Source organism: Biomphalaria glabrata, chromosome 16 (assembly GCF_947242115.1).
Source record: "Biomphalaria glabrata chromosome 16, xgBioGlab47.1, whole genome shotgun sequence".
NCBI classification, from domain to species: domain Eukaryota; kingdom Metazoa; phylum Mollusca; class Gastropoda; family Planorbidae; genus Biomphalaria; species Biomphalaria glabrata.
In genome coordinates, this window is record NC_074726.1 from 31,108,781 (window position 1) to 31,180,869 (window position 72,089).

At 36.3% G+C, this 72,089-nt stretch overlaps 3 protein-coding genes and 1 long non-coding RNA gene across 11 annotated transcripts; 3 read left to right on the forward strand and 1 right to left on the reverse strand.

The window, feature by feature from the left end:
• The first annotated feature begins 20,583 nt into the window (after nt 1-20,583).
• LOC129923478 (uncharacterized) lies at nt 20,584-24,077 on the forward strand. The gene is made up of 5 exons (XR_008775448.1): nt 20,584-20,998; nt 21,235-21,335; nt 22,013-22,066; nt 22,203-22,339; nt 23,494-24,077. It is a non-coding gene; the product is annotated as an uncharacterized LOC129923478 (long non-coding RNA).
• Nucleotides 24,078-33,979: 9,902 nt separating this feature from the next.
• On the forward strand, nt 33,980-36,904 carry LOC129923371 (myosin heavy chain, cardiac muscle isoform-like). Its single transcript, XM_056013944.1, has 3 exons — nt 33,980-35,655; nt 36,442-36,518; nt 36,794-36,904. Exon 1 carries the CDS (start codon nt 34,728-34,730, stop codon nt 35,508-35,510), a length of 783 nt encoding a protein of 260 aa, XP_055869919.1. The 5' UTR covers nt 33,980-34,727; the 3' UTR covers nt 35,511-35,655; nt 36,442-36,518; nt 36,794-36,904.
• Nucleotides 36,905-36,924: 20 nt separating this feature from the next.
• LOC129923370 (E3 ubiquitin-protein ligase rnf168-like) lies at nt 36,925-42,304 on the forward strand. Its single transcript, XM_056013943.1, has 5 exons — nt 36,925-37,181; nt 37,502-37,816; nt 38,355-38,419; nt 40,855-40,986; nt 41,142-42,304. The coding sequence occupies exons 1-5, from the start codon at nt 37,142-37,144 to the stop codon at nt 41,460-41,462; spliced, it is 873 nt and encodes a 290-aa protein (XP_055869918.1). The 5' UTR covers nt 36,925-37,141; the 3' UTR covers nt 41,463-42,304.
• On the reverse strand, nt 37,281-59,236 carry LOC129923372 (dystrophin-like). 8 transcript variants are annotated; one of them, XR_008775334.1, is made up of 6 exons: nt 59,090-59,236; nt 58,596-58,820; nt 58,207-58,242; nt 55,372-55,473; nt 37,932-38,104; nt 37,281-37,428 (listed from the first exon to the last, which is right to left on the reverse strand). XR_008775334.1 is itself a non-coding variant. In XM_056013947.1 (5 exons), the coding sequence occupies exons 1-5, from the start codon at nt 59,198-59,200 to the stop codon at nt 49,135-49,137; spliced, it is 486 nt and encodes a 161-aa protein (XP_055869922.1). In that variant the 5' UTR covers nt 59,201-59,236; the 3' UTR covers nt 48,819-49,134. The 8 variants fall into 8 exon arrangements, 4 of the variants coding, with proteins under 4 accessions (XP_055869922.1, XP_055869924.1, XP_055869921.1 ...); XR_008775335.1 differs by lacking the exons at nt 37,281-37,428; nt 37,932-38,104 and adding exons at nt 48,799-49,146; nt 53,825-55,202; XR_008775336.1 differs by lacking the exons at nt 37,281-37,428; nt 37,932-38,104 and adding exons at nt 48,818-49,146; nt 55,077-55,202.
• Between the last annotated feature and the right edge of the window lie 12,853 nt (nt 59,237-72,089).

Here is a 72,089-nt window from a genome sequence, read left to right on the forward strand (position 1 = left end):
CCCGAGTCGGGTGTCGAGCCTCGACAAGCCAAGCCAAGTTCAAGCGCACTTGGCCTCTCGACCACGCTTCCCACCAATCGAAACCAAAGTATTAATCACCATAACTATTGCATTGTAATGTACCTTCGTGCTCCAGTGAACAAGGGCATAGCTATGTGAAAACCTAGTATCTCCAATTTGTCAGCTAATTGATAAGTGGCTAAATGGTAAATCGCCTGATCTCAAAACAGGTGGTCCATGGTTTGGAATCCTGGTGAAGACTGGGATATTTATTTTTGGGATCTTTAGGGCACTCGTGAGTCCACCCAGCTCTAATGCGGAGAAAGCAAAGGCGTCTTGTCGTTGTGCTGGTCACATGGCACCCATTAAACTTAGGTGACCTCGAGGCGCCAAAAAGATCTCGAAATAAAAAATCCCAGTCTTCAATAGGATTCGAACCCAAAACCGCTCAGCCACCCAACCTATTAAATTGTAATATACCTTTAAAAAAAACATTTTCTTTGTAAAAATAAATAGCTAATTGACCAATTTTCGCTCTTCTGACGGCCACCCTGTATATAGATCTATATGTTAAACGTAAACAATAAACCTCTTTGAATAATAAAAGGGGAAACAACTTTCTATTTAATCGTGCGATTCCCAGGAACAGTTATCCTATCTTGTCTTGTAAATTAATTATTTTTTTTTACAAAGCTCATATCAACTCACTCTGGTAAAAATGTGTACATGTTATTTCTCCCACACCCAATCTCGGAGCAAGCTGAAATTTTGCACAAGTATTTCTTGTCCCTAACAAAGCAAGAATCAATTTAAAAAAAAAAAGGATAACCAATTAGTTAATTAACTAATAGTAATATATTATTTTGTTTGGTATCGAACAAGGGAAATTAATCGTACTTGAATGATGAGGTTTTTATAAGTGAAATTAGTCCCCATGAGAAGGCTTGAGCCCTGAGTGAACTTTTTTTTTGTTTTTAACTCTATCTAGAATTAAACTCTATTATTTAACTCTACCTAGAATTAAACTCTATTATTTAACTCTATCTAGAATTAAACTCTATTATTTAACTCTATCTAGAATTAAACTCTATTATTTAACTCTATCTAGAATAAAACTCTATTATTTAACTCTGTCTAGAATTAAACTCTATCTAGAATTAAACTCTATTATTTAACTCTGTCTAGAATTAAAATCTATCTAGAATTAAGCTCTATCTAGAATTAAGCTCTAACTATTATTTAACTATATCTAGAATTAAACTCTATCTAGAATTAAACTCTATCTATTATTTAACTCTATCTAGAATTAAGCTCTAAGTATTATTTAACTCTATCTAGAATTAAACTCTATCTAGAATTAAACTCTATCTATTATTTAACTCTATCTAGAATTAAGCTCTAACTATTATTTAACTCTATCTAGAATTAAACTCTATCTAGAATTAAACTCTATCTATTATTTAACTCTATCTAGAATTAAACTCTATCTAGAATAAAACTCTATCTAGAATTAAACTCTATCTAGAATTAAACACTATCTAGGATTAAACTCTTTCTAGAATTAAAGTCTATCTAGAATTAAACTCAATCTAGAATTAAACTCTATCTAGAATGAGGTTGTTACGACTCTCTGACCTAATTTATAAAAAGTCACGTGACTGTGGTTTTATACATGGCAATAATGGCAATATCTTCCTATGATAAGATGTAGATCTAGATTTAGTGCTAGCCTAGATCTAGAAGAACTACCAGATAATCATAAGAATTCGTGAATTATTGTAACATACTTTTTATTATTTAAAGATGTCTAGTTCAAGACTATTTTCATGTTTAAATGACAATGAAATCAATGAGGTCATTAATGTAAACAACACACCCACGTGACTGAGAAGAGATCCGGAACAACCCCATTAAACTCAATCTAGAATTAAACTCTATCTAGATCTTTTCTCTCCCATGTCCCATTCTCGGGTCAAGTTGACATTTCGCATAATTATTCGTGTCCTGTACAAATACCCTATTACACCGATTTAAGACCCGACCACCAAATTATAAGCCATAAACGCACATCCCAAGTTACGCCCCAAACGCCAAAACAAACGCACACCGCCATTAAGTCCAGGGACATTAACATTTGGTGTCCACAAACATCACTTTGGGTTGACACTCCTAACGCCCACTGCTATTCTAATCGTTCCTGTCCACCATGGCATCGGACGATGGTCAAGCCTGATAATCGTTACATGGTTCCGCTCTCCTCCTTCCTTGCCCCCCCCCCCCCCCAAGGTCGTAGTATAATGGAGATCAGGTGGGCAAGTTTTAAGGAAACCATTGGTCCAAGTAAACCATCCTAATTCGGAATACTTGATGATCATTGGACCGGCACCACTCTAACCCACCGCGTTGGTCTCGGGTACCTATAAAGGCTGGAGACGAAAGTCGCAGTTTAATGCCACATTCTATCAGACTCTCTGAAAAGTCAGAAGACTCTCAAGTCGAGGACTTTGCTTGGGAACTTGTGTAAGTATTTTCGGCCTGCATTGGCTGTTTTCCCCATTCTACACCCACCCCCCTCTTTCTCGTTGCGGTCCACTGGTCACGAGCGACCGTCATCATCATCATCATCAAACTCCATTTGAGTGAGGGCTTCAGAGGCTCAAATCCTCTCTTGCAAAAGCCCTGGACAGAAACCCTGCTGTCTTGCGTAGTGCATACATGTCACCATACAGGTCGAGAATTTTTGGTTTCCCAGACCTGTCGAGACGGAGATCAGCAAGTCTGGGGCAGTCAAACAGAATATGAGGCACGGTTTCCTCTTCTTCCCCGCAGCGGGGGCACCGTGAATCGAAATTTGGCATAGCCGTGAGAAATATGACCCAACAGGACAATGGCCCGTCCTGCACTGTGCTATAATAGCTTGCTCAGGCCTGGACAGCCTCCACCACGGGGAAGTGCGGCCAGGGCGCATCATGCGCTCCCAGACTCCACGGGCTTTTTGGGATTTGTCCCAGCACTCAAACCACTTTTCCATTTCCGGCGTGGGTCTATTATTAGATTTAGTAGAATGACGCTAGCATGTATCTTAGTCTGAGGAAGCGCTCCTATTAAGGATAATTTTTACCGCGTTGTGGCCATAAGACTTTACCCCTAGGAGTCACAGGCCATTCATCCCCGTCGGAAAGTGCAAACTGACCGATCGGCGGACATATTCCACCACAACGCGTGTAAACTGGGACAATGGACAACCCAGTGATCGTCAAGTTTGGACAGTTTATGAACAATTTTAACGTGAACTGTTGTGTACACCGTAAACTTATGTTAGTGTCCTATGTGTTGTTGGCAATGTAATCTCTCCAGTACTGAATAAACATATTAAAGTTTAAAATGTCTTGTTATATGACGTACTTGAAAGGTGACTCGTATTTTCCTAGTTCAGTGACATTGCGGTCTGCGAGATACAGGGCCTGGCTGACAAGAAGGTGTGTGTTGGAGTTATCCACTCGTTTGACAGTCACCACTGGATAATTCATCTGTAAGATCTGTAAGACTTTCTTGACGTCGATTCGACGATAATCCGCACAACTGTCTATCAGAGAGCAGAAAAAAAATTTTTTTTATGTATTACATTAAACACTCATTAAATTTCAGTTTTTTTAAGTTAATTTATTGTTTTCAATTTTCGAACTCTGTACACTACCACAATCAGCAGAGCAACAAATGAAAAAAAAATCTTGAATATTAATTTACAGAAAACTGTTTAAACCAGTGATGCCCAAAAATACGGCTCGCGGGCTACATCTGGCCCGCCACGTGGTTACATCCGTCCAGCCGAAACGTCGGCACAAAGTGTAGAAAATCCATTAATCCATTAAGTTTAAATAGCTGCAAACTGCCTTAGCTTCGCCAGCTCCTGGATTTTCCTCAGGGTTGACCCCCTGACAACTATGAATTAGATATTTTTACCAGCATTTGGAAGCAGCTCAAATGCAATATGTTGAGCGCACCGGTGCCTTAAAATAATAGACTGTGGAGCCGCGGGCGCAGCAGACAAATCCCATGGTGGCGTCAGGAACCTGACTTCCAGAGGAATGGCACCATCATCTCTAGTATAAATTCTGAAGCTTTTCGTGTGTAGTCTTATCTTATCTTATATAATACAGACGTTACTTCCAAAAAAGAAGATGATTACGTCCTACGCGTCATGCATTTAGTCATGCATATTAACCAATGACTTAAATTCTGCCAAGTCACTGGTTTTCCTGGCTAGCTCAGGCAACCCATTCCATGCTCTAATAGCACTAGGGAAGAAGGAGTATTTGTACAAATTTGTCCTAGCATATGGGACGAGGAATGTGCCTTTATCTTTGTGTCTTTCAGAGTATTTTATTAAATTTTGTTTTTGTATTTGAAGATTATGGTTCAGTGTTTTATGTGTGATTGCTACTTTACTTTTGAGCCTTCTGTCCTGAAGGCTTTCTAAATTTAGTGATTTTACTAAAGGTGTTTCTCTAGTCAAATGTGAACATTCGTTTGTTATGAATCTCACTGCTCTATTTTGTGTCTGTTCCAGTTTCTTAATGTTTTCTTGAGTTGAGAGTCCTAGTCCAGTTCCAGATGTGTAAACAATGTCCGTACAAACCCAAGAATTAACACAAGACAAAGAAAAGTTGACACGAGGCAGAGCTTAGAGTTAACTCAGGACAAACAAGAGTTGACAGGTGGCAGAGCAAAGAGTTAACCGGAAAACCAATAAGAGTTAATACAAGACATGGCTAAGAATTAACAGAAGTCAGAGCTGAGAGTTAATACAAGGCATGAGTTAACACAAGACAGATCTAAGAGTTAGCAGTGAAGAGTTGAAGCTGTAAAGAGTCTACATTTGATAATAACTAAATACTCAACAAAGCTAGGACATATAGGTGTATAGTCTATATATGGTGTACAGTACGTACATTTGTTTGTTTTTTTTAAACTCAGTTCTTTGTCAAATCCCTATAAGTTAACTCCCTTTAAGATAACTCCCTTTAAGTTAACCTCCTTTATGTTAATTTTCTTTAAGTTAGCTCTCTTAAGTTAACCTCCTTTATGTTAATTCTCTTTAAGTTAGCTCTTTTAAGTTAACCTCTTTTATGTTAATTCCCTTTAAGTTAACTCTTTTGTAGTAAGCTCCTTTAAGTTAACTCCATGAGACTAATACAAAGAATATGACTGTGTTTGTTTATCCTAATTGGACATTTGTTGTTATTACATGTACTTATTGTTTTTTGTTTTTTTTTTCATTATAGAAAAACGGGGAGAAAATATCAATTACAGAGACACAGCACACGGAGAATGGCTTTCTAAAGTTAACTCATATTTTGAAAACTTAAACTTTCTTGAGTCAATGCATATCACATTTTACAGACATTTTTCAAGAATTTACTTTCTAAAGTCATATCACAGACTTTGGGTTTCCTAAGATTTAGCTCAGATTTTTTAAAAGTTAGCTTTCTAAAATGTTAAGTTTGTATACATCAACTGTGGTTCAATGTAATCACTATCATATGAAGGCAGAGTATAACTTACAGGTAGGATTTTCCAAAAAAAAAAAAGTCTTTAAAAAATTTTAAAAAATTGCGATTAGAGACGCCCCCAATAGTCCAACCAACTCTAATGGATACCTGAGATCAGTAGGAGAAATGTAGAGATTGTTGGTCGTTGTGCTGGCCACAGGACAACCTTGTAAACCGAAACTCTTCGAAACAGATGAGCTTTACATCTCTGCACTAGAGATCGAAAGGTTCAAAAGGGGAACTTTGTAAATCTAGAATCCATACTGCATTCAGGATCAAAATCGTCTTCGTATTAATACTATTGGATTGTTTGTAACAGTTGACATAAATGATATCAAACGTTTTTTTGTTTCAAATAAAATCACACTGCAGTTTTTTTTTAAAACCAAACATGAGTTACGTACCATATGCGTATTCTTCTGGTTTGAAGCCTTTCCTCTAGGCGTTGGTCATTCCTCACTCTGTTCTGACCATCACGTTATGTCTGGGCTGGAACCAGAAGTCATAGCCAATGGTTATATGGCTTCTTTCCCAGTTTCCCTTCAGGCTAAAATCTCCAACCAACAACACAGACCCACCTGAAGATACGAAATATAAGGGCAAAGAGAAATTACAATGCAGAAATAGAATAGAAATAGAAATGCTCTGCACAATATTTATGCATACAAGAACCTACCTATAAAAATCTTTAAAATATTTACATATATTTGTTACAAATATCAATTTAAAATCCGGGTGATATTTCTTTATATTCAGTAAGTTAGCAAACCTACCAAAGTGCTTGCCCAGAGTTCCAATTGTAAATCTTAGCCATTGAGTGGAAGGGTAAAGTTCAAATAACATTAGTGATGCCCAAAATATGGCCCGCGCGCTAGATCCGGCCCTCGACATGGTTCCATCCGCCCTACGAAACGTCGGAACAAAGTATAGAAATCCCCCCTCCTCAAAACGAAAAAAAAAGTATTAAAAATGTATCTTTACCTACGTATGGGCCCTCTCGTTTTCTCTGATGGATTGGTATCATAATCTCAACCACAAAATGAGTCGTTGGTAAAGCTACTGTGAGCTTGCGCTCCCAGAGCTATATTTTTATATATTTTGTTTTTATAGGCTAGTGCCAAACTTATTTGTACTTCCGCTTTTTGTGTATAAAAAGGGATGCAACGCTGTTTTAAAACAGTTCAGTGTACAGTTGACCAGTGGTCAGTACCATATCTGTCTGTGTGACAGCTGAATATCGTTGTGGTCTGTCGTCTAATTATATTTTTATTTCTGTACCTGGGACGGCCTGTAAGTGTAGAAATATTTTATATTTTTTACTAGTTCTATACTATGTGTAAAGTAGTTATTTTATTTTCTACTGGACTATTTGTCATAATAGTTGGCAACATGCTGTACGGAAGATGGCGGCGTCCATCAGTCCTAATAGAATATTTTATAATATAGTTTTGCATTTATGTTTTGCAGGCTATTATTACTGCTGTGTAACTGCTGTGTAACTGCTGTGTTACTGATTTTAGCTGCTTTGAGCTGCTGTTTATAACTACTGTTGTTAGATCTATTCTAATTCTAGGGAAGCTAGAATCTAGTGTTATTTTGTTTCTTTTTATGCCTTGGTAAACTTAGTTATATTTATAGTCTGTTTCTCAGTTCTGTTCTTAGTGAATAGTAAGGTACTGAGCCTAAGGATAAGATATTCTTGTTTTAGTGTTAGTATTATGAGTGTAATAGTAGGATATTGTAGATCTAGACTAGTTTATTGTAGTGTGTTTGTGTAGATCTAGGTCTAGTGTAGTAGTTGTAGTGATTTTGTTAGATAGTTGGTTTGATCAGTTTGTGTTAGTTAGTTTGTTAGTGTTTGTAGTGGTGTAGATTTAGAGGGTAGTTTATAGTGGTTAGTGTATATATTATATTTTATTATTATTTAATTCCATGTAAATAAAGTTTCATTTTGTTTATTTATACTAAACTAAAGTTTGTTATCTTGTTTCCATTTAGTTTAGTTTAGTATGTCTGGTTACTTAGGTGACTCTAGCCCCTTGGTCGTAGACTGAGGTGTCACAGATGAGCCCACCCAGTAGCGCTAACATCTGCCTACTGTTAGGTAAAATTTTAATGTTGAGCAGCAGAGAATAGGCCCTCCCACTCGCGCCTGCCTGACCTGCTCACATTTTTGGTGTCAGAAGTGGGATCTGTGCTTGAGTGACAAGACTTGTATTTTTTTATCGGGATAGATTAGGTTTGCGTAGGAGTTTAGGCATTGATAGGCGGTATAGATAGTGTATAGTTCAGTTTTTCTTTGGGCGTTTGTTAGAGAGGTTATTAGGCTTTAGTTTTGTTGAGTAGTTACGTAGATGAACAGCGAGGCAGCAGCAGCAGCAAGAATGCAGCCGTCTCAGACAGTGGTTGTGGTGCCAAGAACGGAGTGGAACATTCGACGCTTCCATGGCGATGGCCCAGCCAGGGAAGTCGAAGAGTTCCTTCAAGATATAGAGAGAGCCTGGAAGTCCCAGCACATACAGCAGCCAGATGAGAAGTGTGAGTTCCTGATTTCTCATCTGGGGGAGTCAGTGAAGGCTGAGCTTAGTTTTTACCCCCAAGCTACCAGAGAATCTCCAGGGGCACTGACCCAACTGTTACGGTCAGCCTATGGTGAGAGGAGGAGTGTCTCTCAGCTTATGGGAGAACTCTACCGCATCAGTCAACGCCCAGGAGAGCTTATTCGCTCCTACTCGCATCGGCTACAGCAATCGTTCAAAGCAGTGGTAGACAGACAGAGTACCCTTTCAGCGACAGTCCTTGATGAAACTGTCCTGAGAGATCATTTTGTGGAAAATCTCAACGACAGAGCCCTTAGGAGAGATTTACTAGAGAGGCTGCTTGAACGACCAGACATTAGCTTTTTGTCCATAAGGGACATAGCCATCAGATGGGCTGAAGATGAACATGTAACCTCTCAAGCCACAACCAAGGTGACATGCAGTGAGATAAAGATTGAAGGCCAGCTAGCTGCTCTATCCAAGCAAGTGGAGGAGCTTGCAGCCCAGATTGTGCGCCTACAATTTTCAGGTCCACAGAACTATAGCTGTCCCCACTGCAACAACCATCAGCCCGATCACATTAGCAGCAATGTGAAACGGATTGCCTCACAACCAAAGCGCACTCTTAACCATAAAAGGCCAATGATGAAGAACAGGAAATGCTACACATGTGGCAAACCTGGCCATCTGGCAAGAAATTGCAAGCTGAAGAACAGGTTTCAAGGTCAGCGAAAGAAGCCAGGGAACCGGGCTCACCAGCAACACCCTTCTAGAAGCAACTGCTCCAATTGTGGAAGCCGGGACCATTTCACCCGAGCTTGCCCTGATGTCACTGCAGCAGTGAATCACGTTCAGGTTGCCTCAGTTGAACAACCACAGGCAGTACAACTGCAACCTGCCCCCAAGCCAACAGAATTGTCGGTTGAGGTGCCACAGAATCCTAGGCGATCCAACACTGCTCCTGATTCGTTGGTTCGCAGAAACCAACCCGCAGTGGCAGAAATGATGTCGATCCATACAGAAGTTGCCTCACCTGACACTTCCGGTAATCATGCAGAAGGAGGTAGGGAAACAAATCCTTTCCTAAAGTTTCATCCGGTCCAACCAGAATCCACCTTGCTTTCCCATGAGGTTCCCGAGTTGCAGAAGAAAAGGAACGACCTTCTGAACATTGGGTGCAGAGTTCTTGTGGAACAGAGAGTCAGAGGCCAGGGAAGAATGTTCATGCAGTATGAACCCTCTTGTTTCGTAATTACTGCAGTACCCAAGTATGCTTCTGGCTGGTACATGGTGGAAGCAGAAGATGGGAGTACATACAGATATGTAAGAGAGGAGGAAATGAAGTTCGTTTCCTCACCGTACTAGCATAATTCTTCATTTGTATATTTGTAATTTTTATTTAATATGTTGGTTGCATTCCAATGTATCAAGATGTATTAGTTTGTAATAACTCTATGATTACATGCTATCTACATGTGTATTTAAAAGCTTTTTTTAAAGCTTAGTAGTTGCTGTACCTATTTAAGAATGTACAGAATCAAGAGTATTTTCTTGTGTTTTTAGCTGATGAAGTGTATTTTGTTTTTGCTTTTGTCCTTGTAAAGCAATGTAATCTAAGTCATGTCATGGAGATGTATATTTTAGTGTGAAATAGATTTTAGTGTGTAATTTTCTTTGATGGTATAATATGTCAGCAGTATGTATGTAATGCATTTTAAGTAGTTTGTTAGTATTTTGTTTTTGCGAGGACGCAAAAATTTAAGGCGGGATGAATGTGAGCTTGCGCTCCCAGAGCTATATTTTTATATATTTTGTTTTTATAGGCTAGTGCCAAACTTATTTGTACTTCCGCTTTTTGTGTATAAAAAGGGATGCAACGCTGTTTTAAAACAGTTCAGTGTACAGTTGACCAGTGGTCAGTACCATATCTGTCTGTGTGACAGCTGAATATCGTTGTGGTCTGTCGTCTAATTATATTTTTATTTCTGTACCTGGGACGGCCTGTAAGTGTAGAAATATTTTATATTTTTTACTAGTTCTATACTATGTGTAAAGTAGTTATTTTATTTTCTACTGGACTATTTGTCATAATAGTTGGCAACATGCTGTACGGAAGATGGCGGCGTCCATCAGTCCTAATAGAATATTTTATAATATAGTTTTGCATTTATGTTTTGCAGGCTATTATTACTGCTGTGTAACTGCTGTGTAACTGCTGTGTAACTGCTGTGTTACTGATTTTAGCTGCTTTGAGCTGCTGTTTATAACTACTGTTGTTAGATCTATTCTAATTCTAGGGAAGCTAGAATCTAGTGTTATTTTGTTTCTTTTTATGCCTTGGTAAACTTAGTTATATTTATAGTCTGTTTCTCAGTTCTGTTCTTAGTGAATAGTAAGGTACTGAGCCTAAGGATAAGATATTCTTGTTTTAGTGTTAGTATTATGAGTGTAATAGTAGGATATTGTAGATCTAGACTAGTTTATTGTAGTGTGTTTGTGTAGATCTAGGTCTAGTGTAGTAGTTGTAGTGATTTTGTTAGATAGTTGGTTTGATCAGTTTGTGTTAGTTAGTTTGTTAGTGTTTGTAGTGGTGTAGATTTAGAGGGTAGTTTATAGTGGTTAGTGTATATATTATATTTTATTATTATTTAATTCCATGTAAATAAAGTTTCATTTTGTTTATTTATACTAAACTAAAGTTTGTTATCTTGTTTCCATTTAGTTTAGTTTAGTATGTCTGGTTACTTAGGTGACTCTAGCCCCTTGGTCGTAGACTGAGGTGTCACAGATGAGCCCACCCAGTAGCGCTAACATCTGCCTACTGTTAGGTAAAATTTTAATGTTGAGCAGCAGAGAATAGGCCCTCCCACTCGCGCCTGCCTGACCTGCTCACACTACCTATACTGTTGCCTACATTTTAAGGAGAGAAATGAAGCTGTTTTCTGACGCGTAAAAATATAATTGTCCAACAACGTATTGGTTAAGTCTTACATCTATAGGTTTCTACCAAAATAGTTGCAGAACAATATCATTTCATTTTTTTAAACTTTTCGGTCATGTGGCCCGCAAGACGAGTGCTAGATATTAAAATGCCCCGCGGGTCGAATTAGGTTGGGCATCACTGGTTTAAACAATGAAGAAAATAAGTTGATTGCATATGTGTGTGTGTTTATATATGTGATAACTATTAACAATTTGCAAGTGTATGTATTTAGCACATCTTGCTTTTTTCTTTAAATTATAACACTAAAAAAAAAAAACTATTTAAATTTTTCAACAAGAGAGACAATTAGGACTGGAAGATGAAAGGTGGAATTTATTTGTTTACTTTCCTTTGACAAAATAAAATACATTTTCAAGACAACCCAAACAGGATATGAATTCAAGAGGATTGACCAAATGGACAGTCAGCTGAATTCAGAGGTCCCTATAATGGTCACTTCCCCCCCCCCCCCCGGGCCCCAAAAATTCAATCTCTACCACTGAATGTAATCTTTTATTGCTTAGAGAATTGACGTTGCTGGTCAGTGTTGATGCCTTCTAAGACATTTGGTGACGCTTGTACAATGTAGACCCGGAACCGTTGATATGTTTGCCTTGTGTGTTATTTTTAATTAACTAAGACTTCAACTGAATAAAGTGAAAAATATAAACAAATATTTTTTTAATTGTATTTCTTTCTAATTACTTTGCTTGTACATATCTTTCAGCTTGCTCAGTGCGTTACGGTCCTATCTCTTCTGTCAATCACTGGGGGTAGGGGGGGGGAGTCTGGTATAAAACTTCCGTGTTGCATTTAGGAGCCCAGAAAACATTAGTTATTTTAGAAAGAAAATCCGCTGCCGCGAACAAACAGAGACGGCGAAAAGAAAATCTAAATCTACCACCTGCGGACAATTGTTATGCTTGCCCTGAATGTGGCAAAATATGTAGGTCACATCTGGGGCTGCGCAACCACGTGACTCGGACTCAAAGACAAGCCTTATTATTATTAGTTTTGGAACGAAGTATAATCCACTTGACTTTGAACCCGACATAGTGACGACATAGGCATTGGGATTAAAGATTAGGATTGTAGATTTTTAGATCCAGTTATTGCTAGGCTCTCAAGGGGGATAACATTGTCGTAGTGACTGACTCAACTGTGGCCCATTCTGAATTAAAGATTGTTATGATGTTTTCATCTCAAGTGACTGTCCATTGAGTCTGTTCTTTACTTTTCGCTCTTTGTGACATCATGTAGATCGATATTTTCGGACTCGCATCTGTAATACACGATCTACAATTATCAAGGTACTTTAGAAATACTTTAAGTACATCTTACATACATACATTCGTTATGCAACTTACTTTGTCAGTCTCCGCTAGCAGAGTGGTTACCGTGTTTGATTGATAAACCTAAGAAGGCTTGAGCCACGAGGTCATTTTCCCTTTTTTTTTTATTTTATAAATGCTTTTTTTAAATTGAGTATCTAGATCTACGACAAATTTAATGACATGCCTGATCCTATGCTTAATATAAGATTAAAAAAAAATATATATTTTCTTGTGACCTCTACTGGGAATACAAAAGTGTTTTATTTCGTAAAAAGTGTCTCTGTTATTTTTTCATGAACACAACTATCTCCAATATATTTTGGACTTTTATTCACCAGTAGTAGTTTCTAAAAATGCAAAGAAATATTGACAATTAAATTATTACATATACTTGTTAGTTATTATAAATGACCTTAAAACTTTTCTAGTTCAATGTTTACGGCATCTAGTAACTAATAGTGATGTAAGCCCATGTGGGTTGTATGTCTAGGCTTGTAAAGGGACAAGCAAAGGAAAACGAGAACTATGAACAATTTCTGAACAAAGGTCTTACATTTGTTGTTGTGACACCATAAAATTAGTTGTTGCTTTTTTTATAAATGCAATGTATCTTTTGGAAAGTGAATAAAAAAAAAAGATTCTCAGTAATTGTGGGGGCAATCTAACACAATTACGAAACATGGTACAAATATATCAGAATCTAAAGCCCCCATGCCTGACATCCTAGCTGGTAGTCTCTACTATAGTGTATTCACGAATCTATGAATCCACTAGTTTGACTACATACAAATTCATTTGGTGAAATGTCGAAATGATATTTATACTATGGTTACTATGGAAGTACATGCGCATTATGCACATTAGCGGTTTTAAAATGAATTTAATAAAATGTATATATAGAAACTAAGATAGTTTTTAATTTCGTGCATATTCTTCAGTCTTATTTTTTTGTTTTTCTTTTTCATTTGGGGCCATCCTAATGATCCTATTCACTTCTTCAATGACATCTAATTAGGCAAGCCCGGCGTTTGAGTCGCCTCCCTTAATCTGACACCCTTTCAATGCAATGTAAAAGGTCAAGGTTCTTACAAAGCTTCCCTGCTTTCCAAAAGCTCCATTGTTGGACAAAGAAATTATGTCCATGGGTCTGACCAGTGTGACATCAAAACTTGCCTTCATTGCCGTCAGTGGGCTGGAACGATGTGGTAAATAGATACAGGATGGCTGCCTGGTAGTGCGGTTTGCGCGCTGGACTGTCGTTCAGATTTATCGATGGTCGCGGGTTCAAACCCTGCCCGCTCCCATCCCCCGTCGTCCTGCGGGAGGTTTGGACTAGGAAGTAATTATCTTCAACTCTGAAGGAACATCCGAAACATGTAAAACATTTTTACATTTTTACCTGTCAATCAGATAGTATCAATTAATCAATTAAAAGACTGAACAATGATTACTGCTGCGAGGGGAGGGGAATAACTGTTAAAAAAGATCATTGTTGCTTATTTTTACATTGTTTCGAATGTTCCTTCAGAACTGATAATTATTTTAATTATAAGTACTTAATTAACTAATTGGTTATGTTTCTTTATTGATTCGTGTCTTATGTCAATGAGTAAAAAAAAGCAAAATTTTAACTAAATCTGAGAAAGGGTGTGGGAGAGATAACGTGTAGAAACTTTTTTACAGACAGACAGACAGAATGAGTTGATATTAAGTGATATAAAAATGAAATTTGAGCATCGCATAAAAGATGTTTGAGTTGCCACTGCGAGATGTTTGAGTTGCCACTGCGAGATGTTTGAGTTGCCACTGCGAGATGTTTGAGATGCCACTGCGAGATGTTTGAGTTGCCACTGCGAGATGTTTGAGATGCCAGTTTGAGATGCCACTGTGAGATGTTTGAGATGCCACTGCGAGATGTTTGAGATGCCACTGCGAGATGTTTGAGATGCCACTGCGAGATGTTTGAGATGCCACTACGAGATGTTTGAGATGCCACTGCGAGATGTTTGAGATGCCACTACGAGATGTTTGAGATGCCACTACGAGATGTTTGAGATGCCACTAGGAGATGTTTGAGATACCACTGCGAGATGTTTGAGATGCCACTGCGAGATGTTTGAGATGCCACTACGAGATGTTTGAGATGCCACTGCGAGATGTTTGAGATGCCACTACGAGATGTTTGAGATGCCACTGCGAGATGTTTGAGATGCCACTACGAGATGTTTGAGATGCCACTGCGAGATGTTTGAGATTCCACTGCGAGATGTTTGAGATGCCACTACGAGATGTTTGAGATGCCACTGCGAGATGTTTTTTGAGTTGCCACTACGAGATGTTTGAGTTGCCACTACGAGATGTTTGAGTTGCCACTGCGAGATGATTGAGATGCCACTGCGAGATGTTTGAGATGCCAGTTTGAGATGCCACTACGAGATGTTTGAGTTGCCACTGCAAGATGTTTGAGTTGCCACTGCGAGATGTTTGAGTTGCCACTACGAGATGTTTGAGTTGCCACTGCGAGATGTTTGAGATGCCACTGCGAGATGTTTGAGTTGCCACTGCGAGATGTTTGAGATGCCAGTTTGAGATGCCACTGTGAGATGTTTGAGATGCCACTGCGAGATGTTTGAGATGCCACTGCGAGATGTTTGAGATGCCACTGCGAGATGTTTGAGATGCCACTACGAGATGTTTGAGATGCCACTGCGAGATGTTTGAGATGCCACTACGAGATGTTTGAGATGCCACTACGAGATGTTTGAGATGCCACTAGGAGATGTTTGAGATACCACTGCGAGATGTTTGAGATGCCACTGCGAGATGTTTGAGATGCCACTACGAGATGTTTGAGATGCCACTGCGAGATGTTTGAGATGCCACTACGAGATGTTTGAGATGCCACTGCGAGATGTTTGAGATGCCACTACGAGATGTTTGAGATGCCACTGCGAGATGTTTGAGATTCCACTGCGAGATGTTTGAGATGCCACTACGAGATGTTTGAGATGCCACTGCGAGATGTTTTTTGAGATGCCACTGCGAGATGTTTGAGATGCGACTACGAGATGTTTGAGATGCCACTACGAGATGTTTGAGATGCCACTGCGAAATGTTTGAGATGCGACTACGAGATGTTTGAGATGCCACTGCGAGATGTTTGAGATGCCACTGCGAAATGTTTGAGATGCCACTACGAGATGTTTGAGATGCCACTGCGAGATGTTTGAGATGCCACTGCGAGATGTTTGAGATGCCTCTGCGAGATGTTTGAGATGCCACTGCGAGATGTTTGAGATGCCACTGCGAGATGTTTTTTGAGATGCCTCTGCGAGATGTTTGAGATGCCACTACGAGATGTTTGAGATGCCACTGCGAAATGTTTGAGATGCCACTGCGAGATGTTTGAGATGCCACTGCGAGATGTTTGAGATGCCACTGCGAGATGTTTTTTGAGATGCCACTGCGAGATGTTTGAGATGCCACTGCGAGATGTTTGAGATGCCACTACGAGATGTTTGAGATGCCACTACGAGATATTTTTTGAGATGCCACTGCGAGATGTTTGAGATGCCACTGCGAGATGTTTGAGATGCCACTACGAGATGTTTGAGATGCCACTGCGAGATGTTTGAGATGCCACTACGAGATGTTTGAGATGCCACTACGAGATGTTTGAGATGCCACTACGAGATGTTTGAGATGCCACTACGAGATGTTTGAGATGCCACTGCGAGATGTTTGAGATGCCACTACGAGATGTTTGAGATGCCACTACGAGATGTTTGAGATGCCACTACGCCTATGTGTTCCCCATCCCCTGTTTCCGCCTATGACGTTACTTACACATCAGCTCCGTTCCCGGAGTTCCTGGAGTAGTAAAGACCAACCAGCGTGTTGCTGATGTTTGAATTGTAGCTCATCTAAAAATGCAAAGAAATATTGACCTTTAAATTGTTACATATACTTGTTATTTATTATAAATGAATTTAAAGATTCTCTTCCTCTTTTGCTCTGTCTTTTAGTGACTCATAGAGCTTCCGATAATTTGGGGCTCTGTGTCATAATTACCAAACATGGATGAAACATGTCAGAACTCTATAGCCCCATACTTAAAACCCTAGTTCGTAGTCTCCACTATAGTCTAAACGTCAAGGCTCATTCACGAATCTTTGGATCCACTTGTTTGCTTACATATGTTAAAAGACTACTGTTTTTCCATTTGGTTAAATGTTGAATTAATAACAGTTTAGATAACAGTGACCCAATAGATGATATCTTCCTAGATATTTCCAAAGCTTTTGACAAAGTTCACCACCATAGTTTGCTTAAAAAATTAAAATATTTTGGCATTGGTGGTCCATTTTCTGATACGGAGAGAACAAACTGTAATCTGTAATAATAAATGGCTCTAAACCAACACCAATAACAGTAAACTCAGGTGTAACTCAATAAACAGTCTTAGGTCCACTACTACTTCTAATTTACATAAACGAATTATCAAATTACATAAGTTCAGGAACAAACCTTCACTGTTTTCAGGACCTTTGGTAGGTCAAAAACAGGAGAGAGATATACAGAAAAGATCAGTAATCGGAGGTAGGTCATCTCTTTTCAACATTCATAGAGCCTATGCATCTCTTTTTTTCTTCTTAAGATGATTTTTTTTTTCTATCGAGGGCCGCATTTAAAAAAATAGGGAACGGGGGCCGCATATATATGTATATATATATATATATATATATATTTGTACTCAACGTAGTTGTTATCCTTGTGACTGCTATCACATTCAATCACCATCGACCTGATCTTACACATGCTTATTTAAAAATTGTAAACAATCCATAGCATTGTATGTCGACCAAAATAATGTAAAAATTTTGCAACGGTTTTAAAGTGTGAAATTGTAACTTTTGGCTTTGACTTGAACCTCTCTTTCAGGTCATAATTTACTTGGAGGTGTGTACTCTGGAGCTTAATCAGCCTTTGCATTAAGTCAGTGATTCCCAAAGTGGTCTATATATATGGAAACCCAATTATTCTTTTCAATTTTATCTTTTATTTTCTTGTTTTTAAATTTAATACAGTGCAACACTTGGCACAAGTTTAGCTGTTTGGTAAGTTATGTAAAGCAGCAGTTCACAAACTGTAGTCGTCGTACCTCCTTAGGTGTTACGCAGTAAGATGAAAATAATGAAAATTTTTTTTAAATCTAAAAGCATGCTTATCCATTGATGGGAAGCTTTGGTCGAGAGGCTAAGTGCGCCTGAATTTTGCTTGGCTTGGCTACCTATGAATTGGGCTCGAGGTTCGAAACCCAACTCGAGCAGAGATGTGTTTACTGCAGCACGGAAACCTTTGTTTATTAATCAACACTTTTCTCAGTACTGTTTTGAAGTATTTAGTTTGACATCCCAACCATAGGTTTGAAGACATTCTTGAGATGAATATTCCCAACTGGGTATTGAGCCCGAAGCTTATATCAACCCACTCTGTCAGTCTGTCTCTCTGGTAAAATGTTTGAACGTTTATCTCCCATTTCTCATTCTCGGATCAAGTTAGAACTTTGCACAATTATTTATTGAACCTGACAAGACATGAATCAATTTAAAAAAATTATCAAAATAGGTACTTAATTTTTGGTGATTTATTATTTTGTTTTATATCGAAATAAGGGAAATAAATGCAACTTAATGCTGTATTTATGGATTTCATCCCTTCATTGCCATTTGGCACGTTTTTTCTCCCTATTCCCATTCTCGGGTCAAGTTGTATTTTTAGCATAATTATTCATAGTCGATGACAATAGACGAATAAATCGAGAAATTAACAAATTAGTACTAATTAATCAATTTCGTTCTTTGAAACCGCAGCTGAATTTTCTGTTAGCAATAATTTTAATTTAATTTTTTTTTAACATAGGAGGAGGCAGAGGAAGTAGCTACACTGTGCAGAATTTTTAGTCCCAGCATGGAGTAAAATATTTTGCCTTTACATGATTTTATTAGATCGTTTACATCAACTCACGCTGTCTGTTTGTGTGTCCGTCTGGTAAAAGTTTGTACACGTTATGTCTACCACACTCAATTTCGGATCAAACTGAAATTGTGCACAATTATTTCCTTTTACCCGACAACACAAGAATTAATTTTTTAAAAAGCTGAATCAGTCCACTTGGTCATAGTCTAAGTATTAGTGAACATAAACCTTAAAAGTAGGTCGAGACTTTAGAAACAATAGCCATTACAAGCGTCCATGATCATAAGCTCTCCTCTAGCAGAGTGCTTACAATGTTGATAAGACTTGAGCCATGAATTTGAAATAACGTAGTCGTGTCTCTTCATATTAATTGATTGTTATAAATGCATTTTATTTTAAGTCTAGATCTATTACACATTTACTAAGACTGACCCAAACTGCTAATTGATATAACTCTGCTGAATATAAGCTTTTATATATATGTGTCATAGGGTGTCTTCCCCATCTAATGGCAGGTACCCATCAGAGGCACCCAAGAATCCCAAAATAAAAATCCCAGTCTTCAAGGAATCGAACCCGGGACCCCAGGTTCAGAAGCCAATCGCTTAACCGCTCAGCCACCTCGCCTCCTTGAGGTGTGTACTCTGGAGCTTTAATGAAATTAATGGTTGGGAAATTGTTCTTTAATTAATGTTTTAAAAAACGTGTTTTTCTCAGTCAAAGCACGGGCTTCACCTGTTGTTACACTCGCCATCCTGTCCCAAGCTAACCCAACACTTTCAACACAGTTCTTCATAGTATGAAATAAGTATTGATCTGAGTTTGTAATTGATTGAATACTTCGAAATATTGCCAATAAGAATAATCTTCGTTTACTTTAAACTTTTAAGAATGACATGTAGACACAATGTTTGTTTACCTTCTTTTCATAACAGATAAGAATCAGAAATTTAAATGATTTCTATAGATATATATAATTATTACTTTTATATATTTGCATTTTTTTTTATGTATAAACTGTGGGCACATCTGATTTCTGTTTGGCTTCCGCGGCGCATAAAACACTCCGGCGGACCGCATGTGGCCCGGGTGACGTAATTTACCCACTCCTGCTCTCTAATCAAAAGTGATTATTCATTTTTATTAGTTTCGTAGCTATATTTTGTATCTTATTATCTTTCTTATTAGCGACTTGTGGTGGGGGTTGTCCCAAATTAATTTAATGTTGGGCTAACAAAAGTTAAATAGAGTTTTAGTTTAGGGATTGTTCGATGTATAAAAATTTCTGTTAAAAGTCCTATTGGGATTCCATGATATGTTTATCATCTATCCCTTGGCTTCTGTCTGGCGCTGTGAGAGTTCATCTAACCAAATCCCTCCCCTTTTTCAGATAAGCAGCTGCTATTAAGGTATGTGTAGTACTTTTGTCCTTTCAATGTGTCATAACAGAAGCGGCTGAGCGGTAAAGCGGTTGGCTTCCAAACCAGAGGTTCCAGCTTTCTGTCAAAGACTAGCCCTTTTATTCTCGAGTATCTATGGGCGCCTTTGAGTCCACCCAGCTCTAATGAGTACCTCACACTAGTTGGGGAAAAGTAAAGGCTGTTGGTTGTTGTGCTGGCCAAATGACACCCCTGTTACCCCTGTTGCCATATGCCACAGAAACAGATCACCTTCACATCTGCCCTATAGATCGCAAGGTCTGAAAGGGGAACTTTTTTATGCGTCATAAAGGGGGGTGTAATTTGAGTGCAAAGTTCTCTACATTTTGTGAATAACCTTGACCTATCTACAATTGTGTGACAAGTATTTTGTGTAGTTTTTTATTGTTTTATATATTATGCAATCATCTGCAAATAACCTGACTTTTTGTTCCTGAATTAATGCCGTTTGGTAGGTCCAATGTGTATATTAGAAACATCAGTGGACCTAAAAGACTTCCTTGAGGCATATATTTGTATTCTGTTACTGGAGCTTATTGAGAGCCAGAACCGTAGTGATGGGGGGGGGGCAAGGGGGCACGATGCACTGGGCGTCACACACAGAAAGGCTTCAAAAAATACAATTATTGTAGATATTTTTGTTAGGTAATACATTATAAGGTTATTTGTATTGTATTGGTACGATTCACTCTCTCTCTTAATCAGGCCTTTTCCAAACATTGCTCAATACACACATCAAACTCAAGAACTTGACAGCTAGAGTTCCAAAATATAGTAGTACAACACAATTGACAGCACAATAAACTGACTACAAATGTTACACTGTACATCACCGTACTGCCGTACTAAACTAAACTACTGTCTCTATATCTCTTCCTGGATTGGTACGTTTTACTCGAGGACTCCACTAGGACCGAATTGCATGGTCAACAGTCCCGGCCTCCTCACTGTCCTATACTGAAATTACACTACATTACACACTCTGTCTCTGGTCCACCAAGGCTTCTGATCACATGACCGCAACACGGGCCATATTTACTTGCAAACGTCAGACCAGTATTTGTCCTTTGTCCGTCGACATAGTACGCTAAACTGTATTACTGGCCTGTGTCACATGTGTCAGCTGATTGTACACAGTTAACACTATCGCGTCGCCAATAGGATTACAACAGTAGGCCTATTATTATTAAATAAATTTTATCAACAAGTCTATATTTCTATGTGATGTTCATGGGGCGGGGGGCGCCAATAGTGTACCTTTAGCCGGGTGCACGCTTTGCTCACTACGCCTCTGTCAATAGCGATGTGCTCTTTACCTGGATAAATCCTGGGTGCAATGAAGCAGTAATGCCAACATTTTTAAGTAAGACTTTAGATAAGACTACTAAAATGATATCTCTGTTACAGCCCAGGGTGCAGAAGGCGTGACTAAAAAACTAAAGTTAGTTGAAGCAGAGCTGGCAAAGTTAAAGATTAAGTATGCTGTAAGTTATTTGACTAATTTCATGGTAAGATTATTAGTCTATCTACTTATCTTATCTTATCTTTGATATAAAAAAAATGGGCGTGATGGCTGAACGGTAAAGGGCTTGACTTCTGAAACAAGGGGACTTGAGTTCAAGACCCGGTGAAGACGGACTTGAAATGTTTAATGGAGACCTAGCATTTGTTGTGGATAAGTCAAGGTGTTTGCCCCGTAGATCTGAAAGGTTCACGTTTGAAACCATTAGCTCCTTCGTTCTGCGGTCGGGAACTTATGGTTCTAGTCCTAAACCGTTCTAGAACTCTTCGAAAGTCCCCTTTCAATATGTTTGCTTTATACTTTTTAAATTACAGATCTCTAGAAGTCTCGCTGCTACAAATTTTAATTTTAAGATAATTCTAATCTTTCATATAAACCATTTTCAATCTGGAAGATTCTTTTCTCTATTTTTTTTCTAGCTGTAGTTTTTATTTTTAAAAATATGTTTGAATAGAAAAAAAAAGCTTTAAAAATTTTGAGTTATTTCCTATTGTTAGGGACAGTAAAGATGTTTCTGGTAACCGGAGAAATATTATGTTAAAGCTCTTTAAAACTCTAAACGTCTTTGAGAAATTTGTTTAGAACTTTGTCTTGCCAATGATATTTAGGTGTAGCTAATATCTTCCAAGAAGGTTTATATATTTTAAATTGTCCTTTTTTCAGGAGCTGGAACATTCTCAAGAGATAAAGAATAAGCAGCTTAAACAAGCGAAGGACGTAAGTTATATCTTTTACTATCGAAGCGTAATTATATATTTTTTTTGTAATCTATAAGATAAGAATTAAAATTTGAAACAAATATGTTTTAACATAATTTAACATAATAATTTTAACAAATATGTTTTCTCTACAGAATCGAAAATGGCTCTGAAAAAGAAGGACCAAACACAACATTGAATTGAAATTGTAAAAAAAAAACAACTTATGACTTTGTTTATAAAACACATTTTTTTACCTCCAGCTTCTAAAACGGGAGCTTCTAGAATTAAAGTAAGTATCTAGCTTTACAATCAGTCTCTCATTAGCACTTCCTTTGTTCTATAAATTAGCCCAAGTAAATCTGAAAAAAAAAAAAAATGTTTTTTATTTACTTCAATGAATTTTTTTTTCTAGTCTCACTTGTCCTCCTTGAATGTTGTCCTCCTTGAATGTGTCCTCCTTGAATGTTGTCCTACTTGAATGTTGTCCTCCTTGAATGTTGTCCTCCTTGAATATTATCCTACTTGAATGTTGTCTAACTTGAATGTTGTCCTCCTTGAATGTTGTCTAACTTGAATGTTGTCCTCCTTGAATATTATCCTACTTGAATGTTGTCCTCCTTGAATATTATCCTACTTGAATGTTGTCTAACTTGAATGTTGTCTAACTTGAGTGTTGTCCTACATGAATGTTTTCCTACATGAATGTTATCCTACTTGAATGTTGTCCTCCTTGAATGTTGTCTTACTTGAATGTTGTCCTCCTTTAATGTTTTTTAATCATTCTATTATCCTACTTGAAAGTTGTCCTAATTTAATGTTGTCTTACTTGAATGTTATCCTACTTGAATGTTGTCCTCCTTGAATGTTGTCCTACATTAATGTTGTCCTACTTGAATATTGTCCTACTTGAATGTTATCTAACTTGAATGTTGTCCTACCTGAATGTTGTCCTCCTTGAATGTTGTCCTACATTAATGTTGTCCTACTTGAATATTGTCCTACTTGAATGTTATCTAACTTGAATGTTGTCCTACCTGAATGTTGTCCTCCTTGAATGTTGTCCTACCTGAATGCTGTTTTACATGAATGTTATCCTACTTGAATGTTGTCCTCCTTGAATGTTTGTTTTAAATCATTCTATTATCCTACTTGAATGTTGTCTTAATTTAATTTTGTCCTCCTTGGTTGTTGTCCTCCTTGAATGTTGTCCTCCTTGAACGTAGTCCTTCTTGAATGTTTTTTTTAAACCATTCTATTTCTATTTCGATAATTTTTTTTGCTGGTCTCACTTATCCTACTTAATTGTTGTCCTGCTTGAATGTTGTCCTTCCTGAATGTTGTCCTGCTTAAATGTCCTACTTGAATGTTGCAACACTTTAATTTTGTCCCCCTTGAATGTTGTCCTACTTAAATGTTGTTTTTCTTTCTTTCCTTTTTTTTTAGAGAAGCAACAAACAACTGAAATAAATCAGCCAAATGTTCCTCATTCTTCGAGGACTCCCTTTTGATTACCCGAGGCACTCACTTGGATGGCTGCCTGGTCGTGCGGTTTGCGCGCTGGACTGTAGTTCGGATTTATCGACGGTTCAAACCCTGCCCACTGTCATGCCCCGTCGTCCTGCTGGAGGTTTGGACTAGGAAGTAAACTATCTTCAACTCTGAAGGAACATCCGAAACATGTCAAACAAAACAAAACAAGCCTGTCATTTTTGTTTAAGACTAATGCAAAGCCTTGGAAATTGTTTCTAAGGAGGAAGAAAACACACGTCATTTTGACATTGTCAACTATAGAAATGCATCGCACCATTGAACTCGTATGTTAGCTTGTTGGTTTTTTTTTTTTTGGTTAGTTAAATATATTTAAATGTTTGACATAATGTTGGTAATATTTTCTAAATGTTCATATTATCTCTGGTTATATTCTTCTTCTAGATCTGTTTTCTCATTCAAAATTGTATACTTGCATATTTATCTTTGCTTGTATATTTAATGAAAATTAAAATGCTAATTGTTGTTAATAAAAATAAATAGCAGCCTTTACAGAGAATCATTTTATTCATTGCTTAACTCTTTCTGTCCTGATTGATGTGACCCCAAAAAATTAAATTAATTTTTTTTTTTTTAACTTTATTTGGTGTTATATAAAAATCTATACCATTTATAATATTTTCTAATTAAAACAAAAACATAATTGAAGTTTAATCGTAACAGGGCAGAGAAATATAAATGGCGAAAATGAATAATTAAATCTGAACGCGGAAAATAATTATTTCTGGATAACCTGTATATCATGTAGTTAAATAGCCCACTGAACAAAAACCTACACAGAAAACTTTCCTTTGAAATATAAGCAAACTAATGATAAGGCTTGTCTACGAGTCCGAAGATTAATGAGGAATGAAGTATTTCCTGTGTTTACGCAGCCCCAGCTGTGACCTACATACTTTGCCATAACTAAATAATGTACAACAGACAACTTTTTGATGTGAGAAAAAAACAAATTACCACTGCGATATGTTAAGATGTTAAGGTTATGTTTCTATGGCCGATGGTTACCAAGGATGTCATGTGGCCAGCACAAGAAACACACACCTTAAATTTCCCCATCTATCATAAGTTACGCATAAGACTCAGGGGCATCATAGAAATACCGATATTCGAATTGCCAGTCTTCATCAAGATTGGAATCCTGGACCCCTTAGTTTGGAGGCTAAGTGCTTTACCACTAAGCCACCACACCTGTTTTTCCTATGAGATAATCTCAACGCTGGACACATTTTAATGTTTTTAATTGAATGAAAAAGATACCCATCATTAATGTAAATAGTTAGACCCAGGGAAACTAACAATTATATTGTTTTATTTATAAGTATCGGAACTCTGGCCGACGGTTGACGATGGTGTCATGTGGGCAGCACAAGGACAAACCACTTTACCATTAAGAGTTTGGTGGTCTCAGGGGCGGCCTTAATAAGCACAGTCTTCTCTGAGATTCGATCTCCAAGACAAATCTGTTCAGTAGCCAAGCGCCTTAACTCTTGACCACCACGCCCAGCGTGGAAAATGCGTTTGCTATTAACTAGTGATTGGTGTTTAGAGAGTGGTATACACATCTCTAACATTAATATAGCGTTTGTTATATTTTGATATAACAATGTGTGTAGCTATCATATAACTTGAAATGGTAGACATATATTGTGATGGTTGAACAAATAGTGACACTGTCCTACGTATTTGTAACTAATTTTTAAAAATCTTTAATGTCCAAAGTATCTTTTTGTAATATTAATTGTTATATACATAAGCAGCATAAAAAAATAGAAGAATCATACAGGAATGTCCCCTATACTTAGCACTTCAATTATTTATTTTTATAAATTATGTGTCGTTGGTTTTAGTGGTAAAGGCACTAATGCATAAACTAAAACAGATTTATATAAGTGTTCCTTCTTACTCCTAACGTTAGAGCTTGGTGCGAGTTGCCAGAATCAGGAAAACATACGACTTAGTAGAGTTGAAGTCTGCAACTAATAAGATAATATAAAGATACAGATAAGATAAGGTTAGGGATAAAAATAAGATGAATATAAGATAAGATAAGATACATGAAAAGACAGGATAAAAGGTAAGCTATAATGAAAGATTAGTTACAATAAATGAGATAAATTATAAGATGAAATCTTGAATAAATACGTTGAAACATATGATGATAAGTGATGATGACTGATAAGATATAAAATACGTTGTAAAGTTTAGTGAAGTTCCCCTTTCAGAACTTGCAATTCATAGGGCAGGGGATGTAAAAGTCATCTGTTTCTGCCTATGGTTAACGAGGGTGTCTTGTGGCCAGCACAACGGCCAAGGGCTTTGATTTTTCCTCAACAAATGTCAGGTACCCATTATAGCTGTGGGGGGAGGGGGACTCAGAGGCGCTCTATAGTTCCGAAATTAAGAATTCCGGTCTTCAAGAGGATTCAAACCCGGGAACTCCGGTTGTGAAGCCAAGCGCTTTACCACTCAGCCACAGTGCCTCGATAAGATGGTAAATAAGTTAAAGTTATATAAGTCATAGTCAGACTACTTTTAATTTTCTTGTAAACTGAAAATAAATTCACAAATATTTTCTATTTTGTTTTTAATTAGAAACTTCCATACTGTAGCCAGCTCAGTGAATTGTGATACAATCTCTATAATGGGCCTCTCTCTCTCTCTCTCTCTAACTCTCTGTCTCTCCATCTCTCTGTCTCTTTTTGTGTGTGTGCCTCTGTGTGTGTGGCGTGGGGAGGGGTATCTGTGAGAAGGTTTCCATGTTACCATTAGACTCTCACCAAAGACAGCGCCTCTCATGTCATGATTCGAACTTAAATCCCCCAGGGTAGCTTCTCGGTTTTATCTGCCACTCATGTAACAAATCAAAGATTTTTTTCTTGGAATTATGGATATCCGCCTCTGTTAAGATAAAACAGAAAGCCATAGATGTAAGATTGTTTTCTTGAAATGATGGGATATCCGCCTCTGTTGAGGAAAACCAAAAAGCCATAGATCTAGATCTCCTTCTATGATAAAGCGCTTTAAGCTATCGATCTAATGGAGTAGTTGTCGTGTTTTTTTAATATTCAAAGAGCTCTTCACCACAACTTGACAGCATCAAAAGTTGATGTCTTTAGAACAGAACGAGGATGTTTCTGTATTGTTACATCAGAATGAGGGTATTTACCTTGTCGAGTATTGCATCAGACATAAACAGTGACGACACTCATTTAAGAACGAATATCCCAGTTTTGTTCCTTCTTCTTTTGAAAGAATAGAAAGAAAAGAGAAGTGTTAATATATGGCAGAAAGAAATAAAATAGAGAGAAAGAAGGGGACGACTAAAGAAGGAGAGAAAGAGGTGATGAGTAGAATTTGATGAATTTAATAACATGGGAAAGAGGAAGGCATTACATGCAGAGAGGATTGGGAGCTCTTAACTATAAAGAGGGAGGGGGGGGGGTAAATTAAGAAGGCAAGAGGCGGGCTTTATTATAGATATACAGAGAGAGAAAGCGATGGTAAGACAACATAAAAGAATGGGCAGGCCTGTCATTGGGAAAAATTATATTCAAGGCAAGAGACTGAGAGGAATAGAGAAGTACGGTCAACAGATCTTGTGTGGTGCCCCAAAGGTTCAACAGACTTAAGTTGAAAGTGAAGGAAGATGGCCTGAATGCTGAGAGTGACGGAGTGAATTAAAAATATAGAAAGGAAAAGAGGGAAGAAATGAAAGGAGGAGAGGGTGAGCTAAAACTTGGAAGGGGAAAGAGGGGGTGGGGGTGTATTTAAGGCCTCAGTCATCCAGTACAACAACTTATTTGGAAGGCTCTCTGGACAGTGAGAACACATCACTGACCCATATCAAAGTGTGTTTTTGTTGTTATGAAAGGAAATATCCAGTCATTGAATCCTGACATAATTCATACGTGGATTACTTTTCCGTTCTTATATAGGTAGGGGAAATAATGTCTTTTTTTTACTTGTTGTTATTCAGGCGTAAAAAGAATAATTGTAATTAGTAAATATGAAGTTATTTACTAGATGCGCGGTGGTTGAGTGCTATAGCGCTTGAGTTTCAAACTGAGTTGTCCCAGGTTTGAATCCTGGTGAAAACTGGTAATTTTAATTTTGGGCTCTTTAAGCATTCCTTGTTATCCCTGCGACAATGGACTCAACGCTCAAAAGCTACGGTCTGCGGGCTTTTTCAGTGCACGGACCAAAGGTTTGGAACTCACTCCCCATTGATTTCAGACAGACAACATGCTACACCACTTTTAAGAAGAACATTGAGATCTATCTGTTTAAAACTTTTTTTTAGATTAGTTTGTCATTGTAACTCTCGTGTTTATGTCTGTAATGTTATTACAGCGCATTTAGCCTACATTTAGTTTGTTAACAGCGCTTTATAAATAAAATTATCATCATTGTTATTATTATTCGGTCTTGAAGACGAGCATAATTATTATTATCTTATAAAATACAAACGTTACCTCCTAGTGACAATCTAGTCATGTATGTTAATTAATGATTTATAATCTGCCAAGTCATTGGTTTAACACTTTCCATAGTAAAGACGGTTAGTCGTTGTGCTGGCCACACGACACCCTCGCTAACTGTGGGGCCAGAAAACCTTTACATCATTTGCCCTATTGATTGCAAGGTCTGAAAGGGGAGCTTTACTTTTTTTTTTAACATATATTGAATCTGCTTTGAAGAGTACGGTCTGAGCCGGATCCGACATTGACACACACACACACACACACACACAAACATGCACGATGACGTAGCTAATATAATAATAGACATGACATGCGTATTTATATAACATTATAGAACCTTGTACGTCGCCGTTTCCTAATAATGATTAAATTATTTCCGTGGGTCTCTATACAAGGCAGAAAAGATTTACACTATCCTCGAAACGAAAGATTACGAAAGATTACGTAAGAGGGCAGAATTTATTTAATTTATTATTATATATAATAAGGCTTGTCTTCGAGTCCAAAGATTAATGAGGAATACAGTATTTCCCGTGGCTGCGCAGCCCCGGCTGTGACCTGCATATTTTGCCACATCCACGGCAAGCATAACCATTGTCCGCAGGTGGTCGATTTAGATTTTCTTTTCGTCGTCTGCGTTTGTCCTCGGCAGCAGATTTTCTTTTGGTCTCAAATGTGTGTGTATATATATGGCTCCTTTTGTCTCGAAATGCAATGGATGCGCCCAGGTGAGTCACTGGTTTTGGTTAGTCTTGAGACGAGGCAGAACTTGGTGTGGCTAATCAAGCCAATTCTAGAGCGGTATACTTGCCACAATTCATGCATGTGTATTCCAATCTAGACTCTATTCAGATATAGAAATTGTGAAGGAGAAAGAGGATTTATTGGATATTTTCGTACATGACGAAAATTAAAAATAGATAACTTGGTGGATCCGGTGTATAAAATAAAGGAAGTATTGATAAAATATCTTTTTTTAGTTATAATGAAAATACCACTTTTTTGTTTTCACCAATACTCCAATACAGACGTTAGGATAGAGAACAAAAGTTAATTTTTTTTTCATATTAGATATCATGCCTGGCCATAAAGTCTTTAGTGGCGCTTACAAAGTGGAAAATGCCATTTAACAAAGAAAATAATGGCCATGGACAGTTTTGGTGATAGTCTATGTCTAGAAAATTTTGTGAACAAAAATAAAAACATATTAGGCTTTGTAAAGCCTAATATTCTGCATATATTCTAATAGTTTTTTTTATTTTTTTTTTCAATTATTTCATAACTCTTGATTACAATTTTTTAATAATTGGTCAATAGTTGATAAAGGGAGATTACTCTGACACCAATGCTGCTAACTAAAACAAACAATCATCTGGCATTTCTTGTTGCTCAAGACCCCTTAATTTACTTTAATATTTACACTCTAAACTAGTAAGAATCATAAATACTAATAATGAAATCAGCTTTGATTTGTGAGCTAGAAATTTACTAGATCTACTAATACTAGATCTACTTCTACTATTAATTTCTTAATTAATAAGTAAATCTATCATCTACTAAACTAAACTCAATCTCTGAATCTGACCTTAAAACTTTTGACCTGGGGAGGCAGTCTTAACTAGCCTTCCCCCTGCTTATCCAGTTACATCCCCTTCTTAGCCAGTGACATCATCTCATCTCACAGTTTTTTTCACTAAGCCACTAAGCTAAGTCGTTCATCTAACGACCTTTAAATCCTAGCTCTGGAGACAATTAATACCTTCATGCCCAGTGCTATTTTTTCATACACTGATGGGTCGGCATCAGTAGATTCTGGAAGAGCAGGCTATGGAGCCTACATCGACTTTCTTGGCTCTTACACAATTAAAATCTTTTGACCATGTGGTAGTGTTTGCAGTTTTGATGCGGAGACCATTGGTAGTCTGTGAAGCCTGAAAGGTCATTGACTCTCAACTCGGCGAGGGACATTTGAGGGCAACACAGATTGTTGTAGTCACTGACTCAAAATCTGTACTACAGGCTTTGCAAAGCCACGGACCATGGCCCCCCAATATCAGCACTGTCATCATGGCTTCACATAACATCAAACAATGCTATGACACCCCTGTAATAATGCAATTGGTACTGAGTCACATAGGTGTGACTGGCAACACAATTGCAGACTCTTTGGCCAACCAGGGAGGGCAAATTCCACCCACTGAACTGGCTGTAAGCTTGCATCAAGCCCTGGCTATAATAAAAAAAACAGAAATGGAAAAGTGGTTTGAGTGCTGGGACAAGTCCCAAAAAGCCAGTGGAGTCTGGGAGCGCATGAGGTGCCCTGACTGCACTTCCCTGTGGTGGAGGCTGTCCAGGCCTGAGCAAGCTATTATAGCACAGTGCAGGACAGGCCACTGTCCTGTTGGCTCATATTTCTCGCAGCTATGGCCAAATTTTGATTCACGGTGCCCCCACTGCGTGGAAGAAGAGGAAACCGTGCCTCATATTCTGTTTGACTGCCCCAGACTTGCTGATCTCCGTCTCGACAGGTCTAGGAAACCCAAAATTCTCGACCTGTATGGCGACATTTATGCACTACGCAAGACAGCAGGGTTTCTGTCCAGGGCTTTTGCAAGAGAGGATTTGAGCCTCTCAAGCCCTCACTCTAATGGAGTTTGATGATGATGATGAATACTTAAGTAATTGCTTTAGATGACCTGAGTGGTGGGACGGCTGAGGACTACAGGGATCACATCTGTCAAGCAATTCAAAACTTGACAGAAGTGTATTCTAATTTTCTCAAGGCAGATTTACACGAGTGCTGGGAAACAATTATCCAAAATATTTAGAACACAATGTCTGACTGGGCTCGTGTAAATCATGCCACTGTGATGCGATTAGTTTTATAATAGATTCAATGAAACAAATGCAGTGGTCTAGTTAAGTTGGTCTATTTTTTTTTTTAGTATGATTATATGCATAATAAGTTTAATTATTTAATTAAATAAAAGCTAGTCTTAAGTAAAATTATCGTCTTAAGTGACTGAACTTGAATCAAGTTATAAAATAAAGTTATAGTACAAAAAAATTGCAAGCCTATAACTATAATTACTAAATGAGTATAATAAAGTAAAGTGTACATGTTCGGCCCTGATTAGTTTTTCTAGTTTTTGTGAGCCCTGGACCTTGTCAGGCCATGTGATATGGCCATAGTCATAGAGTTTTAGTTTTTGCTTTATTTATTTGACAGTGACAGTCGTTTGCAGATCATTGTGGAGCTCTAATAGCTGAACCAATCATGTCTCTGATCTCTTAATCTTAGTATATGATAGTGATACCTAGGGTCTTTCTTTAGTATCCCTATTTCATTGCTAGCATCCTCTAGTTCTGCAGTCAGAGTTGCAAGCATACAAGAATGTGACTCCATGACCATGAATTGCATCAGTCTGATTTAAGTGTTGAGGGCTAGCTTTTGCCTTTGTCTTTCCATATTGTTTTGACTTAACTAGTGCTGCTGTGGACGGTGCAATTCTGGCCATGTTTAGTTCCATCATTAGAGACAATAGTACTGAAATATTTGAAACTACTGATACTTGACATGTACTTCTAAATTCCTTTAAGTTCAGCTAACCTTTGGTAATCAGATGTTATGGACAATCCACCCCTCCCCCATTTTCCAGTCCCAGAACCATTGAACTATCAAGAGTCAATTGTCCCAGTATTGAAATGTAATATTATTTACATTTGTTGCTGAAATAGCTCATCATTTTATCCAGACTAGAATTGACTAAAACTATATCTTGTTGTTATATCACTATAGATCTATAAAATGGTCTTAATTAATTATTTTTTCTAACTAGATCTAGATCTATTCTATAGATCGAGACTAGATTAGGCACTGACTTGAGTTACATAGTAAGATGGAAAAACTGGACTATATAGAGTGCTTAAACTTTGCACTGTACTAGATATAATTTAAATTGTAATTTTATAAATTGTCTAAAGAATATAATGCCAAAAGGAGTATGACTTTGTTTTTATTTTGTCATTAGATAATATTCCTGGAGTCGGCAGTTACAATCTGTTAGGTGATCATCATGGTCCTATTAAAGGTCTGCCTTTTATATATATATTTTTTTTAAATACTATAATTGTGTGTGTGTATATGTGTGTATATATATGTTATATTGCATTGTATCCATTGAATAATATTTATAAATCTTAAATCTATGCTAGCTTATTAAACATACTTTTTTTTTAAGAATGCGCTTACAATACATAACAAAAGAAAAGTCCCAATTGTAGTTTTTATATAAATGAATAAATGTGTTACATTTTTTTTGCAGACTTGGAACTGAACAGAACAAGATCCCTTAACAGATTAGATCAAAGTGGAAGGGCATATAAAGACATAGGTAAAATAAAGACTTCAATAATCTATGGACTTAGGCAAGGAAAAATATAATTCTTAAATGTTACAAGGATTATTGACTTTTAAATTGGTAAATAAGTTTTAGTGTGCAAAGTCAAATAGTTGGATTCCAAACTTTTCTGAATTAGTTGGGAGTCATTTCCATGGTGGTTGATGGGTGAAATGCTTGGCTTCAAAACCGATGGGCCTCTGGTTGGAATTTCATTGAAGACTGGGAATTAGAATTTTAGGATCCTCTTATTCCACCCAACTCTATTGGGTACATGACATTATTTGGGAAACAAAATTAGTTGTTCGTTGTGCTGACATATGACACAATTGTTAGCCAAAGAAACAGAAGACCTTTACATCACCTGTTTTATAGAATGCAAGGTCTGAAAAGAACTAAATAAGTGAAAATATTAGCAAAAACATTTTGGTTATTGATTTATAATTGGTTAACAAAATCAGAATGCCTTTATGCAGTGGCGTAGCTAGAGTATATGATGCCTGGTGCGGTACCTCATCTTGATGCCCCCCCCCCCCCAAAAAAAAACAACAAAAAAAAACAACTAACTAATTACTTACATTGCAAAACCTTACTTTTTTTGTTCAAAATAATATGTATTCATTAATCAAATATTGTTATTTAAAAAAAATCACTTTTACATAAATATACTACAAATGAATTGTACATGCTTTCTTGCTGGCAAAAGTATCAATAATTTTATCGAAATCATTTTTTTCAATCAGCTCTTGTTCAATGGACAAAATGGCCAAATTAGTGAGTCGTAAATTTGTCATCGTTGATCGCAAGTAATTCTTGATCAGTTTAAGTTTGGAAAAACTTCTCTCGCATGTATCGACGCTTACCGCAATAATAAAAAAATATGTGAATCATGATGACGATATTCGGGACTGAATCATCTAGCTGATATTTTTTTATAAAATTCAAGAGCTCAACAGGTCCGTGTTTTGGAAGTTCGGAGGCTTCTGATGAAACTGTGACAAACCGTTGAAGCCTCTTTCACTCCAGCAGAAATTCATTTTTATCAATGTCGCTAGGAGTACTATCGAGATTGATTTCGACCTGAGGATTTAATAGCTGGGAAGGCGACAAAAATTCATATCTATCTGCTACATCATGAAGTTGCTCGAATCGGGTGATTATTTCTTGAACAATCCTGTCCAAGGTAGAATAAATTTCCCTTCGTATCTCTTCTTTGTGTGTAAGTACAGAGTAGTCACTTTTCTCACCAGGCATCTTTTTCTTATGGCCAATACGTTTTTGAGGTTCTGTACTGACTCTCAGATCTGAACACACGCTTTCGGCAAAGGTAATGCTGGCTTCAGCGATGTCCTCTCGATTACTACTTAAAAATGTCTCTAATGTTTTTAGTTTGAGTGATCAGTCTTGAATAGACAATCCTTGTTTTTGAAGGTAGAATTGCGCATCATTAATTTCAGTTAATACAGGAGCCCAAAATCCAAGATAGGTTAATTAAAAGACTGAATAGCAACTAATAATCCACCTGCTTCAGATCTAGTCGATGAATATTCATCTCTGCTAGTTAATGTCTCCAGAGTTTCTATAATTTTAGAAAATTTATCCCTAACCATCTTGACGGCTTCTCCTCTGCCGCTCCAGCGGGTCTCAACTAGACGTTTAAGGTTAGTTCAGGTTATTTTGATGAGGATATCCCAGCGGTGTGTTGAAGTTGAGAAAAAGGAGTGTGAACGGTCCAGTGTACCAAAAAAATGACAAGGCCTAAAGTTTAATAACATTCTTTTCTTTGGTGGGAAAGGTTGAGATGGTTATGTTCTTAGTTATATTTGATTCATTGTTGATACATTACAATACTCTGATGAATTACAAGTTATCTGTATTCAGTGCTTTATGTTTTTGCATTTTATGATTTTACATTGCAAATTTTGAAATGTGCTAGTATATTTTATTCTTTTTGACTGTTGTTTAATTAGGACTGTATTGTTTACACTGTCTGATGGTTCAGCTTCTTCAGTATGAATTTTTGAGGAGTGTACTAAAGACATGCTTGTTTGCTGTCCTTTAGTCTCTAGAACCTTCGGTATTGAAGTAGTTTCTTCTTTTTCATCATTCAGGATGTCGGCCTCATCATTTCTTTCTGGATTCAATGATAACCGTCTCATCTTGCTTTGTTGCTTTTAATTGTTCAGTTAATTCATACCCAATAACAGCTCGCCTATAGTCGGTGGACTCTGTGAAATATTTAGAAATGAAGTCAACTATCTCAAGATTGGATGAAGAAGTTACATATTTAGAAAATACAAAAGCTAACCTGGAAATGGAGAGGGATAGCATCTTTTCCAGTATGATGGAGGAGCGAGAAAAGTTTCATAACGAATGTTCAGTACTGACATCTTCAATCTTAGAATTACAGACCACAGTAACAAACTCTGAAGGCAAGAACAATGTCTTGAATAAAACTGTACTAGAACTGCAATCTAAAAATGCTCATTTAGAAAATGATATGAATATCATTTCTTCCCAGCTAGATGCTGAGAGAGTCAAGTCAGCAAAAAAGAATTTTGAGCTTAAGTCGACCATATCTGCATTGCAAGAAGAATCTCAGGCAGAAAAAGACCAATTGAAAATGACCATATCTGCATTTCAAGAAGAATTTCAGGCAGAGAAAGACCAATTGAAAATGACCATATCTGCATTGCAAGAAGAATTTCAGATAGAGAAAGACCAGTTGAAAGCTACCATATCAGAATTACAGAACGACACCATAGAATTAAAAGAGAAATTAGATTACACTAAGCAAGAGTGTCAAACTGTTTTGTCTCAACTGCATAAAGAAAGGGAGTCTCTAAACTCATACAAATTAGAAAACTCACAGATGAAATCAACTATTTTGAATAAAGAGAAAGAAGTAGCAGATTTGAAAGCTGAAATTAGAAATCTAGCTAATACTTTAGTGGAATCAGAATACATTAGAAACGACCTTGAGAAAGGCTTAGCTGATGAAAGGGAACAATTCAATGCTCCGTTTTGAACTCATCAGTAGCAGAACTGACGCAGAAGCTTGAGCACTGTGAGAATGAGAGAAGTAACTTGAATCAAACAATACAGGAGCTCAAGACTATGATTATCCATTTGGAAAAAGACAAGGAGGCTTTGTCATCACAGCTGGAAGAAAAGTAAGTCCATAATTATTGTTTGATGTATATTTCTCTCCTGGTACACTATGTTTAAAAATTATTCTCAGTTAAAAGATTAAAGTAAAGGTTACCTGTTACTGTGGCTTACGGTTCACGAGGGTTTCAACTGGTCAGCATGACGACCTACCGCCTTACTTTTCCCTAACTAATGTCAGTTACCCATTAGCGCTGGGTGAACTCAAAGTGCCCAAAGATCCCAAAATTAAAAATCCAAGTCTTCACAGGATTCAAACCCAGGACCCCTAGTTCAGAAGCCAAGCACTGTACCGCTCAGCTACAGCGCTTCAGTTAAAAGATGTTAACATTTTATCTTTAAAAAGACATTTTTTATTTAAAATTACTTTTGTATAGCGCATTTTTTATGCTATAGCAGGCTCCGTGCTCTCTGGCTCAAACACTTGTGGACTTAGTGTGTGGTATGTGTATGTTGGTGGGGGGGGGGGGTATCTGGGAGAAGATTTTGCCTCATTGTAAGAGAGGTATCTGGTATATTTCTGTGCCCACATGATAGGTAGCTAAAGTGCCATTCATCCACGTCCCAACAAAGTGAAAATTTTGTATTGTTTTAATTACCTGTTTCTCTTAGGGCTCTGTTGTTTGTTGTGGTGGTGATATTAGATGTTGTAAATTAAAAGTTGCATCGTTAAAAGAAAATTCCTGATTAATCATATCCTAAACCTATAACAGTTTGTCTACTAAATGGAATGAATGACTTGCACTTGAAAAAAAAATGTTTACAAAAATTGTTTTACATTTTATCACCAGCTGGAAACTGATTAACAAAATAGAGCCTTTCAGAGAAGTCTTGGATAATTTTCAAATGGAAAAAAAATTCTTGTTGGGTTTGTAGCATTTATGTTTGTATTTTTTCTTTTTAATAATTACACAGCAATTAGCAAATTTCTTAGTTATTAATTAGAATTGAGCATTTTTTGTTTGTTAATAATATGTTTTACAACAAAGAATCTATTACAAATCTAATAGATGAGCATATTTCAGTGCAACATGTAACAATACTTACTTGTGTCATTAAGATTAGTCTTTAAAAAATATATTTAGATATCTACTAGAAAAACAACTGAAAAGTGATATTTATTTATTTTTTTTTAATCATCAGAAAGAGACAAATATACAAGTGAGCAAATGGAAAGATTGATCAAAGAAGCCATTAAAAACATGGGTCATCAAAACCATTGCCAGAAAGTCAAATATGTGGAGACTGAAAAAGGTAAATTTAGCTTTGCAGGAGGTTCATTTTCACTTTGTAAAATAGCGGTTATGTAAACATTCATCATTCGCTCTTCTTCCCTCCCCCATTTCACAACTGCCATAATAGTCTCTCAACATGTTTTTGCTCTATTACAAATCTTGTCCAATTTTCTTTTGCAATGCTGTGTTCTATTTATAATTAAATATGCTTTAGATTGCTCCGGTGATTGCTACTACACAATGTGACTCTTCCAAAATGACGCAGACACCTGGCGAACCAAGAATTCCTTTTAAAGGTAAACAAAGCAAGCTTTTTGCATAATAGATACAAAAACTACATTTAGTTTTTTTTTAAATCTAATTCAAGCATAGGATCCTGAGAAATAATAAGGCAATGACATGAATCACAAAAATCAAGACTTTTTCTTTATTGCGTACAGTATGGCTGACAAACATAACTGCGTGTATGTTCCACATTGGGGCCCAAAATTCCACATTTTCAACCTGAGTGTTCCACATTCTGGGTCTTGGGGGTTGGCATGTCTGTGCAATCAAATAAAAAAAAAGTTTTTTTTTCAGATCAAATTCTAATTTGCTTTGTTATCTATAATTACAGGGAAAAAAATGCTCTCTGAATCTGAGTGCATGTGCCCAGTATACATTAGCTTACTCATCCTACCTGTAACGTTCCCCTGCAATCACTCACTGTGTTTACAATGTTACAAGGAAACAGTGGAAAAAGCCAACCTCTCATGTCCAGTCTGCAGGAAGCGCATTTCAGTTTGGGCCAGAAAAGCTGCCAAGGAAAATAAATTGATAAACATGGAAAAGTGGAAAGACATCAAAGAGACCTTCCCTGAAAAAGTGAGGCGCAGGCTGGAAGCCAGTGAAGAAAGCAACAGTGAAGATGAGGAAGATGATTTTGAAGCCCGTAAGTTGAAATACATGAAATTAATGTTTTTTGGATTATTTTTCTAGGTATCAAAAATAGTAATAAAATCCCATCAAGGATGTTTGAGAAATATAGAACATAAAGATAAAATCACCTTCAGTAATCCTTCAGTCTTTTTAGGGCATCCATGAACTGTTGGTCAATTCTCTCCATTACTTTCTTTTGCCAGAATAAGCAGCTTTTCCATAGACAGGGCTGTACAGTTCATAATGTTGTCCCCCATTGCATCTTTTATCTGCCTCTCCTTCTTTTTCCTGGAACTGTTCCCTGCAGAAAAAGTTTTGCAAGCCCTTTAAATAGATGTACAGTCTTAGCCAGCGTTTTTTTTTTTCGACAATGATCAGAAAAATATCATTACTGTGATTCTAACCACCTTTAGAATGAAACAGACCAGACTAAAGGTAGATTCATGCAAAGACAATGGCTTTAACCTTGAGTAATGATAAAAAAATATTGAAAAGCTCCCATTTGTTTCAGAGCTGAACAAAATTATTGAAAAGCTCCCATTTTGTTTCAGAGGAAAGAAGACAAATTTCCTGTCCTGGAGAAATCAGACAAGAATATGAAGCTGCTATCCAGCAGGTGAAATATGAATAAACTTTATAATTCCTAGAAATGGAAACAAATTTTAAGTTTTAATTGTCATTCTTTTAGAGTAAACATGGTAGTTACGGTGACATTTTTTTTTTATAGTGCATCTTTATTCATATTATTCCTTCATCATGTTGTATAAGTGTTTCTCTCTGGTTCTTAGGTTTTATATATAGCATTCTCAATGTGCTGTGGTCCAATCTCTTTTGTGGACCAGTGGGGAGAGAGGGTATCTGGGAGGTTTCGGTGCTTCTCAGCTGCATCCCACAAAATTCCCATACTGGTGTTGTTAGGTGATTCTCTTGTTTCATCTGACAGGGTGACTTGGCATATATTTGAATCACCTTCAATGCTTAATTACTATTAGTTGATAGTAGTAATGGGGGAGTGACTGGCATAATTAAGTGGTCTCAATTAATTCAGTTGTGGCTAATTATAACTTAGAAACAAAAAGAAAGAAAATCTAGATCAAAAATGATATAGTCCAGGGGTTCTCAACCTGTGGGTGGCGACCCCCTTGGGGGTCGATTGACGATTTGCCAGGGGTCGCCTAAGACCATCGAAAATAAGGATTGTTATTGTCTATTCTTCTATTGCTGTATGTGTGTGTGTGTGCGGGGGTCATGGAAGAGTGGGGGATTGTAAAAAGGGGTCGCCGAGCATAAAAGGTTGAGAACCGCTGATATAGTCGATCTGGTTGTGGTATTCTCCGTTCGGACTGTGCCATGTGGTTATACATGATTTTTTGTGGCATCCTAGTTTGTTAGCCTGTAAGAGATTGTTGTATTTCGCAAATTCTAAAAGTCGTTGACCTCGTTCATTCGTTGAGAGGTTACTGTATCTTCCACAAGTGCCTTTCCAGGTTTGGTAGGAGTCACTTCCTACTTTGGCATTCCGGTCTCCTTGTACAACAAGGATGTCCTTTTTCAGGACTTTATTGACCACTTCCCATAATAGCTCATAAAACTCTTCTACTGCCTCATCCTCATATGTTGATGTAGGAGTGTATGCTTGAATGATGGTGATATTGAAGGGTGATGCCTTTAAACTTATGGAAATGAGTCGACTAGATATAGGGTACCAGTTCTCAACGCAATTGCTGTAGTTACTATGTACAAGAAATCCTACTCCTTGTTGGTGGACATCTTGTAGTCCACTGTAGTCCAGTTTTTGGCCCTCTTCTGTGGTTGTTTCCCCTATGTTTTTCCAGTGCATTTCAGAGAGTCCTATGATGTTGAAATGAATTAGGTTAACTTCATGTGTGGGCTCTTCAACTTTTCCTTCCTCTATTAGTGATCTCACATTCCATGTTCCTATGGTGATTTTATTCCTGGTATTTATTTTATTTTTGCACGGACCAGTAATACACTTCTCACCTCCGTCCTGGTCTGTGACTGTAGACGCGGCCCTTGGTAACCCAGGCTACGGCCGAGCTGGTATGGATTTATTTACTGTCATTATCTCATTTGGTGTAACGAGGGCTAAATACTTGCATGGCGGCGCCCATCCCTCTCTATGCTTGACCACAACTGAGTACCTCTAATTTGGTGGTTCGCCTTGGTCCTGAACATGTGGCTGTTGTAGTCCATCCTGGGACTCTTCCTCCCTGGCTGGTGACCTTAGTCTAGAAGGCCTTTCGCCCAGTGGTGCCATGTTATCACCACCCCCTCACATGGTTTAGTCCGCCAGCTGAAGCGGTTTTCCAGGGCATGGCGCTTGGAGCCACATGTGTGAGATTTAGGGGTCGGAAGGGGACCAGTGAGGCCATCCACCTAATAGTGCAGCATACCGGAGGTACTACCCCTTTCCAGTACCCCCTTTGCCCCTTTTTAGACTTATTTGTTTCAAAACTTGATTAACAAGAACATCTGGATATTGATTATAATACTTTAATAATGTTGATCAAGCATCAACTGTTACTGTCACGCAGACCAGATCTTTCTTTACAGCCCCTTTCTCTCTTTAAATAACTAAATATATGTAGATCTAGATTTATTTTTTAACTGAACTGTAGCTCTGTTCCATCTGCAAAATAACCACAACAGATACCAAAATCAATGAAATTCAATGACCAAAACAAAAATTTTACCCTAACAACTGTCCTACACAAAAAGACACTTCCAATGCTGGCTGGTGCAAAAGTAACTATTAATTATACCATTTCTCTGCCAATTCCTCCAAAAAACAACATGTTGTGTTAAATGGTTAAAAAAATATATTATTTGCATTGAGCCCGATCTACTTCTCTGTGGCTATACATTACTGCTATAGCACTCTGTCTTTATAGCATCAGTTGTGCCAAGGCTTTGTTGAGTGTTTTCTTATATCAATAAACTCAAAAACAAAATTCTTGTTCCTTTATGGACGTAGGTAGAACTTCACTGGAATTGAATCTCTTTTATATGAAAATGTTTATTATTCAATAGATTCAGCAAAAAAAGGACGAACAGGCAAAGAAAGAGGAGGAGGCCAGTAAAGTACTGTTTGAAGCTCTGCAACAGGAAGAATTTTTCTCAGAGAAAGTGGAAATAGAAGAGAAAGCACTGATGCTTGAAAAGGTCAATAAATATTGTAATAAATAAAAACTTAATAATGTAAAAATAATTTGAATTTATTGATTTTGATTGTTTCTAATTCTGTTGAAGTGTCTTTCATATTTTTATTAATCAATGCTTTCATGTTTTTTAAAATGGAATTATGTTTCTTGTTTCAGAAAAAGTCTAAAAAAAATAGCCTCTTTCTGAATCCAGTTGTCAGATTAAAGAAGTGTTTAGAAGCAGAGGATATAGTGTTGAGTTGGAGAGCTAACAACTGTCAGCCTAACACTGAAACTTTCCATGACTCTTCACAACTCACAGAAAACAGATCAGCTATACCTGCTGGCAATAGTTCAGAAAAGACTGATGACCTTAGGTTTGTAACAAAATTACAAGAATTTTTTGACTTAATGGATAAAAAAAGAATTGTGGTGGATAGGTCAAAAGGATCCAGAAATGAATATACATTGCGTAGAAAGCATAAATGTGATGAGTGACTGTTACATTGTGTTGTTGATTGTTATATGTTGGGTTGAGTTGTTTTTTTTATGTTTTAGTAATGTTTTTGTTGTTGGCTACTTTCTTTTTGATACTGTCACATGACCCATAACAGTCTGACCTTTTGCACTTACCTATACTATTGAATGACATCGTCATACAAAATAACAATTTAAAAGAAAGAATAATTATAAGTTATGTTCTTTATCAGCCTCTAGGCATCAATTTATTGTTTACGTCCAGAATGTACAGAATGCTGTGTAAACATATGATGTTATTCTAAACATAGACTTATTGTTCTTGAGTTGTTGATTCCAAGTGCTTCCTATTCTATCTAGATCACATGTTTTTGAATTATATTGGTCTATATATATATAAATATACATTACAATTTATTGATGATTCTATTTATCCATCATTTGAAACCTTTCATTTACTTTTTTTTACTGCTAATTATCAAACAAAATGTCTAGATTACATGTATGATCTTTGCATAGTCTATGCCAAACATTTACCCTGTATTGTCATGTTATATTTGATATTTTCATGTATTAACTTACTGCCAAAGCCTTAAAGAGAAATACATTCATTAATCTCTGAAGGTAAATTTAGCATTATTTGCTAAAACTTTGCAAAAAAAACAACACTATTTGAAAATTATTTGAAAATGTCTAATTTTTTTTTTTTAAACTTTAGCAAGCATTGTTTATTAGAATACTATCAGACTTAATCAAAATACATTTTCTTAAACTAAATTGAACTAAAACTTTGACAGCACATTGATTAAAATGTAACAGACTTTGTTTTTGTCATGCCTTGTAATAAAAGCCTTAATGACAAATGCCATTTGTAATTGAATCCAGTCTGTATTATATAAACACAGAGAACAAAAACCTGAGGATTGTATGGAGATAGTTTAATAGTTTGTACAAAATATAGCATCACTACATTATGTGCTCACCAAGAGAATTATGGGATAGAAAGATAGTAACATCAGAAACAACATACTCTAGTGGCTATTGTCACTCAACTATGTACATACTCTAATGGATACTTGCCTTGATCAATATACAACTGACTTCAGTGGATCCTATCAATTTACTGTGTGGGAGACCAAAGTTCAACAACTATAATTAAGATGTTAAAACAATACATTCTAAACACAATCACTAGTTAGATGTGAAGGCACTGAACTATGTATTTCAAAACTTGAGCTATTCTGTGCATGCAGTGTCTTCTGTTTTCTTGTCCCATGAAAAACCAAAAGGTCACTCAACACTATTTGATCACATCACTATCCTAATTTTTAACAGCAGTTAGTTGCATAAATAGTTCTGTACATATATATATATATTATAAATATAAATTGTAACAAACCAACTTATAGTGACACCCATCCCATGTAGCTATTATCTAGACATGAGTGTAACAGTGCTAGACAGCAGTGTATTCTAGAGGAACTACTGGGCACAGCCTAGCAATCATTTCTACACAACGTTTGGAAAAGGGGGGAGGGAGTACAACATATGTTTCTAAAAATGGGATTATGAGTACAGGCAGGCTACACAATAACAAATAAATATGGCCGATGCAATAATGTCAACTTCTAAATGACAGATACAAGAATGCCATTTTCCGAACAATAATATTAATACATTATTTATACTTAAACATGTGTCTAGTGTTTTTGACTGAGTATTAAGAATAATCATAGATGTGTTGGTTAGCTAGAGACAGAAAAGACACATTGCATTGTGTTGGCCAGCTAGAGACATACAGACAAGACACATTACGTAGTGCTGGCTAGCTAGAGACACACAGACAAGACAATACGTTGTGCTGGCTAGCTAGAGACACACAGACAAGACACATTACGTAGTGTTGGCTAGCTAGAGACACACAGACAAGACACATTAGGTTGTGCTGGCTAGCTAGAGACACACAGACAAGACATTACGTAGTGTTGGCCAGCTAGAGACACACAGACAAGACACATTACGTTGTGCTGGCTAGCTAGAGACACACAGACAAGACACATTAGGTTGTGCTGGCTAGCTAGAGACACAGACAAGACACATCACATAGTACTGGCTAGCTAGAGACACACAGACAAGACATTACGTAGTGCTGGCTAGCTAGAGACACACAGACAAGACACATTACGTAGTGTTGGCTAGCTAGAGACACACAGACAAGACACATTACGTTGTGCTGGCTAGCTAGAGACACAGACAAGACATTACGTAGTGTTGGCCAGCTAGAGACACACAGACAAGACACATTACGTTGTGCTGGCTAGCTAGAGACACACACAGACAAGACACATTACGTATTGTTGGTTAGCTAGAGACACACAGACAAGACACATTACGTTGTGCTGGCTAGCTAGAGACACAGACAAGACACATCACGTACACAGAGACACAGACAAGACACATCACGTAGTGCTGGCTAGCTAGAGACACACAGACAAGACATTACGTAGTGCTGGCTAGCTAGAGACACACAGACAAGACATTACGTAGTGCTGGCTAGCTAGAGACACACAGACAAGACACATTATGTAGTGCTGGCTAGCTAGAGACACACAGACAAGACATTACGTAGTGCTGGCTAGCTAGAGACACACAGACAAGACATTACGTAGTGCTGGCTAGCTAGAGACACAGACAAGACTTATTACGTAGTGTTGGCTAGCTATCTAGAGACACACACAAACAAGACACATTACGTTTGGTTGGATGTTTAGAACTTCAACAGATAGGCAAGAGACACAACCACTCCACCAATATACACAAAAATGGTCTGATGCAGTCAACTTGAATCTAGATTGATATATACCGCAGTCAACTTAAATCTAGGTTGATATATACTGCAGTCAACTAGGTCAAACATATATCAATGTAGATTAATATAAAATTAATAGTAACTCACAGGAAACACATATCCTAAACAAAATAGGGGTGAGGAGGTATTTGAATACAATGTGTTTTTTTTTAGTAACAACATAACCAATAGACAGAATGAAGTTCCCAGTAAATATTTTGACCAGCAAAACTTTTACTGTCAGCATAATGGAAACCAATCAAGATGAACAATAAAAGAATGACCAATTCTATGACAAGCATCATATATATAAATGTAACTCACACAGAAACTAGTTAGATTTATACCCTTCATAACAATACAGATATGTTTGTAAAATGTTTTACATGTTTCGGATGTTCCTTCAGAGTTGAAGATAATTACTTCCTAGTCCAAACCTCCCGCAGGACGACGGGGGATGAGAGCGGGCACGGTTTGACCCATGGACCATCGATAAATCTGAACGACAGTCCAGCGTGCAAACCGCACGACCAGGCAGATATGAAGATACTGACCATAGAAAAAGGTTGAAAATAAAAAGTGAAATGAAATCTATAAACAAATACCTAAACTAACTTTTCAAACATTTTACATGTTTTTTCAATACCATACAATTGGTCACAACTATACACACAGACTTAGTATTAACATCACAATCTCTGAATGTTTAATAGGCTTTGATTCACTCAGACATAAAGCATCCATTCACTCAAACATCATAAAGCCTTCATTCACTCAAACATTAACTATTCATTCACTCAAACATAAAGCTTTCACTTTGAAAAAAACAAGATAAAATTACTAATTTTTTTTTTAAATTATGAGAGAAATGATCAACTATTCATTAATTCCTTAGCCAATGTTCCAGAGCTGTTATCAACAAATTATTGTGCATTGGTTAAACTGATTCCCCCCCCCCCCCCCCGCAACCATACATTATTACTTAAAAATTAATTAATTAAAAGTTGTTCATTTCTACAAGTAAGATTGTCCCAGACTTGGGTTACAAAAGTCGGGCCTTAACATTCAATTTTAATTAGTATCATAATTATGACAAAATTATGACAATAAAGATAGGGTCTCATAAATATGGAACTTTGACTAAACCAAACAGCCAAACACCTTGGTACAATAACTAACTATTGCTTTTATTACGGCAACAAGAAGGTTTAGTTTAGGACATCACTGGCCTATATGCAAATTTTCTCAAACAAAAACTAGCGTTCACACTGGTGATGACTGCACTCTAGAATTGACCAACACTATTAGTGACCAGCACAGCAATGAGTGACCAACATACAAGTATGCTGACACAGAAATTAGTGTCCCTTTTCATTTGTTTCCAAGAGATGAAGTTTTAAAGGGAAAATGGGAAATAGTTATTCGGCTGAAGAGCAAATAGTTTACAAAGGCATATGCTCACATTAAATTCGCGGAAGACAAGTAGGTACCGGTGCTCGGATTAGTAGATCTAAAGTATTTTAGTGCCCACTCGTGACGTCACACAGAAATTTCGTGAAAATCTGACCGTTTTGCATGCGCAGAAAAATTATGTCAGAAAAACATCAATTACTAAGTTTACCTTACCTTTACCTATCTCTTGGACTGTTGGGGCACCAGACAAGACTTGTCGACCGTCTTTCTCCATTTCTCCCTTTCTTTTGCCTTGTTTAGAACCTCTCTCTCAATGGCAGGCGCGTCCATTCTTTTATGTTATCCTTCCATCGCTTTCTCTGTCTGCCTCTTCTTCTTTTCCTGGTACTGTTCCCCGAAGAAAGATCTTTGCGAGCCCCGTAGATCTTGTAATATGGCCATTTTTAAGCTTTCGTCTTTTTACAATAGTTAGCAGGTCATCATGGGCTCCGATCGCTGCAGTAAACTTGTCTCTGATCTCTTGGTTTGTAACGCAGTCTTTAAATGTGATGCCTAGGATCCTTCTGTAGTATCTCAATTCTATTTGCTAGGATCCTCCTCTCTAGCTCTGCATTTTTATACGCTTGCGAGTTGTGGACTTTGAATTACTAAGTTATTCTTGCAAATTAAAAAAAAATATATATATATATTCATTTTATGTAAATCAAAATCATATTATATCAAAAATTGTCAAAACCATCGGACTTTCACTTTAATAAATTTTGGCAGGTATAGACATTCAAAGTGAACTGGATAGATGTTGCTTATAAGCTAGAGTAAATAATTCATCATGAAGATTTCTGAAAATAAAAAGCTGCTGTATTGCAGGTGATCCTGGGAAGATTATCAGACAAGTTCTGAAATCAGAATTAATGTTCCATGATTTGAAAGTCTTTGTTTTACTTGGGTTAATAGTTCTGATGGAGGTGGGGTGGCTGAGTAGAAAAAGCACAACTTGGCTTCTAAACAAGGGTCCCGAGTTCAAACCCTGGTTAAGACTGGGATTTTTATTTTGAGGATATTTGGTTGAGCAGAAAAAGCACTTGGCTTTCAAACCAAGTCCCGGGTTCAAATCCTGGGATTTTTTATTTCAGAAACTGGCGCTTCTGAGTCCACCCAGCTTTAATTGGTGTAGTGTGCGTGTGAAGTTTTCTTGTTTAAATGTTAAGTTTTTAGGTATAGGAAATGGTTTGTATTGGGCATGTTTTGATTTGTTCATTCATTTACTATCGCATGTTTTTCGGAAGTCTATTTTGCTTTTATCTATATTTCTTTACCACTCCGTGCACGCAAAAGTGTGAGTTATTAAGAACCTTAAGTCGTGTAGTAAAAAGCTAAATAGGCCTACATTTTCTCCAAGATTTATTTTTTCCAAATCTCTTCCATGCGAACACATTGACACTGGAAAATTATCTCCCCATTTGTTTTTTTTTATATCTTCTTTGTCTTATAGGAGAAAGGGAAAATAAGATAAATGTTTTATAAATGTTTTATAAATGTATCTTGTACCTTCTCACGCGAGATTTTTTTGCGGAATCTGATACAATCCACAAGCATCGAGACGAAGGTTTTATCAAACAGATTCGTAACAACAAAATAATTAAAAGTACTCCCTTTTACAACTTCTAGAGCGATTATTTTCCTCCAAATAATTAATGAATGTTAGATTAAAAAACACTGAAACATTTTTTACCCCTTGCTGTTGACGCTCGTTGACTTGTAGCACCTAACTGCTGGTAGACATCTATAGGCGTATTATATCTTGACTAATACAACTTTAAATAACTTCCTTTCGTGAACGAAACAAAATAAAACTTTTATTAAAATATTGACAAAATCTAGTTGATGTGAGATTTAAAAAACCTTTCAGTCTCAGGTTCTGGAGTCGTCTGTCCTAATTAAGACTGCTGACGACAACGCCACCTACGTTGCATCATTCGCACGCTAACATCTCCCCATCTTCACCATAAATAAACACACACACACACACAATCCATAACAACCCTTACACCCCCCCCCCCCCCCCCGAGAAAGAATCCTCTTGGACCGTTGGGCCATCATGCAAGGTTTGTCGACCGTCTTTCTCATTCCACTTTTTTTTTTTTGCCTTAGATAGAACCTCTTTCAATAGATGGCCCGTCCATTCTTTTATGTTTCTAGAGTTAATGTCTATGATTATTTATATTCAATTTTCGTGGAACGAATTCAGGTCAAATTATCTCTAGTTACCAAGCGTATATCAACTCATTCTTGTCTGTCTGTCCGTCACGTAAAAAGATTGTACACGTTATTTCTCCTACACACCCATTCTCGGATCAAGTTAAAACTTGGCACAATTATTCATTGGCATAGACAAAGCATGAATCAATAATAAAAAACAATTAATAAATTAATTAATGCTAATTAATTATTTTGCTTGATACCAACAAGGAAAGCTGAGCCTTCAGTATTCATAGATATGGATCAATATGTAGGGTTTTGTCCTCTTAGATAATTGTACACTTTTTTTTCTCACACACCCATTCTCAGCCTTAAACAATTCATTCTTTATTTTTTAACTGGTTCACAGACTAGTGGTTCACAGACTTGTGGTTCGCAGACTAGTGGCTCAAGACTAGTGGTTCGCAGACTAGTGGTTCACAGACTAGTGGTTCACGGCTAGTGGTTCACAGACTAGTGGTTCACAGACTAGTGGTTCACATACTAGTGGTTCACAGGTTAGTGGTTCACAGACTAGTGGTTCACAGACTAGTGGTTCACATACTAGTGGTTCACATACTAGTGGTTCACATACTAGTGGTTCACAGACTAGTGGTTCACGACTAGTGGTTCGCAGACTAGTGGTTCACAACTATTGGTTCACTAGTGGTTCACAGACTAGTGGTTCACGACTAGTGGTTCGCAGACTAGTGGTTCACTAGTGGTTCGCAGACTAGTGGTTCGCAGACTAATGGTTCACGACTAGTGGTTCACAGACTAGTGGTTCACGACTAGTGGTTCACGACTAGTGGTTCACAGACTAGTGGTTCATGACTAGTCGTTCACAGACTAGTGGTTCACGACTAGTGGTTCACAGACTAGTGGTTCACTTGATAGTGGTTCACGACTAGTGGTTCACAGACTATTGGTTCACAACTAGTGGTTCACTGGATAGTGTTAATATTTTCGTCTCCAGTCCACATATATCGCAGGTTAAGGTGACATTCGTTCTGGTGGTAGAGGAGCCAGCCATTTCTCGTTTGGCACGCTTTTCTTTCAGAGCTGAGACCCATGTTCTTATGTTCCCTGTACATCGCTTTCTTGGTCCCCATCTCTCTCCAAGAAGTGCTGTCTAGGACTAAGTCTTCCCAGTGGTCAGTATCAATGTCCACTGCTTTTAGGTTGCCTTGGACGTCATCCACAGATCTGAGATGGACATGTATGATAAAAAAAAACAATTATTGTACTGCGTATGTGTGTGCATGTGTGTACTGTACAAATTATACATGATTTGATGATAGTGTGTGTTGTTGCCTGTTGTTGACTTATAGCACCAATCAGCTGGCAAACAACTAAACCGCTATAGGCGTAATGTATCTAAACAAATAAAACTTCAAATAACTTGAATAACTTCATTTTGTGAACAAAACTAGATAGAACTTTAATTTTAATATAGACAAAATCAAGTTAATATGAAACCAAATACATGGAGTAGACTTTAGTAAGAATATTTCTTAACATGATCTAATTCACTACAATTACACAACCTTTCAGTCTCATGTTCTGGAGTCGTCTCCCCTAACTAAAACTATATAACGAGAGCGCCTATTTAGTTGATGTAAATCAGATGACGTTAATTTAGGTGATGTTATTTAGGTAGCGTTAATTAGGTGATGTTTATAAGGTAATGTTAATTAGGTAATGTTAATTAGGTGTTAATTAGATAACGTTAATTAGGGGAGGTTTTCCTTGTCTGTATTTGCCAAATACGAGCTATAAATCTACAAATAGAAAACAAAACCTGTATAAATACTCAGAAAGACACAGATATAAAGGTACATTTCTTATTCCATATGCTGAGATATATATATATACAAATGCTCCATCTTTCCTAGTGCTATTTGAGCATGGTATCAGTGGCACAAAGGGGTTCAATGAACCCGGGACCACGATAATCAGGGGACACAGTCTGTGACGTAGCAACACTAGCTCAACGGGGTTTATTTCACTTGAGCCCATGACGGATGACAAAAAGGGGCCACATGAGATTTAGGAGATGATATTGTTACGTCTCTCTCCTACTATCCAGGCTCTCTTCAAACTGCACCACACGACACAACGAACTTAAAGAACCTCACAACTCAGGGCTCCAAAGTATCAGCCAGTTTAATTTCAAATACATTACAAATACTGTACAGTTGGCAACAACATTACAATAACTGTCCAAAACCTAGCCTTGCTCCACCTGACTTCACACACCGTCTGTTTCTAACTTCGCCTCGTCTGGTCACAGTGCGAGGTAACGTGAAGTCACGTGATTCTGACACACTCGCTCTTATATAGTGTCTCTACTGGCCTTCTAGAATCGGATGGAACGTTCTTGACCACTCAGAATGATCACAATCGCCGAGACTTGCGTGCGTAATATTTACACACAGGTAGTTGCCGAACTGGCGTGTACTGTCATTGGTCACAGTTGACCGCTCGTCCTGCGCTGGACTGGGGCGATTTGGGTAGGCTAAGAACACACACAGCACTACCCCCATCTGTGTCACCACCAGGTTTACAACAATATCAAAGTGAAAAAAAAACTCTTTTGTAAGAACCGATTAAAAAGTGGAATCTACAAAGCTTCCTCAAAATGTTCTTAACTTTCTACCCAAAACGTTATATTCGTTTTAAAACATTAATCAGTGTGTTTAAGCTAAAGTCAGCGTACTAGCGACTTAAATTACTTCATTGTAAGAAACTGCTCTCAACCAGGTTAATTGTAGTGGTGGCTAGCTCTGACCGTGCATTTGAGGTAACAATAGTTGCTTGATCATTCCACTCTGTTTCTTCTTCTGTATATTTTATAAAACCATGAATAGTATTCAAGGAATGGGGCGGGGGCAGGGCCCTATGCGAAACGGATTGAGCGGGGCCCAGTCTGTGTAGGGATAAGAATAATAAGGGAAAATTATGATTATTGGTTAAATATGCATGAGTAAATGCATGACGCGTTGGACGTAATCATCTTCTTTTTAAAGTAACGTCTGTAATATATAAGATATAAGATTATGATCTAGAATTAGCGCGGGGCCTAAGAAAGTGCAGGGCCCACTGCTGAGGCATAGGTTGCAATGGCCTCACACCGGCCCTGGTTGGGGCAGGGGAAGAGTTTGGTTAAGAAAATATTTATGTGTTGTAGAGAAAGAGAAAATGGAAATGGGAAGAGGGTTGACAATAACATTTTAGTCTATAGGGATAGTCCTGATGGTCAGGAATCAAAATTGTGACATACTTGCTAATTATTCAATTTTCTGAAAGCTCAATTTGTTTCTTTTTTCTATAACTATAACATAGTTAATTATAGGTATTTTGTATTGACACTCTACTAAATTCTGAGATCTAAACTGACTTCTTTCTGCTGTGTTTATTAAAAAACAAACTTTTGCACTTAGAGGGCCATAAGAGACATTTGTATATAATGTTCTGCTTATTGTCCAGTGCACAATTGTAAGCGCAATTAACGATATGTTAAAAATGTTGGAAAGTTAGCAGCAAGATCTACATAAAGCAGATAAACAACTGTAGAAGATCTATAATGAAATAAATAATTAGAGAATGACTTTTTGAGTGTAAGATAAAAGGGGCTGCTAAAGTAGCAGAACTTTTAATTGTTGATGCAGTTTTTTCCCTCTACACCAGGGGTTCTCAACCTGTGGGTCTCGACCCCCTTGGGGGTCGATTGACCATTTGCCAGGGATCGCTTAACACCATTGAAACTATGGATTGTTATTGCCTACTCTTCTATTGCTGTATGTGTGTGTCGGGGGGGGGGGGGGGGGGAAGGGTCGCGGCAGAGTGGGATTGTAAAAAGGGGTCGCCGAGCTTAAAAGGTTGAGAACCGCTGCTCTACACGATTGCGGAAAGTTAAGAAGCTATTTGATGAACCTACTACTAATGACCAAGAAGAGAATACTCAAAAAAAGAAGACTTTCAAATTCAACGCATTTTACGGTACTATTAATGTCATTGTTTCTCAGTAACATGACGAATTTCATGGGCATACAAAAAGTGGTCGAAATGTTTTAGTATTTGAAGCCCATTTCATTTCAAGTACTAACAGCAAAGAGTTGGAGGACGTCAACATTCTTCTAGTCTTATCTCTGACTCAGATGATATTTTTCTATGAATATTGTTCAGAGATAAAGTACAGTTCCCCCTATTAGATCATACGGTCTATAGGGAAGATGATGTTATAAGTCATCAGTTTCTTTGGCCAACGGTTAACGAGCAGGGTGTCATGTGGCCAGCACAAAGACCAAGCTCCTTTACTGTCCCCAACTGAAGTCAGGTATTCATTAGAGGGTGTACTCAGGGGTGCCCTAATAGTCCCGAACTCAAATCCCAGTCATTACCGGGATTCGAACCCAGGACCCCAGATTTGGAAGCCAAGCCGCTTAACCATTCAGCCGCCGCGCCCATATTGTTCACAGATACAACCCATCCAAAGAAGCCTTTAATGACATCTGTGTGTTGAGCACCTTGCTGTACGGAAGTGAAACATGGTCAACCTACTCATGGCAGGAAAAAAAGCTGAATGTCTTCCACCTCCGATGCCTAAGGCGGATCTTTAAAATAAGGTGGCAAGATAAGATTACCAATGAGGAAGTGCTACAAAGAGCAGGGTGCCAGGACATCCGCTCTGTTATCAGCAGCAGACGCCTTGGCTGGCTTGGCCACATTCGTAGAATGCCAGTAGGTGGACTTCCACAGGACATCCTGTATGGCGATCTAATAGAAGGCCGCTGGTTGCCCACTTTTACGTTATACTGATATATGCAAACGCAACATGAAGCTCTTCAAAATCGACACTGGCAACTGGGAAGGGTCACGGATTGCAGATGTCATACACAACAGAAGCAGAAAGAAGGGTGAAAATGCAACGGCGACTGGTGATTATATATGCCCAACCTGCAATCGCAGCTGTGTATCAAGGATTTAGTCACACAAGAAGTTGCAAAGGGAAAAGATCGTCTCTCAAGACGTAAAATGCCACAGAGATAATACCTTATGATTTGTTAATTCATTGCTACATTAATTGGTATCTTCAAACCATCACTTAATTTCAGACCAACATTTCAATGCAACATGGACAGTAAATAAATCCCCATACCATCACTTTATTATATTTAAACCTTTGCTGATTTATTTTGACTCAAATATTAAAATCCATTCCAAAATAAAAATGAGCTTATTAGTAGACTCAGTTACTAAATTTTGTCGAGAAGAAAATACATTTAATTATTCCATTTTTTTTCTCTTGATACAATTTTGAGATCATGAAACAAGCTTTTTAAGAAAACACAGACCATGTGCATGTTACCAGCAGACAGAATCTACCCACTGGCACTAAGATGTAGAACTAAATAGGAGATATGTTAAACACTATCAAATATTATATTTACACACCAACAAAAAATAAAACACTATTAATCTTTCCATAAAATATGAAGCTCTGATAAGTAATTATAGAAAAAAAAATCAAACAAGTGTGACATAACTAAGCAGGACATCAGAGGGTGACTTTTACAAAGTTAAGAAAAGTGTCAAAAGCTACAAATCACTTAATGTCGTTAATTTCAACAGTTATAATAAGCATGCATATACTGGATGTCAAGTGCTCCACTATCACTGTAGGATACTAATTTGAGCCAAGCATGTATACATATACTGGATGTCAAATGCTCCATTATCACTATAGGATACTGATTTGAACCAAGCATGCATTCACTGGATGTCAAGTGCTGGGCATCACTGTAGGATATAGATTTAAACAGATTTATCAAGCTTGCATACACTGGATGTCAAGTATTCTGCATCACTGTAGGATACTTACTGGAACCAAATATGCATATACCGGACGTCTTGTGCTCCACATCAGTGCATCAATACTGAACAACACGCTTATTTTGGATGTCAAGAGCTCTGCTCTGCATGACTGAAGGATATTCATTTGAACAGATTCAGTAAACATACACAGGATGTCAAGTGCTCTACTAAAGGATATTGATTTGATCAGATTCAGTAAGAATGCACTGAATGTCATGTGCCCCACATCACTGTAAAATACTGATTTGGACCATGCATTTACTGGACTCAAGTACTCCACATCATTGCAGGATACTGATTTGAACAAACTCAATAAAGCATGCAATGGTTGTCAAATGCTCTACTGTAGGATACTGATTTGAAAAGATTCAGGAAGAATGCACTGGTTGTCAAGTGCTCTACTGTAGGATACTGATTTGAACAGATTCAGTAAGCATGGACTGGTTATCAAGTGCTCTACTGTAGGATTCTGATTGAACAGATTCAGGAAGCATGCACTGGTTGTCAAGTGCTCTACAGTAGGATATTGATTTGAACAGATTCAATAAGCATGCACTGGTTGTCAAGTGCTCTACTGTAGGATACTGATTTGAACAGATGCAGGAAGCATGCACTGGTTGTCAAGTGCTCTACTGTAGGATACTGATTTGAACAGATGCAGGAAGCATGCACTGGTTATCAAGTGCTCTACTGTAGGATACTGATTTGAACAGATTCAGTAAGCATGGACTGGTTGTCAAGTGCTCTACAGTAGGATATTGATTTGAACAGATGCAGGAAGCATGGACTGGTTGTCAAGTGCTCTACTGTAGGATACTGATTTAAACAGATGCAGGAAGCATGCACTGGTTGTCAAGTGCTCTACTGTAGGATATTGATTTGAACAGATTCAATAAGCATGCACTGGTTGTCAAGTGCTCTACTGTAGGATACTGATTTAAACAGATGCAGGAAGCATTCACTGGTTGTCAAGTGCTCTACTGTAGGATACTGATTTGAACAGATGCAGGAAGCATGCACTGGTTGTCAAGTGCTCTACTGTAGGATACTGATTTAAACAGATGCAGGAAGCATGCACTGGTTATCAAGTGCTCTACTGTAGGATATTGATTTAAACAGATGCAGGAAGCATGCACTGGTTGTCAAGTGCTCTACTGTAGGATACTGATTTGAACAGATGCAGGAAGCATGGACTGGTTGTCAAGTGCTCTACTGTAGGATACTGATTTGAACAGATGCAGGAAGAATGCATGTACTACCTTTTTTGGGCTCCAACTGTAATTTCTTTTCCCAGGTAAATAAAGGAATTTGATTTCAATGATGCTTAAAGAATCTCTTAAGCTTAACATCCCATTTCAGTGTTTGTTCTCTTATTCAATTGACATCTGATAAAAATAAACAGAGTAACTAAAAGATTTTGGACCTAACAATTAAAATTTAAAAAACATTAAAATATTTATGGACATTGTTTTTAAGCAAAGGTTGTTTTAAAGGTAATTTTTAATACAACAGACCATTTTTGATGACTATTACAACAAGCTGTCTTAAATTTACCTTGAGTTCTTCAATTTGTCTCTGTAATGTATTTGGGTCAGGTGATGGTTGTTTCATCAACGCCAACTGGTGTTCTGCTTGTGGAAGCCAGCTATTGATAGACTGGAAAGAGGTTTTGAATTATTTTATTTTGTAAAAACATCTTAAAATAAAAAAATGTTTCTCACATTGTTAAACATAAATTTGTAATATCTTTTGTTACATTTTCCTTTTATTTTTTTCTCATTGTTTTGTATCAATACTTAGGAATTCTTTGATGAAGAACAAAAAAAAGTGAAAAAAAAATTAAGAAAAACAAAAAATAAGAAAACAAAAAAAAAAATTCAGAAATAAAAAGAAAAAAAATTTTAGGAAAAGAAACAATTGGAGAAAAAAAAAAACTTGTCTAGATTCAGTCAATTACTAGATGCATTTGTTACAGTTGATTTAGTACAATTAGATAAAAAAAATGGATCAGGTGTCAGTGCACTTTAATTGATAGTTGATTGAAAATTGGCGAAAGCAAAAAAAAAAAAAAAAAAATAAATTAAAAGCTATAACTTACACAAGACAAGCTAGAACCACAGTAATTAAAAACAACAATGGAACTCTAATGACTGAAGAAGCAGATGTGCTGAGAAGGTGGACAGAACACTGCTAAGATCTGTATAACTTTAAGATAAATTTCTAACTATAGTCTAATTAACAAAGCAAACAGGGAATACAGAGACCTTGGTGAAGCTCCAATATCAGAGTCAGAAGTAGAGTTAAAGGTGGCTAGTCATCTGGAATGATAACATACTATCAGAACACAATGGCTCACATATGAAAATATGGAAAATATGGGATGAAGAAACATGGTAGAAAGAATGGACCAAATCTTTAATTATTCCACTGCCCTAGAAAGGAAATTGAGACAATGATAAAATTATAGAGCACTAAGTCTGATCAGTCATCCGAACAAGATAAAACTAAGAATAATTTTCAACAGACTTAAGATAAGAAGATAAGAAGAGGCACTGTTGAACAAAATTTAACATCAGACTGTTATATGAACACTCAAAGAAACTGATACACAACATGTGGCAAGTGATGAGTTCAACATAGATAAAAACATTATTGAAGTTTTATACCAAAATGCAAATAAAGTCTTACACCAAAATGAAAATACCTCAATTGGAGAAAGTTTTAAGACATCCATAGGAGTGCAGCTCTTTTAAACATATTTCTGAAGCATATTATGATGGATTCACTCTTAGCTTGACCATAAACAGGCGGCCTATTTCTTATCTTATGTTTGCAGATGATATAGACCTCAATGGAAAAAATGCAGAGCAGTTACAAGATCTTACTTCAAAACTGGATGCTGCAGCTAGAGCAGTTGGCAAGGAAATCAGTGCAGAAAAAAAGCAAACTTACTAGATTGTGGTGGAGAAAGCATAAGGTGTTGTAAGCAGTTGAATGGCCAAACATTAGAAGAAGTTGATTTTTTTTAATACCTAGGGTCAAACATATTAAGAGTTAGAAGTTTAAAAAAAATAGAGATAAAAACCCAAATAAGCTTGGCATCCTTTATTTATATAAGGTAACTGTTGAAAATCTGGAACAGTAACATCAGTTTCCAAGTAAAATTAGAACTGTATTCTTAGATAGTGGTCTTTGTGTACTTATAAGGTTGTGAAAGTTGGATGCTGAAGATGAAATAAGAATTCAAGCCTTTGAGAGTAAATGCTACAGAAAAATGCTGCATATCAGATACCAGGAAAAGAAGACAAACGAGTTTGCACTTTTACAAGTCAACACTTTGGCTGGCAGAAAAGAAAAACTCCTCAATACTGTGAAAAGATGAAAGCTGAACTGGTTCTGTCATATTGTAAGACAATGATCACTATTAAAAATCATTCATGCCAAGAACAGCTGCTGACAGGGAAAAGTGGAGGGATTTAGATATGTGATCTGTCACTGCATCTCTACGATGTAATCAAGGGACAGATGATGTTGATGTGATGATATATTCCACAACAGAAATTTTATTTATGTACATTTCTATATTTAAATAAGTAATCAGATAGGACAATGTTTCGCAGAATGAAATATGAAATCTAAAAGTACTCTGAAAATACCCACAATATTAGAGATATGCAAACTCCAGTATTTAGTTTTCCTAAGTATTTTTTTTTGTTGAATGTTTGCTTTGAGTAAGCATACAAACTTCAATATTAGAGATATGCAAACTCCAGTATTTAGTTTTCCTAAGTATTTTTTTTTGTTGAATGTTTGCTTTGAGTAAGCATACAAACTTCAATATTAGAGATATGCAAACTCCAGTATTTAGTTTTCCTAAATTTTTTTTTTGTTGAATGTTTGCTTTGAGTAAGATACAAACTTTACAACTAAATAAAGTCATCGAATTTAGTGAAAGAAAAACTATGTTATTGTAATTTTTTTTATGGCTGAGAATTTAAAAAATAAAAAAAATAAAAAATGTTCTACAGAAAAGCTATAAACAAGCTTACTTACTTTGAACTGAAGAACATTACATTTACAGGATGAATAAACAAATATTTTTGTTTATTTCATGGGAAATGCTGATAATAGTTAAAGGTGCAAAGGCTTTTTTTTTTTAACCAAGAAAATGATTTTGCTCAAAGCCACAATCACAAATGTCAATATAAAATTTTTTAGGTGTGGCAATTGTAAATCTTAGATATTACTTTAATTACTTAATTAACTGGGACTAAACTAAACATTAATTAGATGAAGACAACACAAATCAGTTAGATACTAAATTGGATTTGTTAACTAAAACAAAAAGACCTTTAAAAAAATTGTCATCTCTAGCTAATTTGTATATACCTGAATCAACTGACTGTTTGAATGTTGTTGGAAAATCTTAACAAAGTAAAATAAAAAAAATACAACATACACTTACAGCCTGAGAAGTTTTAAAGTGATAGGATGCTAATATTGTACAGTGTCCTAACATGTTTCTAATGTCTTTAGTGACTATTTGTTTTTGGAAGTAGACTATGTGAAATGTGTTTACCGGATATCAACATATTGTAACTTGTAAACTAATGATGATAAAGCTCAAGTAATTTACTTATAAACTTTATTTCGGACAATTACAGACACAAATTTGGAGTAGCAGGAGCTTCAAAACTATTCATAATTCTTTAAAAAAATGTTGAAAGGAACATGATTAAATCTATTCCACAGGACATCTGTCAAACTAATGTACTTACATCAACTAGTTTCTTGAAATGATCAGCATGTTGGAATGCCCCCCTTAACTCATCACCTCGGTCACGTATCTTATCATTGACTTCATCAGTCATGTGACTAAGATCCTCCATCTGTTTCTGGATTTCAATGGCACCAGACTGACCACAAACATTGGAGAGGTCGTGACCTATTTGTCTACATTCTCCTACAAGCTCTCTGGCTTTCTCCAATTCCTTCTTAAATCCCTGTTAAATTAGAAGAGTTAATAAAATCTAAGACAATTCATTAAATCTCTTAATACAATGAAAAAGTGTAACATTTGATAGTTAGAGCATGGCTAACTGGAAGTTAATAGCTTATAGAAATGGAGATATTTCAAAACATATAAATTTATGAAATAAAAATAAAAAAACAAACAAATACATAAAGCTTAGCATATATAATACAAAATTATTTATAGTTTTACCAATTATATCTATTTCCAATTTTAAAACAAATTTCATACTTAACTTACAGCTAGTTCTGCTTGTTGTTCCTTAATAGCTTCAGGGTCAAGGCCAGGCAGTTCCTGGTTATACATACAGTCTTTAAGATCTCTTAGTCCCGACATCACATCCACTGACATGTCATAGAATCTCTCAGACAGTTTCAGAGCAGTTGTCAGATTGTCTCGAGCCTCCGCCATCAACCGTATATCTTTAGACATGTCACATATTTCCTTGTATTTGTGCCGCAGTTCTTCAGCTAGTGAAAAGTAAAGACAGTACCATGTGACTTAGTTTAACATATAGGTGATAAAGGGACTTAGTTTAACTTATAGGTGATAAAGGGACTTAGTTTAACTTATAGGTGATAAAGGGACCGTTTAACATGTAGGTGATAAAGGGACTTAGTTTAACTTATAGGTGATAAAGGGACTTAGTTTAACATGTAGGTGATAAAGTGACTTAGTTTAACTTATAGGTGATAAAGGGACAGTTTAACATATTGGTGATAAAGTGGCTTAGTTTAACATATATGAGATAAAGTGACAGTTTAACATATATGAGATAAAGTGACAGTTTAACATATAGGAGATAAAGTGACAGTTTAACCTATAGGTGATAAGTGATTCAATGTAAACTATGAAGGATGAAATGAAACAATACTACACAATTAAATCCATAACTTTTATATTTTGTATTACAATATTTGTGGACGGGAGTGTCTCTTCAAAGTAGGCTTCCACAGCCACATGAAAAAGTGTTCGAGATGAACTACAGTCACTCTACGACTCAAGGAGGCCAACTATTACAATATTTACACATGATCAGACATTCATTATATGACGGACGATTGTGCCATGGAACCCAAGGTTGCACACAAAAGCTGATGGTTTGTAAGTATTAAAAGTTAGATTTAAAAAAAAACAATAAATTGTATAATTTTTTACCTACGTGAAGCTTAAAAACAATATTTTTTGTGATGTTAATTTTTGATCATGTAATCTGGAAATTAGAGATTGTGATGACATAGTATTTCATATTGACACTGGCATTGCTTTTATTGTTGCAATGTGTGTGAATATGGGGATTAAAAAAAAACTACCGATGTTGAGTTGTGCAATGTAAATAGGTTAAAAAAGTTTTTTTTTTTTTTAAATTAAACACCACAGCTATACAAATAAAAATACTGGAAACTGTTTCTAGAAATGTCTGCTCCATAGAGCATTGAGTGGGAGAAACAATGTCAGCACCATGAAAAAAATTCAGTCTGCCTCAGGAAGACTCTTATGGTCTGCTGGCCAGACAAGATACTCTAATGAGGAACTATGGCAAAGAAGAAGTAGCCCATGAAGAAATCCTTCAGAGATGCTGGCATTGGCCACCTCCTTTGCAAGACTGCATCCAACCTGACAAGACAAACTCTCTCCTGGAACCCCAAAGGAAAGAGGACGTAATCATCTTCTTTTTTGAAGTAACGTCTGTATTATATAAGATAAGAAGATAAGAAACAGGGAGAGCCCCAAAAAAACATGGAGCAGAGATTTGAATGCAGATGTCAGGAAGATGTTCAAGACGTGGGGACAGTTGACAAGACTTGTCCAGAACTTGGAGAAAAGCTGGTTGGTGGGCTATGCCCAAAACAGGACCACATGCATAGATGAGATTATAGAAATTATTTCACAGGTCTTAAAAAAACAAATTTTATTTAATGCAACCATTATTCCAAAACCAGATTTCCTTAAATGTGGACCTATAAGTTAGTAAAATGAATGAATTTTTTTTTTTTTTAATAATGCTGTGATTATAAGATAATTACAATTAATTATAACATGCTAGTAAAGACGTAAGCATTGACATTGAGGGTCAAATTGTTTTTTTCATACAATAAAAAAATACTCCTACCATCTGTAAGATCCTCAACACCATAAGCCTTGGGATTTTTAGCAACATCTTCAGCTTTGGCTAAAGCTTGTTTTTGATGCTCCAGATCTTCTAACACAGCCTGAGTAGAACATGTAAAAAAGTTCTATAGAAATTGAATGAAGGAATATCATTTTAGTTGGCAGCACCAGAAGAAACAGGTGATGGTAGCAGCCAGTGTTTGAACTCACGACCATCATGATGACAGTCCAAACTGCATACCTTACCACCATGCACTGATTTCATATCAATTCCTTCATTGAAAATATGACTTTGGCAGAATAATAAGTTGCAATCATTTTTGTTAAGGATATACAAGATTAACATATTATTTCAAAATATATATAATGATCAGTCAAGATATTTATATATGTATATGTATGTATGTCTATGTGTATATATATGTGTGTGTGTGTGTGTGTTCATGTTAGTATATATAAGATATATATATATATATATATACCTTATTTTCATCAATTTCATTTCTCAGTTTCTCTGGAGAAGATGGAATGGGATCAGCATTGGTGACAGTTTGATGAAGTCCATCCAACTCATCCTTTAAATGATCTAATGTATCTCCAGCCTGAAACATTTTTAGATCCAGTTGAATAAAGCTTCACCCAAACATTGAAAGATTGCAATCTAATGTATCTAATATCTATTATATATTACAAATACATCAATCATTGAAGTACTTATGTATGCGTGTTTAGCCTCTAAACATCAGAATCATAATTTCCATTTTTGTATGCACTCATTTTAAAACAGCTCAGCACTTTAAGGGTTAAACAGATTTACATGAATATTTTGAACACAGATTCCTTTTACATCTAAGGTGCTTGGTAAGACAAGGTTTTGACAGAGAATGTATTAGCTATTCCAAGAAAAGTCAGATTTTGTACAAAGGACTAGCTTTTTTTTTGTTGTGGGCAGGAGGGGGAAAGGAGAAGTGATACTAGAATTCATGGGTCAAAAGCATGTGTGCATGTGTGTGCCGAGGGAGGTAGGACGTTATAAAATGGATCATTCCAATTCAAATCATAAGTCTTATGTCAGATAACATATGATGCACAGGAAAAAAATGGGTGGGGGTCTACGATAGAAAGAGATGGAGAGAAAAGGAAAAAAAAAAGAAAGAGAGCTGACAGTTCTGATTTAGAATAATAGATACTGAAATTCACAATTTACAGGCTAGAATGTGTACTGGGGAACATTATTTGGAAGTTTTAAAAAAGAGATATTCAAGCCAAAATAAATAATATATAAGCCTGGGAATAAATCATAGGCATAGACAGTGTGTAATTCTAATATATATATTTGAATAGTTTGTTTGAAGATCAGAACAAAATATTCTTTTTTTTTTAAAGAAAATAAATAAAATACAGATATTTACAAATAATAAACAAATATTACATAAAAACAATGTAAAAAAAACCTCTTGGGTTAGTTTTCGTTTTGCATCTGTCAAATCCCTTGATTTAGTATGAGCCTTTGACTTCAAACCCTCATATCTCTTGTTAATGTCAAGTAACCTATTCTGAATGTCCACTGCATCTTGTTCAGCGCAGATATCCATAAGTTCAAGGCCAGTGGAGTTAAGATCATCTATAAATAACTTGCGATCTTCAATTATTTGCTGATTGGCCTAAAAAGAGACAAGAATATGTAAATATATAAACATAAACTCCCTGTCACTAGCTAATGCAATAATATTGAACAAGTGTTCAATGAGTATTTGCTTATTTCTTATATATCAGCTTCTGAAACATGATAAACCTCTGCTCCCAAATAACTAACTTTACAATTGATTAAGTTGAAGACCATAACTGGATAATGTGTCATAAGAAATTATTGTATTATTTTGACTAGTTAAGCTTGAAAGTGTTAGAAGATTCCGCCCAAATGACTTCCACTCTTATATGTATGCTGCATCCACAAAGTAGCATTTTTTGAAGGAAGAAATTTATATCATTTTCTTTCCCTTCTAATTAATGAGACCATCGTTGATTTGACCCCATTAAATTAATTTTTGGTTTTATAAACGTGTATTTGTGTTATATAAAAAGAGCATGCATTCTCCTATACCAAAAGTAACGTCTTCTGATTACAAACAAAAATGTTATTGAAGTTTAATCATAACAGGATAGAATGTAAAAATGTAAAAAATGAACAATTCTTGCAGAACATGGAAAATAATTACAGAGATAAAGAGTTAAATAAAATTTTTAATCCTATCACTACTTAATTTTGTACCTTTAAATTATTATGTTGTTTTTTCACTTGCTCCAGATTTAGTCCAGGCTCACCCTGAGCAACAAGCTCTGCCTCCATCTCATCCAGCCATGCACAGACCTCTGTTTGGTTTTCTCCGTAGTGAGTAGCTAATGGTAGAGCAGCCTCTAACTGGTGAAGTCTATCAGCACTCAGCTGACAAACTAGGTCAGCCTGCTGTGTAATGGTGTCTAGACGAAACTTGATCTCATCTGATTGGGAATTAGCTGTCTCTATAAGCATATGTGTGCACTTGTCGATAATGTCTTTTACAGCATTGCGCTTGCCTTTTAAATCAGTGTCGAATATCTGTAAAGAAATTAAATATTGATGAATACTATTTTACAGTGACTTCTTAAGGTAAGACTTGCATGTTTGACTGACTATTTAACTAACCTTGTGTTCTCTCAACTGTATACTCAAAGTCTCAGGATCGATGCTGATAGATTCGGCTGTATTGATTTCATTTTCAGCTTTATCTAAATATTTCAACATGCCATCAATTTCGGACAAAGCCTACAAAAAGTAAAAAAATAAAATTGCATTTTAATTGAAGTCTAAATAAAAACTTTTTCTTTAAGAATCAAGACTAAAACAGAATTGGACTAGACAATGAATGACAATTTCACACACACACACACACAAAAGTTGAACTTTTGCAAAGTTAATTTAAAATCTTAATTATTTAAATCAATATGATTTAATAATAACATGGTTAGGTTCTTAAAATCCTAAATGTATTTTTTTAGAGAAAGAAAAAAAACTGTACAAATACTGGAATATCAGTAGTGAAACTCATTTTTGCTAAGATTTTATTAACTGTATATATATTTATGCATTATTTACATTTGTGAGCTACATAAAAAAAAACAACTAGAGTTCACTTATATCTAGATGTTTATCTAGCCCTTTAAAAATGTTTTACATGGAGATAAGTATTCCTAGCCCAAACCTCCCACATATACAGTCCACCAAAGTGCAAACCACACAACCAGGCAGCCATCCACAACCAAACAGCCCATATCAAGTCTATTTCTAAAGTCTGAATCTAAGTCTAGGTTCTAGTTCCTGAAGGTCAAACTATAAATTGGTAGACTACACATCAATGCCTATAAAATATGAATACAGAATAGTGAATACAGTAATAGTATAATCATTCAACAAGCAGTTGAATAACATAGCATCATCCATTCCAAGTTTACATCTGAGAAAACAGGAGTTCCATTATTTTTTCTTTGTAACATATTTTGAAATCTTGTTTCGTAACAAAATGTTTGTTGCACAGGAAGGCTTGCACAGTTCCTCACCATCATCAGTCCCTTGACTTTCATCACAGGGTTTCTGTTAACCTAATCCTTCCACTTTTCAGCAACTGTTCTAAGCAGGACATCAAGAGAGAGGCAGGCCTATTCTTTTATGTTGTTCAGCCAGCTTTTTTTGTGAGGACCATTGTTTCTTGCCCCCCTCCACTGTACCTTGAAGGATGACTTTAAAAAATGAGTTCTTTCTAACAATATCATCAAACCTGCTCAGGAGTTTCTCCTTTTTGTCAACTAAAGTGTTACAAAAGATAATATCCTCTTTTTTTTTTTCTTTAATCCTCACCAAAAAAGCATGCTTATTAGAAAAAGTTCTTAAAGGCTGTAAAACCATATCTAATACAATTAAAGGCAATTGTCTTTAATTTCAAAGATTAAGAATGAGTGCAGTGTTTCATGTGAAACATCTAAGATAAAATATATTATATAAAATTAATAAATTTCTAATGTATAACAAAATATTTGTAGACTTCATTTGTAATCACAGACTGACCTCCAAAGAGACCTGCTGGACTAAAAGTTCTGTTAGGTCATTCCATTTGGTCTCTACATCAGCCAGCAGTTCTTTTAATGCATATTTATCCTTGACCCCATTAGCTTCAGATAAATGGCCACACATCTGTCTAAACGTTTCCATCTCTCCATCTTTCTCTGCCTTACCTTCATACAGACCTTCTACCTGAAACAAACAAGTGATCTTGATTGAACACCTCATCTAGAAAGAAAGAAATATAATTGCCAGTAATGATCTGGAATAAGAGACATGGTGGCTGAGCGGTAAAGCACTTGGCTTCTGAACCGGGGGTCCTGGGTTCGAATCCTGGTGAAGACTGAATTACGGGATCTTTGGGCGCCCAGCTCTAATGGGTACCTGACAATAGTTGGGAGAAAAGTAAAGATGGTTGGTGGTTGTGCTGGCCACATGACACCCTCGTTAACCGTAGGTCACAGAAACAGATGAACCACATTAATGCAGAGACATGTCTCAATTTGACTATTTGTATTATTTTTATCTTTCAACAATTGGATACATTGAATTATACACTGAAGTGAAACAACTTTTAACTTTTTTTTTTTACAAACATTTGTTTAAACCTGCCGTGCTGACTGAATGGGAAGACTAATTTAGAGTAAATGGAATCTATTTTAAATTCAATCCACAGAATAAAATATAAATTCAAATTTTGAAATAAACCAGAAATCACAGTAATAAATAAAATGTTAAATAGAAACTAGATGAAAACTAAACAATAAATGACAATATTGAGTGGTGGTAGAACTGAACAAAGCTGACCTCAATATGTTTTTGGGTCTTCAGACAAAACCTTCATTTTTTAGTTGTTTAATTAGTTGCTTTCTAAATACTACTTAAACAGCCCACAAGCATGAAATAATTTTAATGTTTAGCTTATAAATTAGATGTTTTACTTCCTTAGAGAAGATAATTATGTTCATGTGTCAATCTAGTCAAGCATGTTAACTCTGCTAAGTAGTGGTTTCCCTGGCTGTCTCTGGCAACAATAAATGTTTACCTTTGTTTTTGTTGGTTTAGGAGCTCCACTTTTTGGCTTGAGAGTTTTGATGGACTCAGAGAGCCAGGTGTCTAACTCTACAGCTTTAGACTCATACTCAACTATGTTGGTCAAAAGTTCATCAAGTTCTTGAGTCCTTTCCTCTGCCTGAGTCTCAAGTGCTTCAGCTAGCTCCATAAGATTCTTTAATTTTTGTTCTGCTTCATTGTTGCCTTCAACATCTAAACATAATCTATATAGAACCAAAGGCAATATTTTACTTCCATCTATGAATGAAACTACACCAGGGAATAATTTTACAACTTTTTAATCAAATAATTCAGGGTAAATCAAACACATATAAATGCACTTGAAATTTTTAAAAATGTGCACGCTGCAGGATTATTTTCATAGAAAACCAAAATGTAACCAAAAACGAAGCAAATTTAGTTCTTTTACTTTTTGCAGAAATATGAAATTCAAAATAACTTTTTTATCCAAACATGTATTCTTTTTTGTCCTGTTAGTAATATAATATTTTCTGAATAATGCAGATTTATTTTTGTTTCTTTCTCACTGTACTGTCCTACTATTACAACCTCATACACTAACAATGGTTGTCTGGTCGTGCGCTGCACTGTAGTTTGGATTTATCGATGGTCCCAGGTTCAAACCCTGCCCGCTCCCATCCCCTGTCGTCCTGCAGGAGGTTTGGACTAGGGAGTAAACTATCTTCAACTCTGAAGCATGTAAAACATTTTACAAAACAAACAAACAAGTAATGATGAAATTTTGATTTTCTTGTCTTTTCAGAGAATGGTGTTTGATTAAACATAAGACTACACTCCAGATCTTTTGAAGTTAGCATTCAGTGTTTTTTTTCTCCTAAAATTGTAATTCATTCCCCCATTAACCATTTTTTAAAAATTCAATGACTTATAAAGAATTCTTTTGTACATTTTGTAAAAAAATCTGTTCAGTTACACGCTGAATTTACTATTGAGTATTCATTTAAGGGTACAAAGTATCTCAAATCGTATGTATATTATACATAAGCAAGTCACTTATAGGTTAGTGTTCTCATCAAATAAAGACTAGAGAATTAATATTAACCTTTCCAACAGACTTCGATTACTAGCAATTTTGGCATTAACTAGTCTCTGCTCCTGTATTTGTTGAGATAACTTTTCCTTATCTAGACTATGTCCCTTTGACTAGCAACTTGTTCCTCACATTCTCTCAAGCTCATCTCAATGCCTTCAAGTCGACCTGCGTACAAAATTCAAATTATACCATTTAGACTAGTACCTGTCTAACATAAAATTTGGAATCCTACAATAAGAAATTAAAGTGCTAAAAAAAACTTCTATTATTGATTACAATGGCTAATGAATGACAATATGATTTTTGTCTAACAGGGTTGTATAACTTTAAGTAGGACTTAAACAGCTACACTAACTGTAGAACAACTAAACAGATTTATATAATTACAATTGGGATGTTGACCAAGGACCTAATAAAAAATGACAAAGTAGATTTATGAAATAGTTACTTTCAGAATACCTGATAAAAAAAGGGCTATAAAATTATCAAACTTTTAACCAACAATTTAAATTTCTAATTAACTCTTTGTTGATTTGAACTCCTCATTTTGATGATTGTCGATGCATTTAAACTCATTTGTTGTGGGGGTTTTTCTTCCCTTAATGTTTTTAAGTAAATGATCTTGAATAGTTGCCTTTAGTTAACATCCAGATTCTTTCCCTTTCAACATGTTTTGACAGAGTATGATGTATTTAAAGTGGGGGGTGGGGTTTAAGTTTTCTACTAATTATTTATCATATATGGGGTGCTGAAGTTTTCTACTGATTATTTATCATACATGGGGTGCTTAAGTTTTCTGCTAATTATTTATCATACATTTTCTGATGGTAGTGACATAAAATGCCTCAGATTTTCATTTTAAGTATTTTACATGTGCTGTTTATTATGTTTATGAAGAAAAGGATAAATATCATTAAACAAATGCATTTTATGATTTTGGATTATAAAGTATTTACTAGTTTTTAGTCTAAGTACAGTTTATGAGTTTTCATTTTTGTTGTCATAATAAAAATTAAAATATTTCTTTTCTATATAATATATAAATTAAGTTTGTAGTATATAAAAAGCAATGCATTAATTGTATAACATTAAATGACAAGAAACAAAAAAAATTGTTTAAATGAAACTTAGTAGAGCCCAACAATTGAGCAAAGTGAATAATTCCAACAAAACATGGAAACTAATTATGATAACAAGATTAGGCGTTATATCAAAACATGTTAAGATAGTCAAAGTCTAATTATAACTACAGCTCATACCCTAAACATTATGTTGCTCCGCGGCGGCTGCATCTAATTGCTGTTCCTGCTCAGAGATGTCTTCCTGTAATCTGTCATGCTCTTCCCGCAGAAACTCCAGCATGGCCTGAACTTCTTCTGCTTCCTCATTTCTTTCCAAGTCAATAAGACCAGACACCAGTCTATCCCCAGCAGCCAGTAAGTCTTTTGGAAAAGAAAGTATCAAGTCAGGCTTAAGCTGTTTGTCACAGCCATCAAATGCATTGAATTTATTCACTAATACACAAAAACAATACAGTCTTTAACTGATAATATACATTTCCTTCTGGACAATTATACATTCTTCAATAAATACTAATATATTTTTTCTGCAAGGCTGTTAATGCCAGAAGTGGTAATGGTTCTAAGACCACCATTACCTATAAAATGGTTCCAATGGCACATGTCTCAAATAGCCTCTGACAACCTGTCCAACTCCTGGCCTTGGTGTGTGGTTCAGATACTAAGCCCGGCGGAACTGTTATCACTAACAGGAGAAGGGGCAAAGGCGAGCAACTGGCGCCTAAACCAGTAAGCTTCAGGCAGGAGGGGCTTGTTAGCCTTGGTTGGCTACCCATCTAGGAGAAGAAAAACTCTGAATCCAAACCTGCCCGCCTTGCGGCTATACCCAAACACGGGAAAGGCTTCGGAAGAAAACACTGAGAAAAATTCAGGAGCTGGTGACCCTTAGGCAGAATGCTGCACACTGTACTACAGTCTGGCAGAAGCTGCGGCACTACCGATCCCTGACTCAATAAATATGGGAGTAAAGAATATGAATACTTTGTCAACAGGCAAAAAAATATTATTTTGCATTGCAGGCTTTAAAAGTTGTATACCTTTAAGCTTTCTTTCCTGACCAATCAAATCAGATTTGATATTTCTTAGATTGTCTCTATCTATTGCAGCTCAATGAGGGTCCAGACCAAAGTCTTCATCTTCTATTAACTTGTTCAGATTTTCTTGTATGATAGGATAAGCTTGGGACAGTCTGAAATAATCAAAAGTATGAACAGATAAGCCAAGAGATGCAACAACTTCTATGTGGAGTCACACAGCACAAGCGATGCAGCAACTTCTATGTGGAAAGCACTACTGAACAAATAAGCCTCATTACATCAAGCGATGCAACAACTTCTATGTGGAGAGCACTACTGAACAAATAAGCCTCATTACATCAAGAGATGCAACAACTTCTATGTGGAGAGCACTACTGAACAAATAAGCCTCATTACATCAAGCGATGCAACAACTTCTATGTGGAGAGCACTACTGAACAAATAAGCCTCATTACATCAAGCGATGCAACAACTTCTATGTGGAGAGCACTACTGAACAGATAAGCCTCATTACATCAAGAGATGCAACAACTTCTATGTGGAGAGCACTACTGATGGGGAAGCTGGCAGGGACAACTTCAACCATCAATACTCCTTTTTTTAAAATGTACTAATAGTGGAAGCAAAGACTTAAAATATTACAAATATTTTCAAATAAACAACTTATAAGAGGCACAAAGAACAACTTTTAGGATACCATTGATGTAACAGCATTCATTTTGATTAAAGAAACATTTTGGCTACAGTTCACATGTTATTGAATCTATATATAAAGCTATTTAACCCTTAGCACTAATTGTTATATATATATTTCTTCAAGAAAAAAAAAAACCCAGAGATTTAATAGTCTATATACTACAAAAAAAAAATCCCATTTTTAAAGTGTTAAGAAATGATATAATAAGAATTGAAGAGAACATCATAACCAGCTTGTTCTGACAAGGACTTTCACAGCAAGTTCAACAAAACACAAACTTTAGAAGTCAAAAAGAAAGCCAGCAGAAATGCATTGATTTGTCTGTTAGAATTCTGGAATGAATGTGCTTCTGTACAACTGATCATATGGATTATTACCAAGTGAATTCTAACAGTACATCTAGAGAGGAGAATCCTAGCCATGGAATCTAGATACTATAGAAAGTTCCTATGTATACTTTCAACGACGGCATCACAAATAAGGAAATTCAATACAGGATCACAATGGCAACTGGGCCCATGATGTCCTGAAGACTACAGCGAGAAAAAGCAAACTTAAACTGTATAAATAGAGGTCTTCAAGATTTGAAAAGACCTTCCTGCAAGGAAAGGGGTACAAGGGAAAAACAGAAAAAGCATTGGGAAGAAAAACATTAAAGAAGACAGGCTTCATCGAAAGAGATTCTATCTAGTCAAGGCAAAAGACAAGAGAGGAATGGAGAAAGACAATGGACATCATGTGAAGTGCCCCAACAGACTCAGGGGTAGGTGAAGATGGAGGATAGAACAGAAACGGAATGCTTTTATTACTCATTGCCTGAACATTTAATTCATATGTAGGCACAACTCTATAGAGGAAAAAAAAAAGAATGTGTTGCAAATATAACTGTAATCTTATATACATATACAAATTTACATATATATAGAATAATTAGCATCATGAAGCATTCATATGTGTGAGTCACTAACCAGTAGAAATAAGACATCCTTTATCAATCATGCAAAATACTAATCAATTACACAATATTAATGATAATAATCAATACAATTTCCCAACACAATAGCAATGGTCATTCCTTAGTATTACTAGTCACCATATAATGGCCAATAATATATTTCTCTTATCAGAAATATTATGTCATGGTCCACAAAAAATATAACTAATGATGCTAATGGTCAACCTTAAATACAAGTAGTAATGATCACTGTTCATTGTACATTATAATTTTTTAAACTAAAATACAATTGTTAAAACATATTGTTAAGACTAAGATTGCTTTCAGCGACTACACACATCTTGGTTCTTTTCATGTTTCCTGATCAATTAGAGGTGTTGATAAAGTCTGACATAATAAGGAACGAACGAGTTTTTGTACTGCTCTGTTCTTGTCTTGATTGACAGAAGTCGCCCACTTCGTGACAACTTGATGTAGTTATGATGGAGAGGGTGGCAGTTGTCTTCCAAGATTTTTCTGATTTTTCTTAGACATTTTTGTTCAAAAAGTTAATTTAAATATTGTAGTGTTGTGCATGTTATTTTTGAATGCTTTTTTAATAATGTTGTCTAGGCGGTGCAACAGTTAAGATGAAGCGCTGCCTTGCCAACAAGTTACACCGATAAGCAATAAAATACCACCAGCAAACCAGGTTGTTGCTGGTCAGCCTTTATATATCACTGGCCAATCAATCAATATAACTAGTCAACCAATAAAATATCTCAGTACTGACCTTTCAAAGTAAGCTTTTGAAGTGTAAGTATAATTGGAGCCCAAGTCCTTAACCATAAACATTTCTTCTTTTCTTTGACTTGAGAGTTCTTCAGAATAATGTCTGGAGTAGATGCCAAGTTCCTAGACAAGAAAATAAGCCAAAATTTTATTACATACCCTAACCTAGAAACACCATTGTACAGTAGAGAGAACTACAACTTGAACTGACTTGTGTAGACAAAAGAATTTACAAGAACTTTTTCTAAAAACAAAATAATCCAAACAAATAAGTTGATTCGTCCCAACAAAATGACTTCAAAGAAAAATGACTTACTACAAACATACGAACTAAAGCTCCAGTTTTGTTCCACCTCTGTATCGTA

Coding starts and splice junctions, on each gene's coding strand:
- LOC129923371 (XM_056013944.1), top strand. CDS start 34,728: ATGAAGTCAACTATCTCAAGATTGGATGAAGAAGTTACATATTTAGAA.
- LOC129923370 (XM_056013943.1), top strand. CDS start 37,142: ATGACGCAGACACCTGGCGAACCAAGAATTCCTTTTAAAG. Junction 38,420..40,854: donor ATGAAGCTGCTATCCAGCAG/GTGAAATATGAA, acceptor ATTATTCAATAG/ATTCAGCAAAAAAAGGACGA. Junction 40,987..41,141: donor AAGCACTGATGCTTGAAAAG/GTCAATAAATAT, acceptor TTCTTGTTTCAG/AAAAAGTCTAAAAAAAATAG.
- LOC129923372 (XM_056013946.1), bottom strand. CDS start 59,200: ATGTCAGTGGATGTGATGTCGGGACTAAGAGATCTTAAAGACTGTATG. Junction 58,821..59,089: donor AACAACAAGCAGAACTAGCT/GTAAGTTAAGTA, acceptor CTAATTTAACAG/GGATTTAAGAAGGAATTGGA. Junction 55,474..58,206: donor CAAACAGTCAGTTGATTCAG/GTATATACAAAT, acceptor ACCTCTTTCCAG/TCTATCAATAGCTGGCTTCC.